The sequence below is a fragment of the Malus sylvestris genome, chromosome 8 (assembly GCF_916048215.2).
Source record: "Malus sylvestris chromosome 8, drMalSylv7.2, whole genome shotgun sequence".
In the NCBI taxonomy this organism is placed as follows: domain Eukaryota; kingdom Viridiplantae; phylum Streptophyta; class Magnoliopsida; order Rosales; family Rosaceae; genus Malus; species Malus sylvestris.
This window is the reverse complement of record NC_062267.1, coordinates 15017289-15089377: the sequence shown is the minus strand read 5'-3', so window position 1 is coordinate 15089377 and position 72089 is coordinate 15017289. Positions and strand designations below refer to the sequence as shown.

General features: G+C 39.0%; 1 protein-coding gene, 1 long non-coding RNA gene and 1 pseudogene across 2 annotated transcripts; 2 read left to right on the top strand and 1 right to left on the bottom strand.

Annotated features, from left to right (window-relative positions):
• Nucleotides 1–26777: 26777 nt before the first annotated feature.
• Nucleotides 26778–27973, bottom strand: LOC126631396 (protein TPR3-like). The gene is made up of 4 exons (XM_050301536.1): nt 27891–27973; nt 27506–27685; nt 27295–27408; nt 26778–27081 (listed from the first exon to the last, which is right to left on the bottom strand). Exons 1-4 carry the CDS (start codon nt 27971–27973, stop codon nt 26778–26780), a joined length of 681 nt encoding a protein of 226 aa, XP_050157493.1.
• Nucleotides 27974–38929: 10956 nt separating this feature from the next.
• On the top strand, nt 38930–39476 carry LOC126631664 (uncharacterized). The gene is made up of 3 exons (XR_007626429.1): nt 38930–38980; nt 39175–39280; nt 39376–39476. It is a non-coding gene; the product is annotated as an uncharacterized LOC126631664 (long non-coding RNA).
• A 10123-nt stretch (nt 39477–49599) lies between these two features.
• Nucleotides 49600–64487, top strand: LOC126633167 (protein TPR3-like; annotated as a pseudogene).
• Nucleotides 64488–72089: the final 7602 nt, after the last annotated feature.

Here is a 72089-nt window from a genome sequence, read left to right as displayed (position 1 = left end):
GGGTGTGACTTACGTTTGGTTTAATTTCGAGATCTTTAGAACCAATTAGAACTAAGATTCTTCTTAGTTTTGGTTGGTGGCTTTTTGGACCACAACTCCCTATCACTATCTCTCTCCTATCCTGTGTCTCTCTCTTCCCTCTCAGTATCTCTCTCCTTCGAAACGTACGGACACACTCACCATCGAGCCTCCAAGCACAGATCGAAGGTTTTAAAGGCACCATCGTGCTCGTGAGGACCCTACGAACTCACCCATACCCATTTCAGGTAAGAAATCTTTCAATTTCATGTGGAAATCTTGAGGTCCAATTTGAGTACTGTTCACGAACTTTGTAATGGTTGGTTTTTAGGACAATCCAAGTTCACAGTGAGCTTTAGGAGGTTCTCACGAAGCTCGGGGACGTTCATTTGAAGGTTTTGGACGTCGGGATCACAAGGTTCAAAGGTGGCCGGTTTTGGGTGAAATTTCCCAATGTGATTTCGAAGGATTTGGAAGTTTTTAAAGGTATAGCCTTCTTCCTCTCGTAATTTGTGAAGTTTTGGTGAAAATTTCATGGAAAATGGTTGAGAATCGAGCGAGAAAATGACGATTACAGGTCTACCCAGTTTCCGGCACCGGCGAGTTTTTCCGGCGACTGGAGGTAGGGGATGACGCGCATGGGGGCGCGTGGATCCATGCCTATCCCGGCGCGTGGGGGTGCGTGGCAAGTCCAAAATTGTTTCTAAAAATACCTCGACGTTTGTGACGTCGAGTAGGTCACCGTGGTATATTCACATACCCAAATTGAGCATTGTTATTACGTATTGTCAGTTATGTGCTTTAATAACGTTTTTATAGTTGTTTCGCATATAGGTGATACCTATCCCGAGGACGAGCGCATTCAAGGACGTCACGGGGGTTACGACCCTTCGACTTACTAGTGAATGGGTAGTATTTTCTGTATTTACCTATATACTACTGATTTTCCCCAGAAATTGAATTTAAATGAAAGTATGTTTTAAAATGCCATGCATGCATATTATATGAAATATAGGAATTAGTATTTGATGCATATATGTGAATTGGTGTTATGGACGCACAGGTGAGTTTTATGTTATTCATATGGTTTATTGATGATGTGAATTGCGTTGAGAGCTCATAACCTGCACCCTTGGTGTTAGTGCTTATATTATTCACCCGTACCACACGCTAACCTTGGATCCAAGTAGGTGCATGTCGTACAAACCATTAAAGGGTTTCGACATGTCGTACAGACCATGAGAGGTGGTTCCGACTTGTGGATGATTTTAGATTATTATACAGCTGTTGATGAAAGAAGCACTAGAGCGTATTCTTACACCATTCTCGTCGTACAGACTACTTCAGGTAGTTCCGATTTACGTGCAGAGTAGCGCCGTACAGGTCACTGCAGTGACTCCGGTTGGTTGGATATTGAGCTATAGAATTAACCGTACAGGACCAACTACAGGGTCTCCGATTGATTCCTTATTTCACCTGTTATAATGTTGCATCTTTATTTTGTTATTGACGCTTATAGCATGGCATACTTTCTGGTTTTTTATAAAGATTGGTGATTTGAGATATTTGAAGATTTATATACATATTATGTTATTTTCTGGGAAAGTATACAGGTTTTACAACGAGAGGTTAGAAATGTTATTAATTGAAGTGTTTTCGAAAATTTTTGTTTTACTGACCCACTCAATTTTGTTTTGCGCCCCTCCAAGTTCTAGTTAGCGGTGTTGTGGCCCACGAGGATTTCCACGGCGTACTAACAGACTACATAAATGTATGACTCACCTTTGGGTGTTGTAATTTAGTAATGTTCCTACTTGACTGCACCTAGTACTTATGCTCTGAATATGTGTGTTTCACACTTCAACTTACTCTAACATACTAGTTGGATATTATTGCTAGTAGTTGGTTTTTGTTCCTTCGTATTTCTCTTATCTATTGCTTCCGCGTCGCACTTTTGGTTACGTCACGCCCACGTGACGGCCAACACGCCTTGATTCTAGGATCGGGGTGTGTCAGTTTGGCATCAGAGCCTAGGTTGCAGTCCTGTATAAATTGTTATTACTTTAATGATCTTTTGATGTTTTTTGTCAGAACCATGCCGCCTCGTAGGGAATCATGTCATACTTCTGAGCCTAATTTCCCTGATATAGCTCAATTAGGGGAAGCGATAGCCCATGCCTTTCAGAATGCAATCCGTCATCCTCCTCCTCAGAGAACACCCCTGGAGACTATGTATAATCTGAAATTAGACCGCTTCATGGGTAATGAGGGTCATGAAGGGGCAGAAAAGTGGTTAGACCATATTGAGAAGACTTTTCAGGTGATGCAGAGTCAAGGGAATCTTCCTGCTAGTAGATCGGTTTAGACCACTACTTAGTTTTTAGGGCGAGAGCCAGCAGCTTGGTGGGTAAATCAAACTCAGTTTATGTCACTTGAGATGGCAGTTGATTGGGAAGTATTCAAACAGAATTTTAAGAAAAGATTTGTTCTTCCGAAGTACATTGATCGTAAGAAGCAGGAGTTCACTCAATTGAAGCAAAAGAATATGTCGACGCATGAGTATTATAGGAAGTTTACAGACTTATCTCGCTATGATCCTGATACAGTTGGTAATCAGGTAGAGATGTTTCACCGTTTTAAGTTGGGAACTAAGAGGAAATGGCGAACTTTTGCTAGTGCGATTCCTTGCACCACTTATCATGAGTTTTCTGAGATTTTGGTTCAGATGGAGGATTCCAACAACCTTCCTAGTAATAATGAGGAAGATGAAGATAAGAATGATAATCAGAGGAAAGATGACAGAGGTAAAGGTATCTCCGCTCAAGGACCCCATAAGACACATAATTTCAAGAAAAGTGGAGTGAGCTTGAGTTCTTCCAGCGGAGGATTTAGTGTCACAGGCCCGATGAGAGGTGGAAGATTTGCTGGTGGACCCAGGTTTCAGAGGCAGAGAGACTTTGGTGGTACTGGTGGTTCTGGTGCTTCATTGTGCTGCCGTTGTAATTTCAGACATCATGGAGAGTGTAGGAGAAGTGGTGGTGGTTGCTACACTTGTGGACAGATGGGACATAAGGCTACTCAATGTCCCCAGAGTCAGCAGAGCTCTCAGCAGTCTACTATGCCACCTCCAGCGCCGATTCAGCAGAACTTTAGATCAGGCAGTTATGGTCAGACGGGTCGTGGTGGTGCTTACCACTATCAGGGGGATGTTGCTCCCTATGCTTCCGGACAGTATCAGTATTCCCAGGATCCTTATTTTCAGACTGGGTATTCCCAAGATCCTGGAGGTTATACTTCATATGCTTCCATGCTAGCTAGTGGATCTCAGTGGTATCAGGGAGGTCAGCCCCGACAGGGAGAGGTTGCTGCTAGCAGTGCAGGACCGTCTAGGCAGTCTAGCCAGTCAGGACATGGATGTACTTCTTAGAGGCAAGGTAACCAAGGTAACAGAGGTTGTGGTGGACGATAGCAAGCTCAGGGACGTGTTAATCACATCTCACTGCAAGATGCTCAGAATCATCCATACTTGATTATGGGTACGTTAAACATCCTTGGTCACTTTGCTAGAGTTTTGATTGATTGTGGTGCTACACATTCTGTGATTTCTCATACATTTGCTCAAATGACACAACCTCACTCTTCACCTCTAAGATTTGATTTATAGTTTGTTATGCATAGAAGGGACAAATGTTATGTTGATAATGTTTATCCAGGGTGTCCAGTGATGGTAGATGGTGTAGTGATGCCAGCTAATCTTATCCCGTTAGATATTGTGGATTTTGATGTGATTTTAGGGGCGGATTGGTTGCATTATAATCGTGCCCATATAGATTGTTACTGGAAATCAGTTACTTTTTATTGTCCTGGACTACCAAAGGTTACTTTTTTGGGTGAAAGAAATGGGGTAAGACATGGTGTTATTTCTGCCATGAAAGCAAATAAGTTGTTATCGAAAGGTTGTCAAGGATACTTAGCACATATGGTGTTAAATGATGTTGTTCCTAGCAGTGTGGAGGAAGTTGGAGTAGTCAGGCACTATCCTGATGTATTCCCAGATGATTTGCCTGGATTGCCGCCAGATAGGGATGTGGAGTTTTCGATTGATTTGCTTCCAAGTACAGATCCTATATCTTTGACTCCATATAGAATGGCTCCAGCTGAATTGAGAGAATTAAAAGTTCAATTACAGGAATTAACTGATAAAGGTTTCATTCAACCTAGTACGTCACCTTGGGGAGCTCCAGTGTTATTTGTAAGAAAGAAAGATGGAACTTTGAGATTATGTATTAATTACAGGCAATTGAACCGAGTAACGATTAAAAACCGTTATCCATTGCCTCGTATCGATGATTTGTTTAATCAGCTTAAAGGTGCGTGTGTGTTCTCTAAGATTGATTTGAGATCTGGCTATTATCAGTTGAAGATTAAAGATGAAGATGTATCTAAAACGGCTTTCAGGACCCATTATGGACATTATGAGTTTTTGGTGATGCCATTTGGATTGACTAATGCACCAGCAGCTTTCATGAGGTTAATGAATGAAGTATTCCAGCAATAACTTGGTAGATTTGTCATTGTTTTTATTGATTATATTCTGGTATGCTCTAAGTCAAAAGCAGATCATATTCGACATCTTAACTTAGTATTAAAGAAATTAAGGGAGCATCAGTTGTATGCCAAGTTTAGCAAATGTCAGTTTTGGTTTAATCAAGTGGCATTTTTAGGACATGTAGTATCGGCACAGGGAATTCAAGTAGATCCTCAAAAGATTGCAGCAGTGGAGAATTGGGAACAGCCACGAACCGTCACTGAGGTGCGGAGTTTTCTTGGTCTAGCAGGTTATTATCGACGGTTTGTTCAAGATTTTTCTATGATTGCTTTACCATTAACGAAGTTAACCAGGAAGGATGTTAAGTTCTAGTGGGACGAGAATTGTGAGCAAAGTTTCCAGCAGCTGAAATATTGCCTCACTCATGCTCCAGTATTGGTACTTCTTGATGATAGCGGTAACTTTGAGATTTACAGTGATGCTTCCTTGAATGGTTTGGGATGTGTCTTGATGCAGCATAATAGAGTGATCGCCTATGCTTCTTGACAGTTGAAGATTCATGAAAGGAATTATCCTACTCACAATCTTAAGTTGGCAGCCATTGCCTTTGCTTTGAAGATTTGGAGGCATTATCTCTATGGTGAGAAGTGTAAGATCTTCACAGATCATAAGAGTCTTCAGTATCTTTTTACTCAACATGATCTTAATGTTCGTCAGCGAAGGTGGGTGGAGTTACTAAGTGATTATGACTGCACTATTGAGTATCATCCAGGTCGTGCAAATGTGGTAGCTGATGCACTGAGTAGGAAACCTCAAAGTCGACTTAATGCTTTGTATGCTTGCCGTGTTCCTCTTCTTGAAGATTTGAGAGCTACTGGAGTAAAGTTGGAGTTAGAAGAATGAAGAGAAGCTTTTCTTGCTAGTTTCCAAGTCAGGTCAGTTTTAGTCGATCGTGTACTTGAAGCTCACATGGTTGATGAAGAGATCTAGGAAATGATCCAATTGAGAAATGAAGTGAAAAAGAAAGACCTCAGGATTCGAGAATCAGATGGCATGCTTATGCAGGAGAACAAAATGTATGTACCGAATAATGAGGAATTAAAGAAAGAAATTTTGGATGAAGCGCATTGTTCGGCTTATGCAATGCACCCAGGAGGAACTAAGATGTACCATACCATTCGACCATTTTATTATTGGCCGGTATGAAAAGGGAAATTGCAGAGTATGTGATAGGAGCATATTTATGCGACTGGGTTAGCTTGTTCTCATGCATTTATGTTGTTATTCCTTAGTTGTTTTAGTGTTTAAAGTCATTTTTGTGCAATTTCAGGTTCTAAGGACAAAGTATACAAAAATGTGCATTTTGGAGCCTTTTGGAGCAATTTTGGGCTTGGAATAAATATCACATGCTTGGAACTAAAGGAATGGACGAAATTGAAGACCTAAAGATGAGGATTCCTACTTGAAGTAGGAAAGTTAAGCCAAGGTTTCCTATTTTGGTTTGATCTTTCCTAAATCCTAAATGTCCCTAAGTTCCAGCAACATTGAAGGTTTCACATGCATTTTAGGACACAAATTAAGGGTTCCTTGTACCATAAAAAAACCTTTGCCGTGCACTCCATCCATGTTTAATTCTTGCATCAATCATCAATTCACTTTCACCTTTGAATTATTTCAACACCACTCCATTTTACCCATGCTTTGCATCATTACTTCACTTTCACCTTTAAATCATTTCAACACCACTCCATTTTACCCATACTTTGCATCATTACCTCACTTTCACCTTTGAATTATTTCAACACCACTCCATTCTACCCATGCTTTGCCTTGCACTTCCTCTATAAAAGGAAGTGTGTGTAACATAAATGGAGTTCATACTTTGTTAGATCATTCACTCCCATTTCAACACAACCTTCATCCAAACACATCCATTCATCTTCACATCCATTCCTCCATGCAAACAAACCTTCAAACACTCACCAACACCTTGTGCCGTAGCAAAGGAAGGGAAGGAAAGTGCTTCGACGTGCTAGCTGTCCAACTTGGATCGTTGGAGCGTTTAGATGTTTTCTTTCTTTTGTTTCTAATGTTTAAATTCATTTCCTTTCATTTTGTTGTAAATATGAGTGGCTAAACCCCTCTTGGCTAGGGGTGACTTCAAATCCATGATTATGTATGCAATATAATTTGATAAATTCCAGTTATGAACTCTTGAATCGTGAATGCAATTAGCTTAACTATTTGATTGATAACTTATTTGTATTTGTTAATTAAGGGTCGACACTTAATTGGCATGCATAAATCCGTTGCTAGAATATAAGGAAGTTTCACATAATCATTACAAACTTATATTCACATGTAGTGAAGATCGCTTATAAACGATCACATTAAGTTCAATTCCTAGCATAAGCGACATGATGTCATAGTTGCAAGTGCTTTGTCAATGCTTATGATTTTCATTAAACGTAATGATCTTTGATTGTATCTCTATTATGATGTCATGTAAGGAACCTTTGAAGAATGTTTTGGGTTGTCAAATGATGTCATCCAATCCAATAAAACAAGGAAAATTTGAGAGTTAACTAGTGAAGTCACGGTTAATTTGGAGCATTGTCGTTCATAATTCAATGAAGTAGTAACTGGAAATCAAGTTATTTGCATACGTGTCATGTGTGGAGAAAAAGCCTCTAGCTATCCCATCCATCATCTTATTTCTCAATTTTATTTTACAATCTGTCTAGTTTTTCATACTTGTTTGTTTGTTACAACTTCCTCCAAATCAAAACCCCCTTTTAGTTTCTTGTTTCAAAGTGTTTCAAATCTATTTTAATTTATGTTTTTAAATATTTTGATTCAAGTAAAAGTTAATTTTCATCCAAAGTCATTCCTAGTGTCTAGTTTAAGTTTATTTAGTTGTTTTAAGCTGTTTTCAGTATTTTCAATTTGCATTGAGTCTTGTGAGTGTTAAGTGTTTTTAAATTTAGTTTTATGTTTTTGAGTCAGTTTAGACGTTATTAGCAAGCCCTCCTAATCCCCGGTCCAGAACGATCCCTACTTATACTTGTACTACAATTGTCAAAAGAGGGTTAAATTTGTGTGTTAAGATAATTTTCGCTTCAAGTTTTTGGCGCCATTGCCGGGGATTAGCAACTTTGCTAATCCCTTATTATTTCTTTTTGTTTATTTTCATGTATTTTTGTTCCTAGTTGCTGATTTTACTTGTTTTCTTGTTTTAGGTGGTTTATGACTCGAAGTTCTCAACCTGTTCATAAGCACATCTTTGAATTTGACAACGATTTTGAACGAACTTTGAGACGAGCAAGGAATCAACAAGATCCCCAACCATCTCAACCTGCACCAGATCTTGAAGAAGACAAAGTAGAAGAGCAAGAGGAGGCCACGGCAAGGACTTTTGAAGAAGTCCAAGATATGGCAGTAGACAATCGAACAATTAAGGAGCTTTCAGCTTCGGGATTGGACAATGCTCTGCCTTTATGCATTCAATATCCAAGGGCGGCCCAAAACAAGACCGACGAGTTCGAATTAAAGTCCAGTTTATTGCATCATATTCCTAAGTTCCATGGGTTGTCCATGGAAGATCCTAATAAACATTTGAAGGAGTTCGAGGTTGTTTGTTCGAGCATGACCCCTATGAATGTTGATGTGAGCATTCTGAAAATGAAGGCTTTTCCCTTTTCTCTCTTGGAAAAGGCTAAAGATTGGTTATATGAGCTAGCCCCCGGAACTGTCACATCATGGGAGAGTATGAAACGGGCATTTTTGGAAAAGTTTTTCCCAACTTTTCAAGTCATTCTACTACGCAAAAGGATTACTGGCATTTAGCAAAACCAAGGTGAATCCTTTCCCACTTACTATGAGCGTTTTAAAACCTTTGTTGCTTCATGTCCACAGTACCAGATGAAGGATGAGCTTCTTCTTCAATATTTCTACGAAGGGCTTCTACCAATTGAACGCCAAATGTTAGACGCCTCAGCGAGAGGAGCTTTGGTGGACAAAATAGCCATGGTTGCCAAGACTTTAATTGCTAATCGAGCATTGAATGCTCAACAATATGAAGGCGTTAGTCAAAGAGACAACCCACGACAGCAACAAGTTAATGAGGTAAGTGCTATTTCCGAACTTCAAAATCAAATGGCTAATCTTACTACTCTTCTTTCACAGGTGGTTGAAAAACAAAAAGAATAAAGTGTAGCTGTTTGTGGCATGTGCTCAATGAATGGACATCTCAAGAATAAAGTGTAGCTGTTTGTGGCGTGGGAATCTGCCAACGCCGTGGGCTTTGGGACTCAAAACCAACCAAGGAATGATCCGTTCTCGAATACATACAATCCAGGTTGGAGAGATCATCCAAATTTCAAATGGAGGGAGCCCCAACAAACCCAACAACAAAGTGCATTCAGACAACAACCTCCTAGATTCTATCAAACGCCGTATGCACCCTCACAACCCCAAACACAACCTGCCCAAAATAACTCAGGTTTGTCTTTTGATAATGCTCAAGTTCTTCAGTTACTAACTACGTTGGCGAAGGGTCAGGAAAATCAAGCCAAAGATATGCACAATTACGCCAAGGAAGTGCAAAATCAAGCTCGAGAGGTGACTAAATTGAAGAGACAGATGGGACAAATGGCTGAGTTCATAGGGCAATTTAGTAGAGAGCCAGGTAAGTTACCTAGTTCGACGGATATGAATCCAAAGGGAGGTTTCGAATCTGCCAAAGCCATCACCTTGCGAAATGGACAAGAAGTTGGATCTGATCCCAGCCCATCTAAATCCAATCAAAAGGAGGACGAAAAGATGCAATCTGAGGAGAAAGAACAAGGCTTGCCTTCGGCAAGGATTAAGCAATCGTTGCCACATCCACCTACACACCATAATTCGACCACCAAAGGTAAGTTAGGTTCAAATTCCATGACTTCTAATTCCATTCCAACCAATGCACCATTTTCCTCGCAGGTTTATGCAATCAAAGAAGGATGAGAGTGACAAAGACATCCTTGACACATTTAGAAAGGTGCAAGTCAACATTCCACTTCTAGATGCAATTAAACCAAGTCCCCAAGTATGCTAAGTTCCTGAATGAGCTGTGCACTACAAGGAAGAGGGCTTCAAACAAAAAGGTGGTAAGGGTAAGTGAGAATGTCTCAGCTGTGTTGCAACGAAAACTACCTCCTAAGTGCAAAGATCCAGGCAGTTTTACAATTCATTGTGTTATAGGAAATACTCGCTTTGAATCTGCCATGTTAGATCTAGGTGCATCAATAAATGTCATGCCTTATTCAATATATGCATCTATGAACTTGGGAGAATTAAAAAATGATGGAGTGATCATTCAACTGGTCGATAGATCTAATGCGTATCCTAAAGGTGTTTTGGAGGATGTTTTAGTGCAGGTGAATCACCTAGTCTTTCCTGTTGGAAGTATGCCCACAAAGCCATTCATTTGATGTAATAGCTTTTTGGAATACTTAATGTATTAAATTTTTATATGTTTAATGAAGGGCAAAGCTTATTGTTAATCACTATTTATTGTATCATGTGTTTAAGCAATCAGGGAATCCAAGGGATGTATTTGATCTAAGAGACAAGTGATCTAAGTGAGTTAGATTATCGAGACCATTCTCTTATGTTCATTCCTAAAACGTTCCTAGCCATAGGATTTCCAATTGGGCATTGACAATCCGCTAAGGTTAGTATGTGTTATGTTGACTCAAGCGTGAGTATGACTAGTCTCAAGTCATTTGGTGTTGGACATTAAGACAAACACATAGGTGCTCAAAAGAGTAATCGAGTACACTGAACTACGATCAAAAGAGAGTTCGAACATACATGTCATGTATGAACTCTAAAGTTGCAATATGCAAAGTAGTCCTTTGACCTGAGGCATCATAGATGTCTAATGGTTAGGTCCTTGATCTTTGATCATGTCAATAAAGGGAGAATTGAAATGTGGTTTCAATTCACAATCGATCGTTAAGAGTAACAATCGCCCACTGCCTCGTTAATTGGAACCTAATGGATCGTACACCGAGTAAGGATGTATGTGAAGAAATCAAATGAAATGGATAAGCAATTAAATGGTTTAATTGAAGAATGGTCAAGATTAATTAATTAGTTAATTAATTTTACGAAAGGTTCGTGTTGGGCTTATATGTTGGTTTTGGGTTTCGGGGCCCAAAAGCGTTTTGGTCCAAAAGGCCCATTATGTTTAAGTTGTATGACAACTAAAACAAAATGGGCAAATAGCCCAATAACATCAAAGAGGCCGGCCATTAGGGTGGATGGGCAAACTTGGATTAATTACAAGTTTGCCACTCGCTTGTAATGAAGTATAAATTCAACTTTATAGCTTTATTTTCATTAAGGGTTTTCTTAAAGAAATTGGGTGAAACACTTTCTCTCATTTTTCTCTAAAGAGGCCGGCCACTAAGGGAAGGGACATCTAGCAATCTCTTCTTCCCTAAGTCATCCATATCATCTTCATAAGATACATCCTTGGTGAAGAGACTTAGAGACATCAAACTTTTGGTGTTTTGGAGAACATATCCTCATTTCCTCAAATCTTCAAAGGAGCACTAAAGGGAGGAAAACACAAGGAGGATTCAAGGAGCTTGGAGGTGTCTTGAAGGCCCTCCACTTGGGTGAATCCCTTGTGTAAACAAGGATGAGCTTCAAGGGTAAAGAAACTCTAAATCTTTACTTCTCTTTAATGTTGTTAAAGAGTTTATTGGTTCACCATATACTAGGCTTTGAAAGTCATGGGTTTTATGAATTGTTTTTGAATGCATGTCTACTTTAAAGTGTTTATAGCTTGCATATGTATTCAAATGTTCATACTTGTTCTTAGCTAGGACAAATTTTTTCCTTCATTTCCGACGGACTTCTACGTGCTTGAAATGGAAGACTCGAACCATTCCTCTCAATTACCAATATTACTTGGCCGACCATTCATGAAGACTGCCCGTACAAAGATAGATGTATTCAAGGGAACATTAACCATGGAATTTGATGGGGAAGTTATTGATTTCAATATTTCTGATGCTATGAGATATCCTCATGATGGTCATTCTTGTTTCTCTATTGATGTGATTGATTCTTGGGTGCAGGAATTCCTTGATGATTTGAGTGAGGATGCACTTGAAAAGACTCTCACGCAAAGCATTGGACTCAAAAACGAAGGGTTAGCATTTAGGCATGCACACGGCAACAACAAGGAACATCTTGCCGTGCCTATTCAAGAAGAATTGGTGGAGATGGTTGCTACCCTAGAGTCAATTCCAAGGCATATTGGTAAGTCTCCTACCCTAATTTCAATTCCCATTTTGACTAACAAGTTGCTTCCTTCTGTAATCCAGCCCCCTTCCCTAGAGCTTAAACCATTGCCTAGCCACTTGAAATATGTGTTTTTGGGAGAACAAGAGACGCTGCTCTTCATCATCTCTTCTTCACTCACTGCACAAGAGGAGTACAAGTTGGTGAGGGTGCTTCGGGAATACAAAACTGCCATTGGGTGGACATTGGCCGATATCAAGGGAATTAGCCCTACCACTTGCATGCATCAAATACTCTTGGAAGAAAGAGCCAAACCATCTAGAGAAGCACAACGCCGACTCAATCCACCCATGATGGACGTTGTGAAGAAGGAAATCATCAAGCTATTAGATTGTGGAGTGATTTACCCAATTTCTGATAGCCATTGGGTCTCGCCGGTCCAAGTTGTTCCTAAGAAGTCCGGAGTCACTGTGGTAAAAAATGAAGATAATGAGCTTGTGCCCACCCAAATCCAAACCGGATGGAGAGTTTGTATTGACTATCAGAAGCTTAACGCTATGACAAGAAAAGATCATTTCCCGCTGCCCTTTATTGAACAAATGCTGGAAAGGTTAGCCGGTCATTCATTTTATTATTTTCTTGATGGCTATTCGGGTTATAATCAGATTGTGATAGCTCCCGATGACCAAGAAAAGACTACCTTCACATGTCCCTTTGGTACCTTTGCTTATCGACGCATGTCATTTGGGCTATGCAACGCACCAGCCATATTTGAAAGGTGTATGGTAAGTATTTTCTCAGAATTTGTGGAAAAGATCATTGAAGTGTTTATGGATGACTTTAGTGTCTTTGGTGACTCATTTGATGCATGCTTGAATAATCTTACTCTGATCTTACAACGATGCATCGAAACTAATCTTGTCTTGAATTGGGAAAAGTGCCATTTTATGGTAAAATAAGGTATAGTTTTGGGGCATATCATATCAGAAAAAGGGATTGAGGTTGATAAATCTAAAATATATCTTGTACATCACTTACCCTCTCCCACTTCGGTGAGGGAGGTTCGTTCTTTTCTTAGCCATGCAGGATTTTATAGGAGATTCATCAAGGATTTCTCAAAAATCGCCCAACCCCTTTGCCGTTTACTCCAAAAGGAAGTAGCCTTCGAGTTCAACAAGAAGTGTGAGACCGCTTTCAAAACCCTCAAGGACATGTTGACGTCGGCCCCCATCATCATGCCACCAGATTGGAGCTTTCCATTTGAGCTAATGTGTGATGCATCTGATTATGCCATTAGTGCTGTTTTAGGCCAAAGGAGGAACAAACAGCCCCACGTCATCCACTACGCTTCCCGGACACTAAATGATGCTCAATTGAATTATTCTACCACTGAGAAAGAACTTCTTGCAGTTGTATTTGCTTTAGATAAATTTCGTTCATACTTACTTGGCACTAAAGTGATTGTATATTCTGACCATGCAGCGTTGAAGTACCTCATCACCAAGAAGGAGGCCAAACCAAGGCTGATTCATTGGATGCTCCTACTTCAAAAGTTCAACATTGAAATAAGAGACAAAAAAGGGAGTGAAGACGTGGTGGCTAACCACCTCAGCCGTTTGGTGCACGAAGAGGACTCCTTACCCATTCTAGAGACCTTCCCTGACGAGCAATTGTTTGGTCACAAAACAAATTCCTAGCACTCTAGATAAATACAAGCGTGATAAACTCAGAAATGATGCACGATTTTATGTGTGGGATGATCCATATTTGTGGAAGTATTGTCCTGACCAGATTATTCGTAGATGTGTGCACAATTCCGAGTTTAATTCAATTCTTGCATTTTGCCATAGTTATGCATGTGGGGGTCATTTTGGTACCTAAAGGACAGCCCTTAAGGTTTTAGAGAGTGGTTTCTATTGGCCTACATTGTTTAAGGATGCTAGAACATTTTGTATAACTTGTGATAGATGCCAAAGAACAGGTACAATCTGTGCCAAAGACCAAATGTCGCAAACCCCCATCTTTAATGTGGAGATCTTTGATGTATGGGGTATGGATTTCATGGGACCCTTTCCGCCCTCATATGGTTTTACTTATATTTTGCTAGCCGTTGATTATGTGTCGAAATGGGTGGAAGCCAAAGCCATCCATACTAACGATTCTACAGTGGTGGCAGATTTTATCAAGGCAACATCTTTTCCAGATTTGGCATGCCGAGGGTGTTCATAAGCGTTGGAGGCTTCCACTTTTGCAATCGCACCATTGAGGCACTGTTTAAAAAGTACAATGTGAAGCATCGGGTTTCCACGCCATACCACCCTCAAACAAGTGGCCAAGCTGAAGTCTCGAATAGAGAAATCAAGCAAATATTGGAGAAGACTGTTGGGCCAAACCGGAAAGATTGGAGCTTGCGTTTAGATGATGCACTGTGGGCATATCGCACTGCCTACAAAACACCTCTAGGGATGTCTCCATTTCGACTAATCTACGGCAAGCTGTGTCACCTACCTGTGGAACTGGAGCACAAAGCGCACTGGGCTGTGAAAACATTCAGTTTGGACTTAATGCTGCTGGAATGAATAGGAAGCTCCAACTGAATGAACTTGAAGAGATACAGAACGAAACCTATGAGAATGCACGAATTTACAAGGAGAAAACAAAGGCGTTTCATGACAAAATGATTCGGGGAAAAACATTCTCAATTGGACAGAAAGTGCTACTATTCAATTCCCATCTACGATTGTTCCCTGGTAAGTTACGGTCGAAGTGGATTGGGCCATTTGTTATCACTAATGTTTTTTCCCATGGTGCAATCCAAGTTAAAAGCTTAAGGAACGGCGATAAATTCAAAGTGAACGGGCATCGCCTGAAGCTATACTATGAGAGTGATGTGGGGCAGATTGTGGAAGAAATCTCACTCAGTGTCGTGGGCCCTATCCAAGCTTAGAAGGAAGTTTCGTTCGGCTACAAGACGTTAAAACAAGCGCTTCTTGGGAGGCAACCCATGTTTTGCGTTCTTAAAAACCTTCCATTTTCTGCAATTTTATTTTGCCACGATTGTTATTTTTATTTGTTGCTTGTTTAATTGTTTTTGTTGTGGGTTTATTTTTGAAACATTGACAGATATGCAAGGTATTTTACATTAGAATTCGTTGAAAATGAACAGGAGGCAGAAAAATACAAGAGGGAGCCTTCACAAAGGCTGCTTAGGAGAAGTCTCAATAGTCGGCGGAGCCACAGAAGGAGGAGGTATCAGAGGTTGATCATTTGGAGCTTCACTACGCGATACAGCCCCAGAAGACGAAGGCAAATGCTGTTGGAACAAACCCACAAACCTCTGATGATCAAGTAAAATCTGACCATCAGATTCCTGCATCTGGTCAATCTTCCTCTTCATATTTGTAGCATAGTTATGTGCAAGCTTGTGCAACTGTTTATTGTCATGCTTGAGCCTTCTAATCTCCTGTTTGAGACTCATCACTTCAGCCGCCAATGATTCAACTTGACGGGTTCGAGCAAATAGACGTTGGGCTATATTAGACACAGAACCTGCACACTACACACTGAGAGCCAGAGAATCCTTAACAGCCAACTCATCAGACCGTTTGGAAAGTAGTCTATTATCTTTGGGAGTGACAAAGTTCCGGGCCACCACCGCAGCGGTCATATCATTCTTCATCACCGAATCCCCAATGGTAAGAGGACCAGTAAGGGATATGAAGGATGGGCGCCATATGTTGTCTGGAGAACGCATGGATGCCTCTTCACCAAGGTTCAAGTCAAAACGACGGTCGAAGGGGCCAGAAATTTTCAAAGGTGTTGAAGAAAAAAGAGGTCGAACAAATCGAGATCTTAGAAGTGCAATGAAAGGAGTTTCTATGGGCAAAAATTCAAGTGTGCTTAGAAACAAACTGCTTATCCTCTATAAAAATCAGCACTTGACGGGATTTCAGAGATCGAAGAGGCGAGCTCAGAAATCAAAGAGGCGAGCTCAGAAATCGAAAAGGCCAATTCAAAAATCGAAGAGGCGCTAGCTTTCTCAAAAGCTAAGCTTGCTCAGAAACCATGGGTCATCCTTTATTCCAGATTTGTCCGCACTTGTCACATGCAACCTCTACACTCGACGGAGCTCAGAAATCGAAAAGGCAAGCTCAGAAATCGGAGTGGCATTTGCTTTTCCAGACGTGTCAACATCTGTCACATGTACACTCAGCCTTGCGAAAATTACGGGCAATCTGTCGAAGATTTCTGGTAACGTAGAAAGCACGTGAAGATTACTATTTAATCATCCAACGGTTGCCGACAAGAGTGAAAGAATAGTACCGGTTATTAATTCATATAAATGTCGACCTTCACCCCCCATTGCAAGACAGACATACATAACCCTTCTTCATCTCCGAGAATGCCTTCCCAACAAAGCCTCTCAAGTCACGTAGTGTTACTTATTCCCTGGGATACCTCTGCAAACAACCCATCAAAAGCAAAAGTATTTCATATCATGAAGGTTGAAAGCAAGAGTGTCTCATATCATGCTTTCTCTCTGTCCTTCTCCTTGTCGTTGTTTTCATCTGTGGGACAAGGAGAAAGAAAGCAATCAGCTAGCACTTGGTATCAATATTCCGATCTGGAACCGAATGCCTGGAACCCCTTCCTGATTGCTTACCTAGCCTTGCTCTCGAGTACTCATCTTCAACATCTTATGCTTCCTCTTCGTCTACCACTTCTGCCTGGGGAACAGATAAGGGAAGTGAAAATGATACCTCGAAGCATATGGAGACAATGTGCTAATTCATCCTCAGCTAAGGACAAGGAGAAAGAAAGCAAATGGTCGGCACTTGGAAAGATTGAAGAAAGAAACAGACCATCACCTCTACCTCGTGCCTGCCTGCCGTGCAGAAGAAACAAGCAGAGAAGAATGCAGACTGCACAACCAAGGAACTCTGATATTCCTCATTCAGAATTCCATACCAGTTCGAGATCAAAGCTGTGGAAAGTCAACAAGATCATCTATCTCCAAAACCAGATTTGCGTTCTTAAACTCTACTCTATCTGGTTTTTACTTTGCTATACTTGTCATGTTTATTCGTTGTTTGTTTGTTTGCTTGTTTTTGTGTGAGTTTATGCTTGAAACATTGAGGACAATGTTTGATTTAAGTGTGTGGGGGGGGTAACCAAATTGATTTGCATGAAATTCGTAGGAGTTTATCACCCATTACTTCTAGTGTTGTTCCTTGCTATTTTTAAGTGTTTTTAAGTTGTTTTGGAGTGTTTTAGTGTGTTTTGGCATAAAAATCTGAAAATCTCATAAAAATTTGAAAAATTGTTTAGAAAAACCCAAAAAGAGTTGTTTTTGTGTGTTTATTTGTGTCTTAGGGTACCTTCCAACACAATGATGAGGATTTGGTTTTTAATTACATGACTGTTAAAGAGAGTTATAAACATGGATGAAAATTTGATTTACTCTTTGGTGTATGCTTGGTTGTGGTTATAATTTATGAATTCACATGCAATCATAAAGGAAAAATCAGTTTTTGTAACATGCTTGAAGGAAGGAACTCAAATGAACGCTACAACCTTGTGAGACTTCAGCCTAAACGTTTATTTGGAGAGTTAATAATCTGTGCATCATTGTTTTCCAAAGTCATTGCATGATCTTATTATTCTTTGCTTGGTTGCTACTTAGAAGCCGTTTCATCATTTAGTTCCAAATGCTAGAACTCATGCCTATTTCATTCAAAGCATGCTATTGATTTGCATAACACATATTCAAGATGAAGTTGTGTAGTGACCACCAAAGCCAAATTGTCGTGCCCCTATTTCATTATGTGTTTAAGTTTAACCCCGTTGAGCCTTGTTAAGCTTACGTTCTTTGTTAATCCACACTATCCTTACCTAGCCTAGTTTTAGGACCATCCATACCCTTGTTCTTGAAGCATAGTAAAGCATAACTTAAAATGAACTCCTTTTTTTATCAATGTATTGCAAAAAGCAAGTGTGGAAGGAAAGTGCTTGAAAAAAAAAAAAAGTGAAAAGAAAAAAATTTGTTAAAAAAGGGTCCAAAACATTGAATTCGGCCCTAAGTGTTGCATGAATCTTCCCTTTGTATTTAAAAGTTGATTCTCCATTCTAAAGTGAATTCCAAGTGTCTATTTCATTGCTTTGCTTGCTATCGCTTTAAGAACGTTTGTTATTGCTATCCTTTCTTTGTTAGCCATTACCCCCAAGCCCCGTTACAACCCTTGACTTCAATCTTGAGTGTTGTGTGTTTCAATTCGTGGAGTTTGAAATTGGTATGAGCATATGGTGTCACTGGTTCTCGCATCGAAGTAGTAGCATTCCATTCATGAGATCATATCTAAACATGCTTATTAACTCCAGAAATTGCTTTCTTTGTTATAACATATGTGAGTACTAGTCTTCCATGTTTACATCATTCTCCTCACATATAACTAGTGTAGGGTGTGTAGTCAGAAAATGTGTGTGAAAATAGAGAGTATCTTGTAAGGAATTGAGCAAATTCTCTAAGGCATATTACTACATTCAAAATATCGTTTTAATTGGTTTATTGCGAACTAGTAAGTGGTGACTGTAATTAAGTATGTGCTCAAGTGTGAAGATGACTAAAAGTTGTGGGAATGATGATTTTTAACATGTCATGTGCATTGGAAATCCCTGAGGCAAATGTTGGAAGGTTAAGTTGTGTTTTGTTTGTTTTGATTCGTTTGTTTCTTTTGTTTTGCTCGAGGACTAGCAAAAGCTAAGTGTGGGGGAATTTGATAGGAGCATATTTATGCGACTGAGTTAGCTTGTTCTCATACATTTATGTTGTTATTCCTTAGTTGTTTTAGTGTTTAAAGTCATTTTTGTGCAATTTCAGGTTCAAAGGACAAAGTATGCAACAATGTGAATTTTGGAGCCTTTTGGAGCAATTTTGGGCTTGCAATAAATATCACATGCTTGGAACTAAAGGAATGGACAAAATTGAAGACCTAAAGATGAGGATTCCTACTTGAAGTAGGAAAGTTAAGCCAAGGTTTCCTATTTTGGTTTGATCTTTCCTAAATCCTAAATGTCCCTAAGTTCCAGCAACATTGAAGGTTTCACATGCATTTTAGGACACAAATTAAGGGTTCCTTGTACCATAACAAACCTTTGCCGTGCACTCCATCCATGTTTAATTCTTGCATCAATCATCAATTCACTTTCACCTTTGAATCATTTCAACACCACTCCATTTTACCCATGTTTTGCATCATTACTTCACTTTCACCTTTAAATCATTTCAACACCACTCCACACCACTCCATTTTACCCATGCTTTGCATCATTACTTCACTTTCACCTTTGAATCATTTCAACACCACTCCATTTTACCCATGCTTTGCCTTGCACTTCCTCTATAAAAGGAAGTGTGTGTAACATAAATGGAGTTCATACTTTGTTAGATCATTCACTCCCATTTCAACACAACCTTCATCCAAACACATCCATTCATCTTCACATCCATTCCTCCATGCAAACAAACCTTCAAACACTCACCAACACCTTGTGCTGTAGCAAAGGAAGGGAAGGAAAGTGCTTGGACGTGCTTGCTGTCCAACTTGGATCGTTGGAGCGTTTAGATGTTTTCTTTCTTTTGTTTCTAATGTTTAAATTCATTTCCTTTCATTTTGTTGTAAATATGAGTGGCTAAACCCCTCTTGGCTAGGGGTGATTTCAAAGCCATGATTATGTGTGCAATATAATTTGATAAATTCCAGTTATGAACTCTTGAATCGTGAATGCAATTAGCTTAACTATTTGATTGATAACTTATTTGTATTTGTTAATTAAGGGTCGACATTTAATTGGCATGCATAAATCCGTTGCTAGAATATAAGGAAGTTTCACATAATCATTACAAACTTATATTCACATGTAGTGAAGGTCGCTTATAAACGATCGCGTTAAGTTCAATTCCTAGCATAAGCGACATGATGTCATAGTTGTAAATGCTTTGTCAATGCTTATGATTTTCATTAAACGTAATGATCTTTGATTGTATCTCTATTATAATGTCATGTAGGGAACCTTTGAAGAATGTGTTGGGTTGTCGAATGATGTCATCCAATCCAATAAAACAAGGAAAATCTAAGAGTTAACTAGTGAAGTCACGGTTAATTTGGAGCATTGTCGTTCATAATTCAATGAAGCAGTAACTGGAAATCAAGTTATTTGCATACATGTCATGTGTGGAGAAAAAGCCTCTAGCTATCCCATCCATCATCTTATTTGTCAATTTTATTTTACAATCTGTCTAGTTTTTCATACTTGTTTGTTTGTTACAACTTCCTCCAAATCAAAACCCCCCTTTTAGTTTCTTGTTTCAAAGTGTTTCAAATCTATTTTAATTTGTGTTTTTAAATATTTTGATTCAAGTAAAAGTCAATTTTCGTCCAAAGTCATTCCTAGTGTCTAGTTTAAGTTTATTTAGTTGTTTTAAGCTGTTTTGAGTATTTTCAGTTTGCTTTGAGTCTTGTGAGTCTTGTTAAGTGTTTTTAAATTTAATTTTATGTTTTTTAGTCAGTTTAGAGGTTATTAGCAAGCCCTCCTAATCCCCGGTCCAGAACGATCCCTACTTATACTTGTACTACAATTGTCAAAAGATGGTTAAATTTGTGTGTTAAGATAATTTTCGCATCAGTATGTAAGTATGTGTTTTGTTTGCCAGCAAGTCAAAACAGAAAGAAAGAAGCCTTTTGGGCGGATGCAACCACTTCCAGTTCCTTAGTGGAAATGGGAAAATATAACTATGGATTTTGTGTATAAGCTTCCATGTACACAGAATGGATTTGATGGCGTTTGGGTGATTGCAGATCGACTTACCAAGTCAACACACTTCATTCCAGGGAGGGAAAAGTATCCCCTGAATAAATTGGCTAAGTTGTTCATCACGAAGATTGTGAAGTATCATGGAGTTCCAGTGAATATTATTTCGGATCGAGATCCAAGATTTACTTCTAAGTTTTGGATAGCTTTTCAGGAAGCTCTTGGTACGAAACTGCTTTATAGCAATGCTTATCACCCTCAAACAGATGGACAATCAGAGAGGACTATTCAGACGTTAGAGGATATGTTGAGATCTTCAGTGTTACAGTTTGTGGATTTTTGGCATGATCGCCTAGACTTGATGGAATTTGCCTACAATAATAGTTTTCATTCGAGCATTGGTATGTCACCATTTGAGGCATTGTATGGTAGAGCTTGTCGTACGCCATTGTATTGGTCAAAGGTTGGCAAAAGAGTGCTAGAAGGTCCAGATATTATGGATGAAACTACTCAAAATGTTCAGGTGATTAAGTCTAACCTGAAAGCGGCCCAGGATCGACAAAAGAGTTTAGCAGATAGACATGTTACTGATCGTGTATATGATGTGGGTAATTTGGTATTCTTGAAATTGTCACCTTGGAGTGGTGTAGTACAGTTTGGAAAGAAAGGCAAGCTAAGTCCTAGGTACATAGGACCTTATGAGATCACCGAAAGGATTGGTGAAGTTGCTTACAGATTGGAGTTGCCTCTGGAGTTATCTAAGGTAGATAATGTGTTTCATGTCTCGATGCTTCAACATTATGTTTCAGATCCTTCACATGTGATTCCTCCTCAACCTTTGGAGATTAATCCGGATTTGACGTATGATGAGGAACCAGTGACTATCTTGGATTGGAAAGACAAGGTTCTAAGGAATAAGACTGTGAGCTTGGTAAAAGTATTGTGGAGGAACCACTTAGTGGAAGAAGCTACTTGGGAGACGGCAGATGGAATGAGAGAGATGTATCCAAGGTTGTTTTATGAGTATTAATGGAGTGAGTATCGTATGAATTTCGAGGATGAAATTCTATAAGGAGGGTAGATTGTCACAGCCCATCCCGAGATTTTCATCAGGAAATGTGAAATGATAGAATTACCCTCGGAGGTTATTTGGGGTGTGACTTACGTTTGGTTTAATTTCGGGATCTTTAGAACCAATTAGAACTAAGATTCTTCTTAGTTTTGGTTAGTGGCTTTTTGGACCATAATTCCCTATCACTCTCTCTCTCTTATCATGTGTCTCTCTCTTCCCTATCAGTATCTCTCTCCTTCGAACCGTACGGACACACTCACCATCGAGCCTCCAAGCACAGATCGAAGGTTTTAAAGGCACCATCATGCTCGTGAGGACCCTATGAACTCACCCATACCCATTTCAGGTAAGAAATCTTTCGATTTCACGTTGAAATCTCGAGGTCCAATTTGAGTATTGTTCACGAACTTTGTAATGGTTGGTTTTTAGGACAATCTAAGCTCACAGTGAGCTTTAGGAGGTTCTCACGAAGCTCGGGGACGTTCGTTTGAAGGTTTTGGACGTCGGGATCACAAGGTTTGAAGGTGGCCGGTTTTGGGTGAAATTTCCCAACATGATTTCGAAGGATTTGGAAGTTTTTAAAGGTATAGCCTTCTTCCTCTCGTAATTTGTGAAGTTTTGGTGAAAATTTCATGGAAAATGGTTGAGAATCGAGCGAGAAAATGACGATTACAGGTCTGCCCAGTTTCCGGTGCCGGCGAGTTTTTCTGGCGACTGGAGGTAGGGGATGACGCGCGTGGGGGCGTGTGGACCCGTTCCTATCACGGCACGTGGGGGCGTGTGGCAAGTCCAAAATTTTTTCTAAAAATACCTCAACGTCCGTGACCTCGAGTAGGTCACTGTGGTATATTCACATACCCAAATTGAGCATCGTATGGGTGATACCTATCCTGAGGACAAGCGCATTCAAGGACATCACAGAGGTTACGACCCTTCGACTTACCAATGAGTGAGCAGTATTTTCTGTATTTACCTATATACTACTGATTTTTCCCAGAAATTGAATTTAAATGAAAGTATGTTTTAAAATGCCATGCATGCATATTATATGAAATATAGGAATTAGTATTTGATGCATATATGTGAATTGGTGTTGTGGACGCATAGGTGAGTATCAGGTGAGTTTTATGTTATTCATATGGTTTATTTATGATGTGAATTGCGTTGAGAGCTCATAACCTGCACCCTTGGTGTTAGTGCTTATATTATTCACCCGCACCACACGCTCACCTTGGATCCAAGTAGGTGCATGTCGTACAGACCATTAGAGGGTTCCGACATGTCGTACAGACCATGAGAGGTGGTTCCGACTTGTAGGTGATTTTAGATTATTATACAGTTGTTGATGAGAGAAGCACTAGAGCGTATTCTTACACCATTCTTGTCATACAGACTACTTCAGGTAGTTCCAATTTACGTGCAGAGTAGCGCCGTACAGGTCACTGCGGTGACTCCGGTTGGTTGGATATTGAGCTATAGAATTAACCGTACAGGACCAACTGCAAGGTCTCCGGTTGATTCCTTATTTCACCTGTTATAATGTTGCATCCTTATTTTGTTATTGACGCTTATAGCATGGCATACTTTCTGGTTTTTTATAAAGATTGGTGATTTGAGATATTTGAAGATTTATATACATATTATGTTATTTTCTGGGAAAGTATACAGGTTTTACAGCGAGAGGATAGAAATGTTATTAATTGAAGTGTTTTCGAAAAGCTTTGTTTTACTGACCCACTCAATTTTGTTTTGCGCCCCTCCAAGTTCTAGTTAACGGTGTTGGTGGCCCACGAGGATTTCCACGGCGTACTGACAGACTACATAAATGTAGGACTCACCTTCGGGTGTTGTAATTTAGTAATGTTCCTACTTAACTGCACCTAGTACTTATGCTCTGAATATGTGTGTTTCACACTTAAACTTACTCTAGCATACTAGTTGGATATTATTGCTAGTAGTTTGTTTTTGTTCCTTTGTATTACTCTTATCTATTGCTTCCGCGTCGCACTTTTGGTTACGTCACACCCACGTGACGGCCAGCACGCCTTGATTCTAGGATCAGGGTGTGTCAGAGAGAGAGAGAGAGAGAGAGTAATAGAATATACATGTTCTAACTATTTATAGGATTAAGATTCCCTCAAAATCAGTTCCATAAGAATAGAAATCCAAAAGCCAAAGCCTCTTCCTCTACCTCTCTTCCTCCTCAACTCCTCTTTCTCCCTCGCACCCCCACACCCCACCGTTGTTAAAAAAGCCCCAAATTCAATTGCAGATCATCTGTACTCTAAGTCTGATTTATTTTTTCGCTCTCCCTTTGTAGACATTGAAATTTCAGTGAATTAAATGTTCACCAACGCATTAAAGTTTCAATAGGCCAAGGCATACGTGGCATGCGCCATGCGTTTCATAAATCGTACACGTGGATGTGACTCATCAAAATTGGACAAGTCATCAAGAAAGACACATGTCAACATTTGGCGGAAATGAATTAATTGATTTTAATTTAATTAAATCAAATATTAATTGATGGAGACAAATCGCGAACCGGCCACAGCCTTTGTTCATCCAAGATCAAGTCATCGCGATCCTTGGATTAACAACACTACACATCTACACATTTCGGAGATTAAATCAGAGGATCAAGTTGTAAAAAGATTGTAACCCTACAAATTCGTTAATACAAACATTTACTTTGTACACGTGTTCTTTTCTTATTTGTCGTAGGATTTTTGTGTTTACACCCTTACTGTTTTTTAGCTTTTTATTTGTCATCTCTCTTTCTTCTTCTTCATCTTTGAGATTTCTCTCTCTATAATTCTTCCCTAGTTATGAAAAAGATATCTGCAACGAAAAGACATTGGTTTGCACAACCCCTCTCTTTGTTGTTTCTTAACATCGGCTGAGATTTTAAGGTTAAGGGATTTGCAATTGAGGGATGTGGCGGTGTTGGGGCTAATTTTTAGAGGTTAAGGTGAAGGACCTGCAATTGGTGGTTGTGGGTTGGGTGGGTTGTGCCGGTGTTGCACTTGATTTTGAGGTGGGGTTGAATTTAGGGAACTTTAACGAAAAGCACCCGGTACTGTTCACTTTAACGAAAAACCACATTTTTACACTAAAAAGTCAATCCTGGTACTATTCACTTTACCCTTTATTTTGTCCTTATCATTAAAACTCAAAGTTTTCAAGCCCTTTTCATTAGTTTTCCTTTGAATTTAATTTGAAATTTGGGGAGTTGGTGGTTCAAGGTTGAGAGCTTCAAAGTGGAGGAGAAAGAGAAGTGTTGAGGGGTAAAGAGGAAAGATAAGAGATTTTGGCCATTGGATTTGTATCAATGGATGAGATCCGTTGGCTTGGAGGATCTACACAAAATTGATCCGGAGATGATCTAAATCCGTATTTATAATAGTTTAAGCCCATATAACATTTATAGAGAAAGAAAGAGAGAGAATGATAGAATAATCAAATTCTAACTAGTTATAAATAACTTAAAGCCTACGTGGCATTCATCATTGACATATGCCTAATTAATAAAAATATATCATTGATTAAGTGCAAAACAAAAATATATCATTGATATATGGCTTAATAGTAAAGTTTTTATTGATTTTTAGTTAAAATTAACTGAGAAAGAGTAGAGAAGTTAACAAGGGAAGATAAGAGAGAGGACTTATACAAATACGTTTCAGAGGCTCAGCTTTCTCCAGGCTACTGTCCAAAGTGGTGGGTCCCCACTTGGCGCAGTTGGAGATGTGGCTGAAAGAAATTTACACGCTTGTTTGTCATGCCGAAGTTCAGTAAGAATTGCTTTTTACTTCAATTTCTTCTTCTCATCGCTACAAGCAAGATTTGCTTTCTATTTTCTAAAATTTCTTTTCTCATGGCTACAAACCAATTTCTTTTCATTTTTTTAATTAAAAAATCTTTAACTTTTTATTTAATTGAACATATATATTTCAATTTTTCTCGATTGTTTAAATCTTGGTTATAGATACATAAAATGAGTTAAAAAATGAAAGTGTTGTCTTCAGAATTTTTAAATATCACCACCTTTGCACTAAAAGTTAAATAGGGAAGTAACATAAAAGTTGAAGCTATTATTAACCGGTTTATGACGTCACTCTGCCTCGACAAACAATTTTATGGTTATTTAGAATTATTTTGTCATTGTCAACTTCAATGGGAGAGTCACTATGAATCACCATCCCCTGTTCAAGTTAATAATAACTCTCATTTCTATATATAGGTTCGGTTTCAACCCTGCTTATAGGTAACACTATAATGGAAAGTATTGGATCCCGAGTCTCTACATTTAACATCGGTGTAATTATTCGCATTTAGTAAAATCTTACCGGTTAGATTTATCTACTGAATTTCAATCCGTCTACATCAGCATAATTGTATTAAACCATTTACACAATATCACTCACCCATCTTTCCCTCTCTCGCTTTGCTAATCCTTCCCAATCTCCTGCGATTTTTCCCTTATATTCTATGATTATATCATATTCATAACAACATTCATAACAATCAAACCTGAAATCCAATAAACCGATGAATAAATCACGGCCTCCATTATTTTGTCATGGATAATACCATTAATTTATAACTTAATAATTCATTGCATCAGGTCGTCTTCCTCTTTTTTATTTTAGTTCATCTTTCTCACCCTCTGCAACAATAATTATGTATAAAGATAAAACTTAATTCGGTTTGCTTTATCTCTTTTTATGAAATTACAGAATCCAATAAACTTGAAAACGCTTTCTGACTCCAGAATTTTTTCTTAAATTCCGTTTGGGCAGATTTATTTCAGGAACAAAAATGGATCAGCACTTTTGTTTGTCAGATGAGATATGAAAAAGGAAAACTGTAAACGAGAAAATAGGAGAGGGTAAGGAAGAGGAGGGTGAGGAAACGGAAGGAGAAGGAGATAACTCATGCTTTCATATGGCAATTGGCAAATGACTAAATTGAAGTAATTGACAGAAAATACATTTATGTTCAATGTACACTAATTAGCAAGACATGATCACATTAAACAATGTCCTGCCTCCTAATTACATTAATAACAACCCAATATCCGAAGCCTGGAACAAGCCTGAAATGGACTTGTACAAGCAACGGAGTTGTTGGAGGTTGTAATGCTGCTGGAGATGCTCGTGGAATTTGCAGAACTACGGGTAGATTGGCAAGGCCACCACTACTGTAGTGGTTTGGAATTCGATATCGGATTTTCCCAACCAGACGTGGATTGGCCTCTAAAGATCTCCTTATATTTATCATTGCCGCACTTTTTGCTTCCATAAGGTCTCCATAGTCCTGAAGTCGTAGGTAGATACTGCATGCAGCAACCAAAGCGCGACATATGAAAAATAAAAAATCAGTCAGTACATCACCTTATAAAGCGGTAACTAAAGTAGTGTATGTGCAATCACAACGTTCAAAATTGTTCATTTAAAAAAAATATTCGCACCATCTCAACTGGCTATATATCCCTCATTAGATAATCAATTGAGAAGGTACAAATAGCAGAAGTGGTCGTTTTCTTTACCTAACGTCATGTAGGTTCATAATCTCGGTCGCCTGTGCAATCAAGTTTTGATTGTACGGCAGGAAGGTTGTGAGTTCTTCATGGAGAAGTTCATTTGCCTCCTCATAGTTATTACTGCATGGTCACAGAAGTATAAGTAAACGTAATTAACATTGCTAAAAAGAACTAATAATTCGTTAATTTCATTAAATGTAAAGTTTTTGTTAATTACTCCTCCAATGCCTCCAAGAATTTGTGCCAACGAAGCTCAAAAATGACCTTCGTAGAGTAGATGTTGTCATGCACTGTGGTGAAGCCGTTGAAGTACTCTTCTGCCTCGTCAAACTCTCCGTGAATGAAACATTCTTCAAAGTATGGAAAGCTGAAGAACAAGCCGGATTCCCTCTCAAGTCTACATGTATAAAGAATAAAGTAGTTATTACGTTCATAAAAGTTGATAAATAAAAAGGAAAGACCAGTAAAAAAATATCAACCCCAAAAACAGAGACAATGACAGTCATCCACAGACGCATGGCTAACAATCATCTCTTATGCATAAACATTGTCGTTCTTGGCATTTGGCTTGAAGGGAAATTAATCTGAGAAAGAAAACTCACGTTCGAGCTGTTTCTCCAAGATTGTTGAGGTCAAGGTAGTGCAAAATGGAGTAAATCGCATCTCTTTGTGAAATAGCAGCCATATCGTCAATACAGTACCTCTTCTTTGGTTCCTAAATGTCAAAATAAGTTAGAGAGGTTAGCAAATAATGTCATACACACCAAAAAACACATTCAAAATCAATTTATCAACAACCAAACACATGCATGTAAAATGATGACATCCACCATAAAATATACCATGACATCTACATGCAAGCTAGCTAGGAGCCTGGAATGTTTCTTTTTTTTTTTTTTTTTTTTTTTAAGAGAAGCTCGATCGAAGCCTAGAATTAAACTAAAATAAATAAGATTTGTGTGAGTTTATGCTCTAGTACTGAAGCGCTTTATACTGCGTTTACAACTTATATAAAAACATGTGGTATACCACCCGTGTTCCCGTCATAACTAAAAATTTCTTGAGGCCATTGGCCAACATACGTTTGTCTGGGTTTAAAGGTAGCAAGGACTATTTGGTCATTTTCCCTGAGCATACTTTGTTGGCTATCCACCACCATACTCAGGAAGGGGGTCTGTGAAGGCTCCAGATTTGCTATCCCCAAAAGTGTGTCTCATTTGTGTCTCCTTACTAATATGTTGACACATGTCCTTTAACTTAACCTAAAACTAACTTTGTTAACTTTATTTATTTAACATTTAAATAAATAAAATCCCAAATAATAAAAAAAAAACTGTTGAGTTAACGAGGTGAGCAAATCCAAATAGGATTCTTCACCTTCTTTTACGTGGCTGTTCAGTGCACAAACGCGCGTGGCTTCTTGCAGGCAGGCGGAGGAACCCTCGCCATCTTCGACCCACGCGACTCTTGTTCTTCATCCTTCTCCTGCACCTCAAAATCCAAGGTGCACGAGGCTGCTGGAATTGTGAAAATTGCTTGGGTTCCACCGGAATTCGGCGCTGCAGCGGCGTGTGTCTGTGCAGATGGAACTTTATCATTGTGGGAGGAAGTTGCTGAAGATGCACAACCTCTTCAATGGAAGTTGTGCATAAGCTTTAATAGTGGTCTGGCTCAACTACTGGATACCCAATTTCGAGTCTTACCTGCAGGTTTAAAAATGGTTACTGCATATTCAAATGCCCATTCAAGTTCTATGAGTTACTAAATCCCTTGGGACGCAGAAGTTTGTTTATTAATCTCACTTTCCAGTTCCAGCACTGGCAGATTACATACACTGGAGCTCTGATCTACACCCACGACCTTGTCTTCATTAATCCTTAACTCCTAGAATCATTTTTGTCTTCATTAATCCTTGTTCAACTCAACACCCACGGAAAGAAAATGAAGAATTCTTTTTCAAAGTGAACAACCACGTAAAAGAAGGTGAAGAATCCTATTTGGGTTTGCTCACCTTGTTAACCCAACAGTTTTTTTTTTTTTTTAATTATTTGGGATTTTATTTATTTAAATGTTAAATAAATAAAGTTAACATAGTGAGTTTTAGGTTAAGTTAAAAGACATGTGTCAACATATTAGTAAGGAGTTTTGGAGCCGTCTGTGAAACACGCTCTACAAAACGTAAAAATGGTAAAAGACCAAGGTGAAAGCGTTCTCACACTCATCTCATGCACTCTTCTATTAGAACCAATAGTTTAAATATTAAATCAGTACAAAATGTATCTCTCCCTCTCTCTCTCTCTCTCTTCTTTATCGTTTGACATAACACAAAAAAAAAATAATAATAATAATAAAAAATTCAGTTGAATGTGAACTTATATAATACAGTGAAAAATATTATAATAAGTGAAATCACTGCATAGACTTTTGTTTAATAAATTTAAAAATGAATTATCAATTAGATGAATATTACTAGAGTGATAAATTTAAGATCTTCCTCCTATTTAATCATACAAATATTTACATTTATTAGTTAATAAATATGTAAATATTACATTTGAATATTAGTATTAGGCCTCACGTGAAGTTCACGATTAAGTAGCGTGTCAATCAGTTATTAGTAATACTTCATTAAATTATTAAATAATTTTGCCAAAAATAGTTTATTTTAAATATTCATAATCTGCTAAATTATTAACTAATCATTTTCAAGATTACTAGTATTTCATACATCGTTGTGTAGTAATAGAAACTTTCTTTTAAGTCGGGGTGGATCCACCTTGGGGCAATGTGGGTTAGCTGACATCCCTCCCCTTAATGGAAAGCTAGGTGATGCCCTTTGATCTCCAACTGCTCGATGAATTGCCTCTATAAGTATTGAGTAGAGTAGCTGCTAGCCTCATGCCCCCGTATATGTTGTTATGGGCATCTTTTGATAGGCTCACTCGACATATGTTCACAGCTGTCGGCATGCTCGCTTGAAATTTATTGACTTAGTCAACATGCTCGTTTGTAAGCTATTGGCACCTGTCGACAGATGTGCAGTATGACTTAGCAAATGACCTCATGCCTATCAAAGCTCAATGAAATACTAATTTAGATGTTATTCCGTCCAAAAAATTGTGCGCACTGTTCTTATTGACCCCTCAATAATATTTTATGGATCCACCACTACTTTTAAAGAAACAAATATTAAGTTCGCTGATAAAGTTATGGAAACACACTTCAGATCGTGAACAAGTAGGCATGCCAATTCAAGTCAGTAGTTAGTTATTGGGCTGATATAGGTATTAAATTTTTCTATGTTTGAGGTGGGGTAATGTAAATTTATATTTAAAAAAATAAACATCAGTTAAATCATTGGTACTGTATGTAACCTTCATTGGCCGGTACTGGATGTAGCTTTCCATTGGTCCGGTATGAGATGTAGCTTTTCAACTGGGCAAGATTTGTAATTAGTTATGTGGGTTCGCACTATACCTTAAGTTAGTCTACTGTTGGGCCTGTAACGATGAAAAATTGGCTCTGTTCTTGACACGGCTGGTTAGTTTTTCCATCTCTTTTGACGAGTATTTTTTTTTATTGCAAGCAATATTCTACACTAGGAGGGGAGAGAATTTGAACTTAAGATGTAGTGGATTGAAGAGAAGGGTCCTAACCACAAAGACAATTCACCACTTACATATGACGACTATTCTTTTATTTTAGATAAACTTAACAGAATTTCATTGCTAAAACTTAGCAAATTTGTAATCTATTCTATATTTACTTTCCCTTGACAATTGAATTTTTTACTAAATGATGCTATTAGAGCAGCTCCACTGTGGTATTTAGCCATGGGGATTTGCAACAAATCCAATCCAATTGCCCCCCAAACTAGCTTGCTCCAGCCCATTCGGGCTATTGGGCTAAGGGGGAGCCCATGGGAGAGGGCAGGCAAGAGTCCAAGGCCCGAGTGCTTGAGGGGAAGTGATATCAGGCTGACGTCATCACGATGTCAGCTACATTATAAACAAATTTGTGTCAGGTGCATGGGCAACGCGAGTTCGAAGAGGCGCATCTTGAGCATATTTTCAGAAGATGGGGTTCGCGTGTCAGCCCCACTCAATCACTTTGAATCTAGACTGTTTGATTTCTAGATCAACGGTCCAGTTTTTTCGACTTTAAGATTTTTTTAGAAAAAAAAATCAGAAATGTTTGGGTGGGCCACGTGTCTCATTCTAGGCTGTTGGATTTCAAATTTTTTGTAATATGACAGTCCAGATTAATTAAGTTAATTTTTTGTTTTAAAACTAATTAAAAATCCGAAAATGTTAAAAAAAAAATATTTATGATTATTATTTTATAAATACCTTACCATTTTCTCCCACCTTACACCATATTTCAATATTTTCAACGATTCTAAATAGGTAAGGACATGTCATGCGATGGAACTGGTTAAAAATCTTATCGAAATCTATTCACAAATACTTTTGGATAATGACATGTTGTGTGACAAGATTGGTTAAAAATCTTATTCGAAATTTAAATTTAAATTATTTTTTATTATTTTATTACCTATTGTCATGGCTATTCAGTTTAGGAATGGAGATGCAAAAGACAATTACAGTTCATTAAAGGTAGTTACTATTCACTGTAGGGGATTCAATTGCTAATTGCCATGAGGAGCCTTTACACACTGGAATTGCTCTCAGAGTAGCTCAATTTCAGACCATTTATATTTTTCAGGGCTAAAACCACCTATATATGTACATACTAAAAAAATAACACATGAACTTCTTTATTGGAATCAAATTCAACATTAGTTTAAGTAATTTGACACATATTACATAAGTTACAAATTAACAAATAATTAACCAACTAAGCTGTTGGAAATGTGCCATAAAACTAATCATATGATGATACTTTACGGACATTTCACATGTTAAACTAATATAGTTTAATTTAAAGGGCAAAGATTATTGTTTGAAGCCGTCTCATATAAATGTTATACGCTTAAACGATAAGTCCAAGAAATATGTAATTGGGAAAATGCGATCTAAAGAAGTTAGATTCATGAGACCATTATCTTTCGTATACATATCCTAAAGGATCCTAATCATAGAATTGCCAATTGGGCATTGACAGTCCGTTAAGATCAGTACGTGCTATATTTTCTCTTAAGGAGAGTGACTGGTCTTAAGTCATTGGTGTGACTGACACCAAGACAAGTACGTAGGTGCTCAATAGAGAATGAGTTCACTGAACGCGATCAACAAGGAGTTCTCATACTCATGTCACATGAGAACTTATGGTTGGGATAATGCAAAGTAGTCATTTGACTTAAGGCATCATAGTTGTCTTGTGGTTAGGTCATTGATCTTTGACTATGTCAAAGTCACTCCATCTGAGGGTGTCCACGACATAGTTGGGGTTAAGCCACTTAGCCATGGAGGCAAGTGAATGCACAACAAGGGATCTCTAACCCTTAAACTGTTGGAGGGAGAATACTCTATGAAATGATTAAGAATTTCTGGCCAAAGTATGAATGAAATTTAAGGAAGTTGTTCCAAATCACATTCAAGGTAATTATATAAGTAAATGAATCGCATTGGATAGTAGACATGAATAAACTACCAAACCAAACAATGTGGTCAAGAGTATTGTATTAGAGAAAGACCGTATTGCATTGTAATCCTAAACTGAATAGGTTCTCCACCTCTTCTGATTAGCTTAGGTAACCATGACATACTGCTAGGTGTCACTCATGGTTTGTGGAAGCCCTAAACATGTATAATCACTAAAGGGAGAATTGAAAGTAAGTTTCAGTTCACAATCGATTTGAAAGAGTTCTAATCGCCCACTGCCTCGCTAAAAGGAACCTAATGGATCGTACACCGTGTAAGGTAGAGATTGAAGAAACAACGGAGATGAGTAAGGATGATTAAATGGTTTAATTATTTATGGCAATGATTAATTAATATGTTAATTAACCAAACGAATAAAGTTCGTTAAAGACCTCGGGTTAATTTTGGGCCTCAAGGCCCAATGGGCTTCGAACGTCAAGCCCATTAACTTAAGTTGTATGACAACTTAATGACTAATAATTCACAAAGGCCCAAACAGCCCAATAAAACCCTATGGCCAGCCATATTGATAAAGGAGTGGGTTTTGGACTTATTACAAGTTTGCCACTCCAATGAAGGTAAATATAAATATGACTTTATATCCTTTTCTTCATTAGGGTTTCTTTTGGAGAAAAGATGAGAACACAATGTCTCTCCCTTTCTCTCTAGGAGGCCGGCCCCCATGGAGGAGATTAGCTAGCAATCTTCCCTTCTCCAAGGTCACTCATCTCTTCTTCGAGTCTCTCCTTGGTATGGAAAAATTAGAGGTTCTCAACTATGGGAACTTGGAGAATCCTTTCAACCATCCTCATTCAAGAAATCCATGGAGCTAAGAAGCAAGGAATGAAGGCCCTCTCCTTGGGTGATTAGCCTTTGCTTATGCAAAGAGGAATCAACAAATGTATAAGGTTTCTCAACTCATTTTGTTCTTGAGTTGAGTCTTGGTTCACCCTTCTACTAGGCTTTGAATTTCATGGGTAATGTTTTGTTTTTGAGTGCATACAAGCATGATTCCGCCTTTAATTGTTAATTGCATGCCATAGATGTTGCTCAAATGAACATGTTTTTCACAAAATTTCCTTCATAAGCTACTTGTATGTGTAAAAAAAATTCTTTTATTCTTTTATCTGTAATATCACTTGATGTTGCTTTAATAAGAAAAAAAAATGATGAAACAAAAAAACAAGGAAAAAGAAACTAATAGAGTTCAAAACTAGATTTTTGTGAGTCCAACCACAGTGTAACATTCAGTAATATTTTATCTTCTTTTGAGGTAAAAATTTGACTCTTTCAACGTGTAACTGCTATAACTTTTATTTGTTTTGCCAATAAAAAAAAGGGAATTTTAACGAAAAGCACCTTGTACTGTTCACTTTAACGAAAAACCACATTTTTACACTAAAAAGTCAATCCTGGTACTATTCACTTTACCCTTTATTTTGTCTTTATCATTAAAACTCAAAGTTTTCAAGCCCTTTTCATTAGTCTTTTTAAAAAAAAAAAAGGCTAAAAAGCTGCTAATACTTTGCCTGCATGTCAAGAATTTGTCAATCTAAAAAACAGCTCATATTAATGTGAACGCAGCTCAGTTACGGTCCACGTGGACACTGTAACAGAAGGAAAAATTAAACTGGCTTGGCGCGTGAAGGCCCTTGACTTGGTTTTGTGTTTCACCTACCACAAAGGTTTCCATGTCACTAATTAGGTTCAAATTAGTTGCAAATTGCAAATTGCAAATTGTGCCACTAATTAAGAACTCCAGATCGTATTCATAAAACGCACGGCCAATTGTGTTACATGCATTACTCTCATTTATGTGAAAAGTTGCGTGGGAAAAAAGGACCAATCTTCTACATCTTGGCTGCATCTGACTTGTAGAAAAGGAGGAATGGAAATAAAAACCTTAAATGGAAAGGTAAATGCTCTTTCTGAAAAAACAAAAAGAAAAGAAAGGTAATTATTTCTTTTTAACAAACACAGAAAAGAAAAGAAAAAAAAAAAGAAAAGGTAAATACTTTTCAATTATACACTTTTCTTTTGGGTCTTTGTGTTTAATGTCATTTATCTATTTGGATACGATTTTTAATTACAATATCTAGCTTAATTAAATGCATCCTTGATGAACATTTCGAGAGCTTTTTCAATCATGTTCTCTAATCATAAGTTTAGAAGTACAAGTTGAGTTGTTTGTGTTGTTTAGTCTTTCTTCAGATGAATTTTGTGTTCTCGTTATAGACGAGTTTAATTTACCAAGTGATATGTCAGGTTATGTTGACTTGCGGCCGATCTTATTGATGGCCCTTGTCATATTGGTTGTTGAATTGAAGAGTTTATCTATTGTTAGTTATGTGTGAATCCCATAATAGGAAACTAAAAAATGTTGCAATACCTAAAAAAAAGTTAGGCCGCTTCCCCGTTACTAATTAGTTTTAAGCGAAACGTCAAAGACTTGTCAAATTAAACCCATTAGGTTTAAATGGGTAACAATGAGTTTAGTGTGACAATGGGTAGTGATAAATAGTGGTGATCTAAGTAGTGATGATAACAATGTAATACCACTTTTATTTAATTTTTTTAAGAAAAGATCGATAATATATTATTGATCAAATTTAGAAATTTAGTACAAAGATAGAACAAAATGTAATTGAAAGAGATGAGGATTAGATGAGCGTAACACTGGAAGATTGGTCGATGTGTATTGCCTTTTAGAAATAATCATATAAGTGTCAAGAAAGATTTGCCTGAGTCCGAAGAAGGAGGTGATCGATCTCGAAGTGATTTGTTTGAACTAGTCTTGGACTGCTCCTCTCAAGGCGGTTAGGAAGAGACAACACTTGGTGGCGCCGTTGTTTCCCCCACCCTCCACGACATAGATGAAGCTGTCGAGGTGGTCGTACGGGTCGGTAAGTCTTTCATAGCTCTACATTTTGAAGCCCGGGTGTCACCGCTCGTTGGTTCGTCAAGTAGAGCTTTGGAGAAAGTGAGAGGAACTTGCAACTCTGAGTAGTTGAGATTCTTGGGCTTAGAGGCATTCTCTATATCCCCTAATCTATCTCAGACGCACTACTACAATATTAGCTTTAGGTGTCGGACGATCCTGGCGGTTAATAAGCTATTCTGACGGATAAAAGATATCCGACACAAAATTTATTTACTGTCGGATTAAAGATATTTTCTGTCGGATATATCCGACATAAATTCCTGACAGATTTTTCCTGGCGGATTTAACCGCCGCCATAAAATTATTATAACCCTCAGTATTTTTTAATTCATTTTTTTTAATATTTTTAACATATTCTGGCGGTTTCTAAGTTAATGGTGGCGGTTATAACCGACAGAAATTGACTATTTTATTATTTTAAAATGTTACATTCATTAAAAATAAATAAATAAATAAACAGATGGTTTAAATTTTTTTTTTTTCACTCACGGTCCCGTTACCTAATCTCTGATTTTTTTTTTTTTTTTTTTGCGATTTTTTACACATGCTATCTCGGAGTATATACAAACATATTTAACGGTTGGATCGTTGAAACTAGTTTCATAGAATGCATATCCTATCAAATTGATAGATTTAACAAACACATCAGACTTAATGTTATACTTCCATTAAGTATAAAAAATTATCCACTAGTGTAAATATTTTAAATTGAAGATCGAATTCGTTCAATGCATTCTTATAGGGTCGAGGAGTGTAGCTGTATAAAATCATCAAAATCGGAGCTAAAATAACTGTTAAATTGTGATTTTTCGTTTATAACTGTCGAAAACTTTTGTTCCGTTGCGTAATCTCTGAATGTTTGTTTTTTACGATTTTTTACGTATGCAATCTCAGAGTGTGTAAAAATAAGTTTGACGGTTGGATCGTTGAAAAAAAATTTGTAGAATGCATATTGCGTCAAAACGGTAGATTAAACAAACACTTAGAGTTAAATATTTTAAATTAAAGATCGAATTTATTCATTACATTCTTATAGGGTCAAGGAGTGTAGCTGTAAAAAAATCATCAAAATCGGAGCTAAAATAACCGTTAAATTGTGATTTTTCGTTTATAACCGTCGAAAACTTTTATTCCGTTACGTAATCTCTGAATGTTTGATTTTTACGATTTTTTACGTATGCAATCTCGGAGTGTGTACAAATAAGTTTGATGGTTGGATCGTTGAAAAAAGTTTCGTATAATGCATATTGCGTCAAAATGGTAGATTAAACACACACTTAAGAGTTATATTATACTTCTATTAAGTTTAAAATAAGATTTTGTGGTATCCACTAGTGTAAATATTTTAAATTAAAGATCGAATTTATTCATTACATTCTTATAGGGTCGAGGAGTGTAGCCGTAAAAAATCATCAAAATCGGAGCTAAAATAACCGTTAAATTGTGATTTTTTGTTTATAACCGTCGAAATTTTTTGTTCCGTTACGTAATCTCTGAATGTTTTTTTTTTATGATTTTTTACGTATGCAATCTCAGAGTGTGTGCAAATAAGTTTGACAGTTGGATCGTTGAAAAAAGTTTCATAGAATGCATATTGTATCAAAACTGTAGATTAAACAAATACTTATAGTTAATATTATACTTCTATTAAGTATAAAGTAAGATTTTGTGGTATCCACTAGTGTAAATATTTTAAATTAAAGATCGAATTTATTCATTACATTCTTATAGGGTCGAGGAGTGTAGCTGTAAAAAATCATCAAAATCGGAGCTAAAACAACCGTTAAATTGTGATTTTTCGTTTATAACCGTCGAAAACTTTTGTTCCGTTACGTAATCTCTGAATGTTTGTTTTTTACGATTTTTTATGTATGCAATCTCGGAGTGTGTACAAATAAGTTTGACGGTTAGATCGTTGAAAAAAATTTCGTAGAATGCATATCGCGTCAAAACGGTAGATTAAACAAACACTTAGAGTTAATATTATACTTCCATCAAGTATAAAGTAAGACTTGTGGTATCCACCAGTGTAAATATTTTAAATTGAAGATCGAATTCGTTCAATGTATTCTTATAGGGTCGAGGAATGTAGTTGTAAAAAATCATCAAAATTGGAGCTAAAATAACCGTTAAATTGTGATTTTTCGTTTATAACCGTCGAAAACTTTTGTTATGTTACCTAATCTCTGAATGTTTGTATTTTTTGTGATTTTTTACATATGCGATCTTGGAGTGTGTACAAACAAGTTTGACGGTTAGATCATTGAAAAAAGTTTTCGTAGAATGTGTATCGCGTCAAAATAGTAGATTAAATAAACAAGTTTAACAGTTCAACAGTTATCTACAAACAAGTTTGACAGTTCGATCATTGAAACTAGTTTCGTAGAATCCATATCTCCTTTAAATTTGCCTAAATTTTTAAGTGGGAAAACTAATTTGTGCTAAATTTTTATTTATGTTTTTCAAGTATTGATTAGACAATATTTAGTTTGTGTGATGACATTATCATTGCACAATTATCTTTTTGTTTATTTATTGCATATTTTACATGGATTATTATCTATTAAACCAAACAATTATTTATTTAATTTTTAAAAATGTATTCTATTTAAATACATATTATTTATTAAACCAAACAATTATTATTTTATTTTTTAAAATCGTAACAAAATTTTGGGGGGAAATTAAAATTTTGGGAGGGAATTTGAAATTTTGGGAGGGAATGTTGGGGGGAATTGTGCCGCCTTTTTTTGCTCTCGGTTATAACCGACAGTAATGAAAATGTTTCTGTCGGTTTTATATTTTAAAAAATGTTTTTGTTGGTTTTAACCGACAGTAATGAAATTTTTCAGAATAAAACCCATTCATTTCTTCCTTGCACCGGTGCCTTCTCCCTTCCCCCTTTTCTCCTCTCCTCATTTCCTTCTATTTCTCAGCTCCTCTCTTACGAGATTTAATGCACTTGTTCATGCAACTTGTTTTCCTGATGTTTCAAGGTAATTTTTATCTGAAAGTATCACAAGATTTACATATTTGTTTATATTCCCTTCCATTTTTATAACTTGAGCCTGACTATTTCATGGATGTCCCCAGTTCATAGCATATCTGAAGCTCATCCAACATCTAGCCGTTTATAAAGGATACAAAGGTTAGATAAAATGCTTGAGTACCTACCTAAAAAGAATATATTTTTTTCATAGATGCTGCCATATTAATTTTAGGGTTCGAATATTCCCTCTCATGTGTATCTGAAGCTCATCCAACATCTCCCTCTCATGTTCATCACATAAACAAATGCTGTTCATCCTTGATGACTTGTATTTTTTTTTTCTCCTTGTTTAGAGGCTTTTGCTGCTCTTAAAATAGCTACAGAGAAGTTTTTATCCATCTCCAAATCAAGAATTTTGTTATTGAAACTTCAGCTGCTCCATGAGCGTGCTTTACATAGGTAAGTTTACCATGTGCACTATTTCATGAATATCTTGATCATATATAGTAATTTTTGTGTCTATGTCGGTCATGACCTTGCCAAATATCATTTAGAGGATATTTGAAGTTTGCCCAACAAGTATGTGATGAGCTTGGAGTCCTGGCATCATTTGTCAATGGCGTGGATATGGAACTGAAGACGGAAGCAAGTCTCAGAAAAGTTCCTATTGCTTGCCGCAAATCAGTTCAGTGAGGTTTGATTATTCAATTTTTTTTTATTATTAATAGATTTTATGTCGGTTTTAACCGACAGAAATTCTAATAAATAATATTTTTTTATTACTAATATATTTTCTGTCGGTTTTATAATAATTTTTCTGTCGGTTTTATCCGACAGAAATGTTAATAAATAAATATATTTTCTGTCGGTTATAGAGTATTTTCTGTCGGAAAATTCATTTCCTGATGCAGGCAATGCTGTCGCTTATTATATCCGTCACTGCATTCATTTTCTGTCGGATTTTGCTTAAAATCCGACAGTAATAATGTTTTTTGTCGGTTTTTGAACTGCCAGTTATAGTTAATTTTGTAGTAGTGACGCTCTTCATATCCTTACCCATTACTTCCTTTAGAATGACCTGTAGGTCAAGTCGGTTGTGAGGGTTCTCGTTTGGACCTTGGATTGCTGGCTCGACAGTTTGTGTTTCCTTCTCTTGAGCGTCATCCTCGGCTCAAATCCTTCATTGGTTTATGACTTCACGGGCGCACCCCTACTCAATGGGATGTGGGGAGGATTCCCAGGTGTCTGGCCACTCAGGTGGTCTACTCCTTGTTAAAAGGTGCTCTCTATCCTTTGTTGGTCTAGCTTGTAATACCTTGAAAATTTGAAATATATGGAAATAGATATTCATAATTATGAATATGTGGAGAAAATCGAAAATAAATTGATTTATGATTATGGAAATAGAATTGGGAAATTTTAAATTTTTGGTTCCGAAATTATTATAAGTTACGTAATGTGTTATCGAGTTTTTATGTTATTTTTTTGAGAAATTATATTAATTTATTTGGATCTAGTTTTAAATTAAACTAGTTACGAAGTTTGAAGTTGGAACTTAATTATTAAAATCTGTCAACCTTTTTAGGTCATAATTTATATTTTTGAATAGAGCTCGACCTCACGAACACGTGGGTGCAAACCGTTCGTGAAACGGAGTTATAACGAAGAAGATATAAACGAGCAAAGAAAAGGGTGAAATGGTCATTTGACCAATTTCTGGAGGGCTCCAGATCTTCTGGAGCAGAGAGGAATGGAGCCACATGGCGGGTTGTGAGAGAAGGAATTGGGCATGGCTCAATCAAAAAACAAGGAAAGGAGGGAAAGGAGGGGGGGAGAAAGAGAGAAGGAAAGAGGGTCTTCTCTTTGACCCGCGTGACCCGATTCGAGATACCAAACTCCAACGCCAATTTCGACGTTTTTCTGGAGAGTTGGACATCACCACCTCATTCACTCGACTCAGTGACTCTCCTTCTTCCAATTTTAACTTAAAATATCGGGGAATTGGCTTTGATTTAGTGTAACCCGCACCAGTGGGTGTGATGGGTTCGTGTCATCGATTCCCCAATTCTGAAACAATTCCATCAAATTATTATAACCAATAGACTCCCCTAAAGGTCTAGAACAAAGCCCAAACAATTGTAGGGGCGGCAGAGCACTAGAAGTGACGAATTGAGGCCACCCATTTATAGGGTTTCCGACGGGATCGAGGCAAATTGGAGCCTTTCCAGGCCAAATTGGACTTGGTCGTAGGTATAAAGTCTGCTATACTCTTTGAGATCTTCATTTCTGTAAAATTTGGGGCGAGGTGGGGCGGGGCAGCCGCCTCTGGCGGCGGCGATTGCTTGGGGAGTCGACGCTGTATTTTTAAGCGGATTTTGATGTTCTAGAACTAAATTTAGTATGTATTAGATGTAATACACTTGTTTGAGGTTAGATGGTGATTGTAGTCATGTGTAAAAATATCAAAGTTTAATTGAATTGGAATATGTGAAATACGAATGGCTTGATCCCTGTTTAGGGTACGTAGGCATTCTAACTAGATGTTAGATGCAGCCATCCAATAAGTAAGATTAAATATTCAAGAATTAATCTTTTGTTTAGAGGTTGTTTAATAGAAGAATTTGGGGGAATAAATTGATAATTTAATTGAGTGTTTTGGTAATTAACAACATGGATAATTTAGTGAGAATTAAATCGTTTGGAGTGATGAAATTTGATTCACGGAAATAAGTTTAACCATGATTGTAAGGGAAATTGATCTATGGTGGGAATGAAATCTAAGGGAAATTGATCTATGGTGGGAATGAAATCATACTTTTGGTATGAGAAGAAATTATACGTACTTAGTATGGTTGGATTCAAGGCCTATAATTTGAGAATCACTATAAATCGGTAGTTTAAATAATTGAGATAAAATCCTTATTTGAAGATTTAAATTGAGCTAAGTAAGGTGAAGAATGGAATTAAGTAAAGGAATTTGATGAATAAATAGAGATTTAACCTTATGTTTTTGGGAATTAAACATTGTTTTTATTTAGTGTGAGGTGTTTGGAGACTCAGAAGTGAATTGGAAGAAATGGTAGCAAACTCAACAAGACTTTTAGTTTGGGCCTATCACTAATATTATTATTTCCCGAAATAAAGCAAATATTTTGGGGCGGGGCGTTACAAATGGTATCAAAGCAAATGATCATACTTTGTAATATGCAATGTTCTTGAATTCTTGTTGGTATGAATGATGATATGCATTATGGTTGCATGATTTCACAATTTTTGTGAATCAGGTGGCATGCATGTGATATATATATATATATATATATATATATATATATATATATATATATATATATATATATGTGTGTGTGTGTGTGTGTGTGTGTGAGAGATACATATATGATTGGCCTTGTGTGTGGTGCAATTTCCATGGTGATTATGGAATTCCTATAGTAAAAATTATTATTGTCATTGCTATTGCATTATTCTTTAAATTTTTGGTATAATGTGGTGTGTGTGTGTATATATATATATATTATGAATTTGTTTGGGCCCAAAATATCAGTTTGGGCCGAGTATAGAATTATTCTCGGCCTAGAAGGCTTTACAACAGGGTTATCAGGGATCGTTTAGTTCTGGATCGGTTAGGTTGTGGGCTTCCAAACCTGGGTCGGTTAAGTCATGCTGCATGACGAGTCGAATCCTGGTGCAATGAGGAGTCTTGGCAAGATTAATGACCCGGAAGTGAATCCGGCTCAATAAAGGACTAGGTTCACAATTATAGTGAAAATAGGACTGGTCGAGTTAATGTTTAATCAGGAGAAGAAGTCCTAATCCGGGTAGGTTTTTAACTCGACCTTGAAGGTATCCGGTGCTATAAATAGAGAAGGCTGTACATCGTTTGGGGCCCCTTCCAATTCAACACATAACTGCCCTGCGCAAACTCTCTCAATAACTTTGAGATTTTTATTTTCTCTTTTTGCTGACACATCTTCCGTTGGCATCAACAGCACTGTGAAAGCAACCGGTGATATCTTAAGTCGACATAGATAGCTCTGTCGCCGTAGAATCAGCCAATCTCGCAGCATCTTCCGTTGGCATCAACAGCACTGCGGCGAGGGCGGTTGGTTACCTATCCAAGTCTCGGTCGAGAAGGATTTCCAAATCCTTATTGATCGAGGTCATCTCATTTGCCTTCTCGGCGAAGTGAGGTGTTACAGCTTACTGAGCTCGGCGCATTACATGCCGAGTTATTTTATGATTGGATACTCTCAAGTGGGATTTAAAGTTCGGCATTCAGACAGCCGGACCACGTTCACTATTAAGACTTATATTCGTTTTGAGTATTTGTGCCCTTACATTTTGGTGTTGATTCGGCGTGAGTTTACTCTGACGAATAACATCACTGTGACCGAATCCGACGACTACGATTCGTGAACTTCGTAAGAATAATAGCCTGGTCTTCAGGTTCGAGAACCCAAGAGGCTGAGACGTGTTCCTTCCTCGGTCGCAATCGCAAGACGCAGAAGTCAGCCGCGCACCCAACGCAACATCAATAAATTTACTCCTCGGCTGAGCTCGGCCGATGAGTTGGCACGCCCCGCATTCATCGAAGGACGTAGTTAGCTTATAGATTACTCGGCCTGCGCGCCATGTAGGCTTGGTAATTTTTAGGGTCAACATTTTAGCATGCCCAGTGAGACCTAGTGCTAAACTACGAAGTTCATGCCAATTGAAACGCGATCGGTAAAAAAGAAAACAGCTATGGGAAAGTCAACAGTCGATTTGCCAATTCAGAAGATAGGACAAAGTATGCCGCAAGCGTAGAATCCCATTAGCACTGTGACACCTGAGTCCACAAGCGCGACTCGTCGAGAAAGGGAAGTTAATCTCGGCGGTCAGTTTCGTAGTCTTGAAATCCCTAACAGGAACATCTGCGTTCTCAATGAAGGGATAGTGGAGGATTGTGACGAGGATGGTGGCGAGGGATCTGATCCACTAACAAGATCATTTCTTCAAAAATGACTTGACGAGCAATCTCAGACGGTTGAACAGACGTTTAGTCGAGGAATCGATAAACTTTATGACGTGATACGCAATACCAGTGAGGAATAAACCAAATTACTCGAAATACTGGTTAGTAAGGTCAGCGATGGTAGGTATTTTGATCTTGCCCAGCACTTGCCACCAAAAAATAATCTATTACTAATTGCACCGGCCGAGTCAACCCCTGTTCAGCTCAAACCAATTAACTTGGAAAAAGGAGGAGGATCAAATAGTAGGTCAGACGGATCCGACCAGAGAGTGGAAGCAACACCCGTCGATATGACCGAGGTCCAACGGATGATCGATTCAGCCATGAAGAAAGGGCCGAAGTTCCCTAAATTTATACATCCGTATCCAGTTTATGTGGAAAAGTTGGAATACCCTAGAGGTTTCAAAATCCCGGATTTTAGCCTTTTCACTGGAGAATCATCCTTATCCTCGTTGGAACATGTGGCTCGTTTCACCGCGCAATACGGAGATGTCAATAGCGACTTTCACAAGCTGCGACTGTTCAACTTTTCATTGACCGGTTCAGCATTTTCTTGGTATATCAACCTCCCACCGAATTCTGTCCAGAGCTGGGAGGAGTTGGTCGAGAAATTTCATGAGCAGTTTTATCGGCTAGGGATGGAAGTGTCAGTATCCTCGTTAGCAAGGATGGCTCAAGCATCCGACGAGTCACCAATGGATTATCTTACCAAATTTAAATCAGCTAGGAATTGGTGCCGAGTACCTCTCCCCGAAGTCGAATTGGTCAGACTTGCTCTGAATGGTCTTGACATAGAATACAAAAAGAAATTCTTAAAGGTAAACTTTCGGGATATGTATGAACTAGCCCAGCATGTCGAGCAATATGATTATTTGCTCCGTGAAAAGAAGATCTCGAAAGCTCCGTCCAGAGGGACGATCTACAAAAATCCCAATGTCAGTTATGCATCGGCCGAAGATGAATGTGTTAGCGTGGACGCAGCCGAGATAGTCATAGATAAGCCATACGTTTGCAAGGCACTGACTCAAATTGACTCTAAGGAAGTCAAAACCCGCTCGGCCTCTGAAGAAACAATAAAAACGTCAAAAGTCTATACTTTTGATATTACAAAGGCCGATGCAATTTTTGATCAATTGCTATCAGTGAAGATCATCAAACTTCGGCCTGGGCATACCATTCCCAAGGCCGACGAGCTTAAAGGAAAGATATATTGCAAATACCATAATTCAAGCAAACACACGACAAATAATTGCGTCGTGTTTAGAGACGACATCCAAAGCTGGATTGATAACGGCAAACTCAGATTTCCGGAGAAGAAGATGAGTGTTGATACCGACCCATTCCCCACGGCAACAGTAAATATGGTAGATGCTCGCCTACCTAAGGACAAAGGAAAAGGGAAAGCAGAGGTCGCTACACCGCAACGTTCTCTGAATCAGAATTCTCAGCCACGTTTCAATGCTGATTTTCGTTCAAATAAACCACCTACAGCTCTAACGGGACCCGCTATTATTAAGCCCATGATAGATTACAGCACTGATGAAGACAGTGGGTCGGCAGTTTTATGCAGCAAATGTAAAGCAAATGTCAACACTGAGCCAAAGGAATAGTCCTCTCTGCCTATAATGGAACAATTTACAGCCGCAACACAGCAAAAGGTGCTCAACGCAGGCCAACATCAAGGGATTTTTGATAAGCTCGGTCCTAAAGTACGAGTGGAAGAGACACCTTCAGTCAGACGGTGCCTCGATTTTGATGCTCTGTTTTATGACGAAGATTATTACATACGTAATTCTAGCAGCTCGAATCATCGTAAAGCCAAAACTTTCAAACCTCCCGAACCTCGAGACCAGCGTTGGTATACATATCACTCTTTGAAAGGTGTCTACACTGCACTGTCCAAATCCCAGAAACGTCGGCACCAAAGAATAGATTGCATGGTCCGTCGACGGGCAGCCCAAGAAACTTTGGTCCTTAAATGGCGGTCGAATGAAACAATTGCCAATAACGATGAGTGACCATCTCCAACGATTATGACAGAGCTGGTTCAAGGGAAACAGCTGGTCAATTGAGATGTCGAAACCACGTTTGAGGAGGCTGATAAACGAATCAAACTTCTTCTGCAGCCCGGGGAGATGAAGGCACGCTTCGAGCATTTCAGGCAGGAAGCTGAAAGCAAACTGCCCCCGCCAACCACACAAGCACCTTTGATTAAAATTCGACGGAATTTACATCCACCATTTCTCGGGGAGGCCTTGGAATATATGCGAGAGTTTCATAAAAAACATTCGGCCAACGATCTATATGGTTTGCCGAAAGCATGTCAAGATACAATCGATCTTGTCCTAACTTGCCCGGATGCTAAGTGAATTATTCAGAAGACCTCAGATCCAGGATTGAAAGCTAGGTTCCAGCACATACGCGAAGCTCGAGTCCTTGGTTTTAAAGTCGACCCATACACTGATATCGATGCAGCCGACCTTCCTTTCTCAATGGAGGACCTTCAGTATTTACGATACCATTTCGAAGTCTTTTCGACTGTTTCTCTTTTCGGCCTTACGGCCGATGAAATAACATGAGTCACACGGTTGGATGCCTATCTCGACACCAGGGATGCCCGTAAAATGTACCAAGAGTAAGCTCGTATCCTAGCACCAATCCCAGGCACACTTCTGATCTCAGACCCACCTGAGGCACATACGTAGAACCAACAGGCTGCCGAAGAGACACCGCGGGAATAAACTATTGAAGAAGGAGCAGAGGAGTCTCTTGGTACAACTTTGACGGAAGCGGATGCCGCAGTCGGTGACCAGGAAAGAGAAGAGGCTGAAGAAGATGATCGTAACCCGATGGGCCCGTCAGTCCTGGATAACATGGAAATCAGTATGGTCCATGTTTTGCCCGCTGATTTTCAGTCGAGCACAGCTCAACCGAATTTCCTCGATGGCGACGTAGTTGTCGAGGAAGCCGGTCACATTGAATTTGTAACCATTGTTGAAGTCGAGTCGAGAACAAAAGATGACAATCTCAAGGCAGCTTTGGCTGAATTGTTTCCTAGCTCCTCATCGGCCAAACTTCATCATTTGAAGCCATTGTACGTAACGGCCCATATCGAAGGGTATCCAGTCTCCAAAGTTTTTGTCGACTGTGGAGCCACTGTCAATATCATGCCTGTAAACGTCATGAAGGCATTACGTCGCTCCAATGACGAACTTATTCCCTCCGGATCACAATGAGCAGTTTCGTCGGAGACAAATTCCAAACCAAAGGGGTGTTTCCTTTAGCGGTAAACATTACCGTCTGTAATCACATGACTGCCTTTTTTATTGTCGACTCCAAGACCGAGTATAATGCACTGCTCGGTCCCGATTGGATTCATCAAACCAGCTGTATTCCTTCATCATTGTATCAAGTGCTCGTTTTTTGGGACGGTAAATTGGTCATTGTTCACCCGGTCGATAGTCAGCCCTTCGAAGCTAACATGATCCAAGCACGGTATTATGATGACCACGTCGGCTACATCACCCTACAGGGTTTCAATGATGAAGGACGACCGACTCAGATTTCTGTTCAAAAAGCTATCGAGGTTGGCACCGAAACTGTCCACCAAGATTCGACGAGACTCAGTTTAGCTAACTTGATCCCCGACCCCGATGTTTGACACCGATCGGGAACAACGTCAGGCCGCGGTTTCATTTACTATGGAATGACTGCTGGCTCATTGGTATACTATATCTAAGCAACCAAATTCAAGCGTTAACCTCGTCGAGTTCCCTGCCGAAGGAGATAATGGTCCTGTCTTATCTCTTGACAAAATTCAAGCTGCCTTGGCCGAGCTCGAAGACAATCGGCCCCAAGTTAAAGACCCATTGGAAGAAATTAATGTTGGGGGGCCGATGACCCACGACCTTTATTTATTAGTGCTTTACTTCCCCAACCTATGAAAGCCGAACTTCGTGCCCTGCTTGAGGAATTCAAAGATTATTTTGCTTGGAGCTACCATGAAATGCCTGGCTTAAATCGCACTCTCGTCGAGCATGAGTTACATATTAAACCTGGATGTAAACCTTTCCGTCAACCACCTCAATAATTCTTGACCGAAGTGCAACTCGGTATCAAGGATGAACTGGTTCGGCTTTTGAAAGAAGGGTTCATTCAGAAATATCGGTAGTCCAAAAACACGGAAATTTCGATGGAAATATCGGGATATTATCGATATCGATAAAAATTGAATAAAAACCACGGAAATTGTAAGAAAAACTTGGAAATTTTTATTGAAACTTTGCAGAATGTTTATTTAGTCAATTATCTATTAGTTTATTACAAAAAATTGGAAGGAAATGCATTGCATGATAGATATAACTGATTTAAGTTGATTATATAGCGAGCTAGCAAACATTGTGAGTGTAGAAAATATGTAGTAATTAATGAAAGTAGTTTAAACACACCATAATCATTTATATATAATGAATTAATACAATATTTTACACTTTATACATTGCATGGTAAGATACATGAGTGACTTAGCAAGGTCTAAAATATCGATGATATCGGAAATAACGGTAGTCCAAAAAAATATCGGTAGTCCAAAAATACGGAAATTTCGATGGAAATATCGGGATATTATGGATATTTTAGACCATGGTAAAAAATGACGATGCATTAACATTTTATATATTTTTGTATGTCATAACACCAAGTGGTGATTTTTTACTTTTTTTACTTATTATGCCTACTCACCCTTTTCCAAATAAAATTCTATAAAAGAGAATTACCCCTTTTTTTGTATTTAGTTACTATACATATTTGTGGTGAATGTTTTACTTAATTATGTATTCAAAGAGTACCATATTTTTCATACTACATTTGTATCATCTTTCTAATAGAGGTAAGGGTCACCAACACCTCGTGAGTCCCTTTTTATTAGGGATGATACAAATATGGTATGAAAAATATGGTAAAGGCAACATTTTTTATTTTGAATACCAGAAATGTTACTCTTGCAACATTTTTCATACCTTTGGTACTCTTACCACATTTTTCATACCGTATCCATACCATTTTTTAAAAATATATGAGACACACATGTGTTGTGAGTTGTAATTCATTAAAAATAATATAAACATCGTATGAAAAATGTAAACCGTGAACCATTCCTCATCTAAAATAGGTTTCTAAAATAAAAAAAAAAGGTAATATCTTATATAGAATTTTATCTGGAAATCTTAGCTTGCAAGTAAGAGAGAGAGAGAGAGTGACGAACACTCTCTGAAAACTGGCTCAGAAACGGACAAGCACCTCAACCATCACTGTCCACTTTGTCTTTTTCTTTTTTGGACAAGGATTGTCTACCCTCCTTGTTCCCGTGCCCTCCTATGCCATCCTGTTTGTGTGGTCACGGTTAAGCCACGTCAACATTTTATATTACTATTCATTTTGTCTTATTATCTCTATAAAAATAACAATATAAAATGTTGACGTGGCTTAACCGTGACCACACAAAACAGGAGGGCATGGGAGGGCACGGGAACAAGGAGGGCAGACAATCCTTGTCCTTCTTTTGACAAAGCTGAAACAGCTGTCAGAACAAAGGCATTACCTAATGGGGCCCACAGACACTTGTCTCACATGCCCTATCCATACGCCACTGCACTTATATGATAAGTACAGTAACGTATACCTCGTAGGCTCCGCCCAATTATATATAATATCTCTTTGCCCCTCCGCTTATTCGCATTACCATTTATCAGCAGCGTGAGGAACGAGCTCTCTGAGAGAGAGAGAGAGAGTTTTCAGTCCTCTGTTTCCACCACTGGCTCTGTTTCTTCTCTGTTTTGCAGGTAAATCTTTGTGTGTTTTTTGTTACCTTTACCTCTGAAAAGGGTTAATCTTTTGCTTCATTTATGCCTACTTTTTCATCCCCTTCACCTTCTTCTGTCTACCCTCTTGAATTTTACTGGGTTATGGCTACTTTACTGTTTTTGTTCTATGAGAACCCTAATTTTCTCTCTCATATATTGCAAATTTTGCCATATTTTGCATGTTATAAATCTGGATGGAAAATGATTTCCGAGCTGTAATAAAAAAAAAAAGGAAAACTAATGAAAAGGGCTTGAAAACTTTGAGTTTTAATGATAAGGACAAAATAAAGGGTAAAGTGAATAGTACCAGGATTGACTTTTTAGTGTAAAAATGTGGTTTTTCGTTAAAGTGAACAGTACCGGGTGCTTTTCGTTAAAGTTCCAAAAAAAAAAAACCCATATCTTTTAACCCGATTTTATTAGAGAAACGAGTTTTTTTTTTTTTACCCGAAATATTGATGCTTTTATGTGATTTGCTGCATCTAGAGTATATTTTTGTTGATGTAGAGCCTTGTATTTTTCAGAGAAATATCAAATTTTTGCAAGGATTGAACCCTTTTTTTTTATAATCTAGCATGGACCATGACTGTTTTTCTAAACATTTTCCTTGTTATATGTATAATTTTTGTTTGAGATACTTTGGATGCGGTCCCTAATCCTTAACATTCTTTGATTAAAATCTTAATAATATTCAAAGTTTGATTAAAGTCCCTTGACTTTGTAACCTCATTATATTACTAATAATATTTATATTTTTATAGTTTTGACATTAATTGTTTGATATTTTATGAGATTTATAATCCTATAAATTTAAAATCCCTCATTATAATACCATTAGAAACGGTTACAATAAAAAAATTCAAACATTTTGATTCAATAAATGGATAAAAACTATGTAAAAATAATAAATAATAAATGGCAAAAGAATGTATCCATAGTGTTAAAAAAATTGGTACATTTCACATATAACAAAGTGGTGCATTGATAAAGAAGAATGGGTACATTAGAAATAAATTAGGGTACAGATAAAAAATTAAAAATTATGAATACAAATGAATTTTTAAAAATATAGGCGCTAAAAGAAATTAATACATGGGTACAAAATAAAACTAAAAAGAAAATACTACAAATTAAAAAAAATGTTGCAAATTAAAAGTGGGTACAAACTAAAAATATTAATATATGATACAAAGTTTAGGCATAAAACATAAATATACTATATGTAATTTTTCTATCATTGATTAAATGTCACGTGACGGTATACACATGGGTACAAACACAAATAAAACTTTAAAAAATATGGGCACAAAAAGAAACTGATATATGGGTACAAATTAAAAATGAAAAGAAAATTGGTACAAATTAAAAAATATTTGCAAATAAAAAATAGGTACAAACTCAAAATAAAAATATATGATAAAAAAATTTAGCTATAAATATAAATATACTAATTGTAACATTTTTAACATTAAAGGAATATATTTAAAAATAAAAATATTTTATTATTCAAATAATTAATGATGTTATTAATTTAATACCCAAGGACCTTGATCAAAAATTGAAAATGAATAGGATTTTACTCAATGGAGTAACAAAAAGAAGGATGTGAATCTAATTTTCCCATTTTTGTTTCCTTGGCCCATTCGAAGGTTGAAGAGAAGAAGAAGCCGTTGCGATGACGTCTTCTCTCAGTAAGGACCTTATCTTATTGATCATGCAGTTACTTGATGAGGAAAATTTCCAAGAAGCTCGTCATAAGTAATTTACCGATCCGAATTACCGTGTCTTCATATTTGTACATGTTTTTTAAGCTCATGCTTTCCTCTAAAATTAATTAATTTTTTTAATTTTAATTATAGGCTTGAGCAAGAATCTGGACTGTACTTCAATATGAAGTATTTTGAGGAATTGGTGCTCGATGGGAAGTGGGATGAGGTCGAGCGGTATCTCTTGGGGTTCACGAAAATAGATGACAACCGATACTCAATGAAGGTCTTCTTTGAAATTCGTAAGCAGAAGTACCTTGAGGCATTGGATAAGTAAGCATTTGAATCGTTAAGATTTACGCTTTGTTTATGAACCGCTGCACTCAGTGGCGAAGCCAGGAATTGATGGGGGGAGGGGCGAAGTCAGGTAATGAAAGGGGGACACGCGGTCCCCCCAATATATATATATATATATATATATATATATATATTTATTTATTTATTTATATTTTTTTTCGAAACATACGAAACGGCGCCGTTTCAATTATTATTTTTATTTATTTTTTTTGCCAAGACCAAAACGACGTCGTTTTGGCCTGGATGATTTAAAAAAAAACGCAATATGCTGTTGCGCGCAACAGAACCCACACATCACCAGACCACAGGGAGCTCTGAACCCAGTGGCGGATCCAGGATTGTAAGATTGGGTGGTCCAAATCTAAAGTTCCAAAAATTATTAGACGAAAAATAATATTAAAAAATTAAACAATAAACAACTGTTATTCACAATCTTCTTACAAACAACATTACAAATTACAAAGACTAAATATGTCCCCAACGAGATTTCATACTAAAAAATATGTCATGATAGATTTATTGTCAACTAGAGCAAAAACATCCGTATATCATTGAAACCATCCAATATTGAAATTCAACTATTTGATCTGGGTACATTGGAGAGGAGACTAGTGTTGCGCTGGTGGGGTGGGGTGGGGTGGGGTGAGGTGGGGGTGGGGATAAGGAATGGTTCTCTATTTCAAATTTGAACTGTTTTGTTTTTGTTTTTTCAAAAAAAAAAAAAAAATTGTGAAAACTATATATTAAAGAAGTGCACCAAACGCACCGTTTTACTAAGGGTGTTTTCAAACCCCCCCGAGCCCTATGTAAAACATAGTCTTCTTCTTCCTTCTTCTAATTTGCAGAACACCAGAACTCTGCAGCCCCACTCCTCTTATCCTCCACCTTGTGCCCAGACTTGGGTGGTCCTCGACGTCCTTATAGAATATTATCTGGACTTTCGGGTGGTCCCGAGACCGTCCAGGTCCCTTAATAGATCCTCCCCTGAACCAGTGGGTTTTTCGGCGAGGGGAGGGGCGGACCCAGAAATCCAGTCCTGTTTTCCGGCGAGGGGAGTGGCGGCCGCCACTCCTCGCCCTCACGTGGCTTCGCCACTGGCTGCACTGCTTCTTTTTTTTTTCTTTTCTTTTTCTTGAATTTGTTATGACATTGTATCTGGTTTAATCATTTGGAATTCATCAGGCAAGATAGAACTACAGCGGTGGATATCCTAGTTAAGGATCTGAAGATGTTCGCGGGTTTTAATGAAGAATTGTTCAAGGAAATCACTCAGCTCCTCACATTAAATAATTTTAGGTATGCGTTCTGCACAAATTTTGTGAGCCTCGAGTTGCTTGTAGTGTGATTCTCTCAACTGGAATTATGTAATTGATTGGGGTTATGCAGGGAAAACGCTCAACTCGCTAGTTACAGAGATGCAAAAACTGCGAGAACAATTATGGTCATGGAACTTAAGAAGCTCATCGAGGCCAATCCTCTTTTCCGTGATAAAACACTGTTTCCTCACTTAAGACATTCAAGGTTGTGGATTCTCATTAACCAAAGGTACAATAGTAGTTTGTACGCCATGAGAAAAAGAAAAAGGTTCTCATAAATCCAGCTTCCAGTTTGATGTTTTCGATCATTTACCAGTTTTTTTATTTTTATTTTTTTAAATTGTAAATGAACTGAATTTAGAATGAATATGGCAGCTTGAATTGGCAGCATTCCCTTTGTCCAAATCCTAGACAGAATCCTGATATAAGCACCCTATTTGTGGATCACTCTTGTAAGAATTCCAATGATTCATTCGCTCAATTAACCGCAAACAGTCAGCTGATGGGTTCTGTACCGAAAGTTGTTGGTATTCTTCCTGTGGATGCAAATGTGGTACTGCCCTTAGACTACTTCATTCAAGATTTTGCTTCAGAGTGCTGAACTTTTGAATTGAAAAATTATTTTTATTTATGATTTGAATTTCTCCTATCAGCCCTTCCAACAACAACCAGCACTGGTTCACCCACCTTTATCCACATGGATATCTATTCCCCCAAACCATCCAGCTGCTTCGGGAGGAGGTAATGGTTTTGGTAGTCTAACAAATCCAGGTAGTTTTTCTTTTTTATTTATAAGTTTTTTCTCTAAGGCTCGGAGTAATGGCCACTATTATATTATGCTTTTTGGAGAAAGAATAAGCTTGTATTGTCATTTCTGATGATATTCTATTGTCTGGTCTAGCTTCATCGGTGAGCGGTCCTGGGGATTTTGATGATTTGTTCAAAACGCGATTAACCGAGGTTCCGGAAACGGTAAGCTTAAAGTCCGTCTACATGATGAGCACAGAATTTGAATTTGGACCATGCTTGTTTATACACTCTGTAGGGTATGTTGCAAGGGATCAATCTAGGACTAAGTAGCACCGCATTCAACGCGGCAGATTTCCCAAAGACTGTTGCTCGGACCTTGAATCTGGGGTCAGTTCCCACAAGCATGGACTTCCATCCTGTTCAGCATACACTATTTCTAGGTTGATTTCTTTGAGCTTTCCTTTAATTGACGTTGTTGGAACACAAGACGATTAATTTTTCAATCCCAAGAGAAAAAAATATTACTTTTTAGATTTAAGCAGTAAGTTGACAAGTGTGTTTTTGTACCAGTCGGAACTAACGCGGGGGATATAAGTTTGTGGGAAGTTAGTTCTAGGGAGAAATTGCTGTCAAGAAGTTTTCAGGTATGGGATATCGGAGCGAGTTCAATGATGCTAAAGGTATGTTCCCTTATCAACCGAGTCATAATACAGACGACATTGCATTTTGTCACTAGAATCATCTTAACCTATTTGTTTCTAATGAAACTCAGGCAACTCTGATCAAGGATCCATGCGTCTCAGTTAAGCGTATAATATGGAGTCCTGATGGTACTGTATTTGGTAAGTTCTCGATTGGTTAGTTTGAATACGAAAGATGGTAGCTTTTTCTAGAAAATTTAAATGCAATTGTTCTTTCAAACAGGAGTTGCATATTCTAAACACATTATCCAATTATACGATTATTTTGGCGGGAATGAGATTCACCAGCATTTGGAAGTAGGTTATGCATCTTCTACCTTTTCAGTATATTTCATTTTGCCGTTCTCTTTTCTAATACTTCCATCGATTTCTAGATTGATGCTCACGCTGGCAGTGTTAATGATTTGGCGTTCGGCAACCCAGCTAAGCAACTTTGTGTCATAACTTGCGGTGATGATAAGGCCATTAAGGTTGGCTTTGAAGAAGTGGTGATGTAATAGGTCGTAGAAAACACGATAAACTTATACACCGATTTGTGATTTATAGGTGTGGAATGCAACTACGGGGTCAAAGTTGTACACTTTCGAAGGTCATGATGCTCCCGTACATTCTCTGTGTCCTCATAACAAGGAAAATGTCCATGTAAGGCTTCGCTTTATCATATTTTCTTTTCCTTGATTTGTCCCGCTTCATTTGAATTCTATGAATGATTTACCCATTTGTTTTGAAATTCAGCTTATGCCTTTGTGTTTCAGTTTATCTTTTCAACATCAGTAAATGGAAAAATAAAAGCATGGTTATACGACAATCTGGGATACCGGGTGGATTACAATGCTCCTGGTTACTCATGCACAACAATGGCCTATAGTGCAGATGGTAAAAGGTTGGTATACCACTCCATTCTAATATTATTGCAACCTTCACCTATATTTTGGGCAACAGGAAAATTCAATCTTTACTTTGAACTCAATGCAGGCTATTTTCGTGCGGGACAAGCAAAGATGGAGAGTCTCATGTTGTTGAATGGAATGAAAATGATGGTGTAATAAAGAGGAATTACATAGGATTTCAGAAACAATCTTCAGGTGTTGTTCAGTTTGATACAAGCAAGAATAAGTATTTGGCTGTTGGAGATGACTATGCAATCAAAGTTTGGGATATGGATAAGACCAATATTTTGACTACTATTGATGCTGAAGGTGGTCTACCAGTAAGTTTCCTTTAAAATTTTCATCAATAACGTGTACTTATGTTCTAATGGAATTGTGGCTGTACTAAAACATTAATATTTTCCTTTTGAAGGCTAGTCCTTGCATTCGCTTCAAGGCTAGTCCTTGCATTCGCTTCAACAAGGAGGGCTCTTTATTGGCTGTTTCTGCAAACGACTGCAGAGTCAAAATTTTAGCTACGATGGATGGTCTTCGGCTGATGCGCACTATTGAAAGTCACTTGATTATTGCTTCAAGAAATGGACCTGAGACTGCAAGAAAGGTCAGCTTATCAAAATTTCTAAGCTGAGTATAAGGTGCAAACTTTCAAGGATTGCAACTGGATTTAAATGATGCTGGTTGCATTATGTTTTCCTTGTGCAATTTCGTACCACGCGATCATGAACAATGTTTTGGCTTCATCCTTCTCAATTCTATATTTTCAATTACAGTAATCTTAATATTTAGTTCTAGTCTACAATAAATGGAGCATGTTTTTACAGAGTGGTAGCACCAGAAACCTCAAGGAGGTGAAACCAACCAGATTACCGGAAGAAGTGAACACAACAAGGATCTGGAATCTCACTCAGATCAGTGAAACTTCTCAGCTTCGGACATTGAGGCTCACGGCCTTAATGAAAACAGACAAGGTTGGATGTCTTTTCTGTATATATTTTTAGCATTAGGGACACTCAATTATTACTCATCCATTTTGCAGATAAGTAGGCAGTAGTTCACTATGACATTCCTGTATCTCATTCACTATGCACTTGCGATTCGGCAACTATATTTTTTTTTTGTTTTCTTATTTAACCACTGATTTTGGAGTAAAGAAAAAGAAAGTTCCTCATTGGCTTCTTTATTACCAACAGATCTCAAGGTTGACATACACATATTCAGGCAATGCCATTCTAGCATTGGGATCCAGTGCCATCCATCAACTGTGGAGGTGGTCGCAGGATGACCATAGTTTGAGGGCAAAGGTATTAACTCTATATTTTCTCTCATTCTGTTACATATAGTTCAAATTTGACGATTGTACCATTCCGAATTCTAAAGTGAGGATTATGGCTATATGCAATTTTATATTGTCTAGGCAACAGCCAACGTTACCCCGCAGTTAATGCAACAAACTTCAGGCATTCTTATGACAAATGATCTTACTGGTGCTAAACCTGATTATACACTACCCTGCTTTGCTTTGTCTAAGAATGATTCATATGTCATGTCAACCTCCGGAGGGAAGATATCTTTGTTCAACATGATGACATTCAAGGCAAGTTTTCATAACCCAACATAATTTGGTCGCGGTTGGTTCAGCTGCTTTTATACATGTTATCTCATGAAACACGAAATTTTTATTTCCAAAATTGGTTGGGGCTCTTGATCGGTGACAAGTTATTTGTTTAACTACAGACGATGACAACTTTCATGTCTCCACCCCCTGTGGCAACAAGTCTTGCTTTCCACCCTGAAGACAATAATGTTATTGCTGTTGGCATGGATGATTCCACTGTTCACATCTACAATGTCCGCATAAATGAGGTATGTGGTTTCGTAAAGCACAGTGCACAGATATTGCATTTGTGTTTACTATATATATGTAAATATTTTCTGTGCTCACCTTTTTCCTGGTGTTAGGTTAAGATCAAGCTTAAGGGTCACTCAAAAAGAGTCACGGGTCTTGCCTTCTCCTATCTTCTTCATACACTTGTTTCTCTTGGAGCAGATGCTCAGGTTAGTATTTCATGAAAAGAGAGAATTGAAGCAGTTGTTTCTCAATGTGGAAAAGAGAAAATTGGAAAATGTACACTTACCTACCGAGGCTTAGATATTGAAAGTGTCAAAATCAATATGGTCCTTATGAATAATTCTACAACAACAACAACAACAACAACAACAAAGCCTTTTCCCACTAAGTGGGGTCGGCTATATGAATCCTAGAACGCCATTGCGCTCGGTTTTGTGTCATGTCCTCCGTTAGATCCAAGTACTCTAAGTCTTTTCTTAGAGTCTCTTCCAAAGTTGTCCTAGGTCTTCCTCTACCCCTTCGGCCCTGAACCTCTGTCCCGTAGTCACATCTTCGAACCGGAGCGTCAGTCGGTCTTCTTTGCACATGTTCAAAATCACCGGAGCCGATTTTCTCTCATATGTCCTACAATTTCGGCTACTCCTACTTTACCTCGGATATCCTCATTCCCAATCTTATCCTTTCTCGTGTGCCCACACATCCCACGAAGCACCCTCATCTCCGCTACACCCATTTTGTGTACGTGTTGATGCTTCACCACCCAACATTCTGTGCCATACAACATCGCTAGCCTTATTGCCGTCCTATAAAATTTTCCCTTGAGCTTCAGTGGCCTACGACGGTCACACAACACGCCGGATGCACTCTTTCCATCCAGCTCGTATTCTATGGTTGAGATCTCCATCTAATTCTCCGTTCTCTTGCAAGATAGATCCTAGGTAGCGAAAACGATCGCTTTTTGTGATCTTCGCTAGATTGCTCCGGTCATTAGTGTGGATAAGTATATAAATGGATAGAGATAGGAAAGCAAACACAAGATGTACGTGGTTCACCCAGATTGGCTACGTCCACGGAATAGAAGAGTTATCATTAATTGTGAAGGGTTTACACAAGTACATAGGTTCAAGCTCTCATTTAGTGAGTACAAGTGAATGATTTAGTACAAATGACATTAGGAAATATTGTGGGAGAATGATCTCGTAATCACGAAACTTCTAAGTATCGGAGTGTGGTGTCGTCTTGACTTGCCTTATCTGTCTCATAGGTAGATGTGGCATCTTCTCTAGAAGTACTCTTCCTCCATCCAGGGGTGGTATCTTTAACTGGTGGAGATGCACAAGGTAATGTATCAATTTCACTTGAAGCTTACTTGTAGTTTCAGGCTTGGTCAAGCGCGATACAAACCATGTAGTAGGAGTCCCCCAAGTCGCCGAGCTAGGGGGTCTGCTGAAAGAGGTGACAGACAAGGTAAGCAATCAGAGCTCCGACTGATTGTTCACCTTCTCCCCATCTTGCAGCAGCATGAAGGATAAAGAGAAGAAAAATGAGAAGAGATGATATGAGATACTTTTGCTTTTGAAGAAGTAACTTTCCACAGGCTTATTCTTGAACTGAGCTGGAGGGTTTTCTGGTTTCCTCCAGAGTATAAGGCCGACTGAAGAATTTGAGGGTCAAAACAAGTCCATCAAATCTAGAGTACGTTCCACCCTGCTGATATGGGATACTTTTGCTTTTGACAGAGTAATGAATGTATCGGCACGTGTGCTGTTACGCTTGTCTCCACATGCTTCCTTGTATCCTTCGCACTTGCCCTATCTGTTCCTCAAGCAGATGCGGAATCTTCCCTGGAAACATAAGATGTTGAAGATGAGTACTCGAGAGCAATGCCAGGTAAGTAATCAGGTAAGGGGTTCCAGGCAGTCAGTTCCTGGCTGGAAGCTTGATTCCAAGTGCTGACTGATTGCTCTCTTTCTCCTTGTCTTGCAGGTAAAAACAAGGCCAAAAGAAAAGACAGGGAAAAAGCATGATATGGGATACTCTTGCTTTTAACCCTGATGATATGAGATATTCTTGCTCTAGTATAGCTTGTTTGCAGAGGTATTATCGGGGGGAAAGAAAGCTGAGTATTTCGAAAGGCTTCGTTGGGAGTGCCCTCTCAGATATGATGAAGGGTTGAGCATTTTTGCAGGTCTGCCTGTCCGTTGGGGATGAAGGTCGACATATATAGGAGTCTCCCTAACAACAAGTAGTAATGCTATTCCTTTACCCTGCTTGGTCATAGCACGGTAGTGGGAGCTGCCAGTTTCACATGTTTTAACTCTGTCAGAGCACTTTGAAAAAGTGGTCTGTGGTATCTGGCTCTCGAGATTCGGAGAACGATGCCTCTTCGATTTTTGAGAAAGCAATCATGCTGGGGGTATGACTCTCGAGATTCGGAGAGCAGTGTCTCTTCGATTTTTGAGGAAGTAATCATGTTGGGAGTCTGGCTCTCGAGATTCGGAGGGCGGTGCCTCTTCGATTTTGGAGCAAGCAATCTTGTTGGGAGTGTTGTCTCGAATGTGAGTAAAGGTTGGGCATGTTTGCTAGTCTACCTTGCCACGAAGCACAAAGGTTGACACATAGGGACTTTCCAATTATCCAGCAATGGTACTGTTCCTTTACCCTCTCTTCGATTTTGAGAAAGTAGTCATGTTGGGAGTCTGGCTCTCGAGATTCGGAGGACGGTGCCTCTTCGATTTTGGAGCAAGCAATCTTATTGGGAGTGTTTTCTCGAATGTGAGTAAAGGTTGGGCATGTTTGCTAGTCTACCTTGCCACGAAGCACAGAGGTTGACACACAGGGACTTTCCAATTATCCAGCAGTGGTACTGTTCCTTTACAGTTGTGGGTAATAATATGGTAGCTAGACCTTCAAAATTTATGTGTCTAAACTTTTGTTAGTGCTGTTTCTTTACTATTCTTTTACCTTTCTTGGTCAGAGCGATGTAGTGGGAGCTGCAAGCTTCACGTGCTCAACTTTGGCAGAGAACTTTGGCAAAGTTATTTGTGGTACCCATGAGCTATTGTTGCGTGTGGGAAGTGGGTGATTGAACAGTAAGATTCATGTGCTTTCTACTTCACCAGAAGTCTTCGACAGAATGCCCATAATTTCTGCAAAGCTGAGTGTGCGTGTGACAGGTGCTGACAAGGCTAGAAAAGTAGGTGCCTCTTCGATTTCTGAGATCGGCCCTCGTGGTCTCTGAGCAGCCCAGCTTTTGAGAAAGCGAGCGCCTCTTCGATTGATTCGGAGAACGATGCCTCATCGATTTTTGAGAAAGCAATCATGCTGGGGGTCTGGCTCTCGAGATTCGGGGAGCAGTGTCTCTTCGATTTTTGAGAAAGTAATCATGATGGGAGTCTGGCTCTCGAGATTCGGAGGGCGGTGCCTCTTCGATTTTGGAGCAAGCAATCTTGTTGGGAGTGTTTTCTCGAATGTGAGTAAAGGGTGGGCATGTTTGCTAGTCTACCTTGCCACGAAGCACAGAGGTTGACACACAAGGACTTTCCAATTATCCAGCAATGGTACTGTTCCTTTACCCTCTCTTCGATTTTTAAGAAAGTAGTCATGTTGGGAGTCTGGCTCTCGAGATTCGGAGGACGGTGCCTCTTCGATTTTGGAGCAAGCAATCTTATTGGGAGTGTTTTCTCGAATGTGAGTAAAGGTTGGGCATGTTTGCTAGTCTACCTTGCCACGAAGCACAGAGGTTGACACACAGGGACTTTCCAATTATCCAGCAGTGGTACTGTTCCTTTACCCTTGTGGGTAATAATATGGTAGCTAGACCTTCAAAATTTATGGGTCTAAACTTTGTTAGTGCTGTTTCTTTGCTATTCTTTTACCCTTCTTGGTCAGAGCGATGTAGTGGGAGCTGCAAGCTTCACGTGCTCAACTTTGGCAGAGAACTTTGGCAAAGTTATCTGTGGTACCCATGAGCTATTGTTGCGTGTGGGAAGTGGGTGATTGAACAGTAAGATTCATGTGTTTTCTACTTCCCCAGAAGTCTTTGACAGAATGCCCATAATTTCCGCAAAACTGAGTGTGCGTGTGACAGGTGCTGACAAGGCTGGAAAAGGCTGGAAAAGTAGGTGCCTCTTCGATTTCTGAGATCGGCCCTCGTGGTCTCTGGGGAGCCCAGCTTTTGAGAAAGCGAGCGCCTCTTCGATTTTTGAGATCGGCCTTCGTGGTCTTTGAGCAGCCCAACTTTTGAGAAAGCAAACGCCTCTTCGATTTCTGAGATCAACCCTCGTGATCTCTAAGCAGCCCAGCTTTTGAGAAAGCAAACGCCTCTTCGATTTCTGAGCAGGCGCCTCTTCAATTTCTGAAGCTTCGTCGAGTGCAGATTTTTATAGGGGCTGGCATTAAGTTCCAAAGCACACTTGAATCTCCACCAGTAGAAGCTTCATTCTTGCACTTCTAAGATCTTGATTTGTCCGACCTCTTCTCTCTTCAACACCTTTAAAAATGTCTGGCCCCTCCGACCGTCGTTTTGACTTGAACCTTGTTGAAGAGGCAGCCCCGCCTTCTCCAGACAACATATGGCGCCCATCCTTCGTCTCCCCTACTGGTCCTCTTACCGTTGGGGATTCCGTGATGAAGAATGATATGACCGCTGCGGTGGTGGCCAGGAACCTTCTCACTCCCAAAGATAACAGACTACTTTCCAAACGGTCTGATGAGTTAGCTGTTAAGGATTCGCTGGCTCTCAGTGTTCAGTGTGCAGGTTCTGTGTCTAATATGGCCCAACGCCTATTTGCTCGAACCCGCCAAGTTGAATCATTGGCGGCTGAAGTGATGAGTCTCAAACAGGAGATTAGAGGGCTCAAGCATGAGAATAAACAGTTGCACCGGCTCGCACATGACTATGCTACAAACATGAAGAGGAAGCTTGACCAGATGAAGGAAACTGATGGTCAGGTTTTACTTGATCATCAGAGATTTGTGGGTTTGTTCCAAAGGCATTTATTGCCTTCGTCTTCTGGGGCTGTACCGCGTAATGAAGCTCCAAATGATCAACCTCTGATGCCTCCTCCTTCTAGGGTTCTGTCTAGTACTGAGGCTCCAAATAATCCCCCTCCGGTGCCTTCTCTTTCTGGGGCTCTACCGACTGCTGAGACTTCTCCTAAGCAACCTTTGTGAAGGCTCCCTCTTGTGTGCTTATTTTGACTCATGTATATGTACATATTTGTAGCTTATCGGGGATATCAATAAATAAGCTTTCCTTCATTTCAACGTATTGTGTTAAATACACCAAAGCCTTCTTCGCTAAGTTCTTTGAATTTTCTTTTGTTAAAGCTTGTATGTTGAAGTTTTCTGAGTGGAGCGTGTAGGTTGGGGTAGTGTTCCCTTAATTTCCCGAGTGAGGAAAACTTCTCGGTTGGAGACTTGGAAAATCCAAGTCACTGAGTGGGATCGGCTATATGAATCTTAGAACGCCATTGTGCTCGATCCTGTGTCATGTCCTTCGTTAGATCCAAGTACTCTAAGTCTTTTCTTAGAGTCTCTTCCAAAGTTTTCCTAGGTCTTCCTCTACCCCTTCGGCCCTGAACCTCTGTCCCATAGTCGCATCTTCTAATCGGAACGTCAGTAGGCCTTCTTTGCACATGTCCAAACCACCGTAACCGATTTTCTCTCATCTTTCCTTCAATTTCGGCTACTCCTACTTTACCCCGGATATCCTCATTCCTAATCTTATCCTTTCTCGTGTGCCCACACATCCAACGAAGCATCCTCATCTCCGCTACACCCATTTTGTGTACGTGTTGATGTTTCACCGCCCAACATTCTGTGCCATACAGCATCGCCGGCCTTATTGCCGTCCTATAAAATTTTCCCTTGAGCTTCAGTGGCATACGGCGGTCACACAACACGCCGGATGCACTCTTCCACTTCATCCATCCAGCTTGTATTCTATGGTTGAGATCTCCATCTAATTCTCCGTTCTTTTGCAAGATAGATCCTAGGTAACGAAAACGGTCGCTCTTTGGTATTTCTTGATCTCCGATCCTCACCCCTAACTCGTTTTGGCCTCCATTTGCACTGAACTTGCACTCCATATATTCTGTCTTTGATCGGCTTAGGCGAAGACCTTATGAATAATTCTACAAAAAAAAAAAAAAAAATGTTTCGTGTTTTGGGTAAGTATACTTTTTGTATTTTCTTTCCCAGCTTATTGTGTGAAACTCTGAAAAGTGGGAAAGGGAGAATAGCTGTTTCTTGCGAATTCCTGCTGGGAGGATGCCTACAGTAATGGTTGAAACTCAGCTTCAGTATCACAAGGATCTGATGCACATCCTTGTAATACACGAGAGTCAACTTGCCATATAAGAAACGTCGAAACTTGAATGTGAAAAGCAGGTACTTCTATTTTGGCACGCACATTATCCAGTAGACCACTTAGCTCTAACTAATCGCAACAATGTAGAAACAGTTATGATGTACACCAGATTACATTTTTTATACCTCGATTATTACATGTTTTCTGTTTATGTTTCAGTGGATTGTAGAAGAATCTGCAGCACCAATCTCGCACGTGACATTTTCTTGTGACAGCCAGTCAGTGTATGCGAGCTTTACGGATGGAACCGTGCGCATATTTACATCAAATCTTCAACTGCAATGCCAGATTAACCCCAATGCTTATTTTCCACCTGATGTCAGGTGATTAAATCTCCTGTGCTATATCTCAGATGAAAAATGCTGCATTTTTTCATTCCCGTAACTATTTAAACAAACTATTACCCCCGCGATTGAGTATAACTTCTTTCTACATTTTTCCAGCAGCAGTTCTGCCTCACACTCTCTGGTTGTAGCTGCACATCCCCAAGAGCCAAACCAGTTTGCCATAGGACTAACAGATGGAGCAGTTATGATCTTCGAACCGCTCAAATCAGAAGAGAAATGGGGTGTGCCACCGCCTGTTGACAATGGCCTCCATACTACAAATGAAGGAAGCTTGGGTATTGGAAGCAAACGTTGGGTACAGGAAGCAAACGTCTCCTTCTAAAAAGGCGTAGTTAGGACTTGGGGACTCTACAATTCAACAAGGCCTTGGTTTTTTTTTTCCTATGTTTGTATTAGTTTTTCTTTTTATTTTGCCAATTCTGTCGTACCTTGGAACTTTTAAATCTCTGAATTTCTTTGGTATGCTGCAATGAATGATATTTTATAACTTTTTGCTTTCATCATTTCTTCGAAGGGAGTTTTTCAGTCCTTTCCCTCGGAACAAATCTTCTTGATGCTGGAAAAACAAAATTCACAACACAATAACGGCAATATTAGTATGTCACGCATTGTGATCAATAGGGTGGTGTTATCTGTATATATATTTTTACTAATTACGCACCTCTCTTAATTTTCGATCGTAGGATCAAATGAAGAAGATCAATGAACAAGAATTAACAAGGGTGCGTAAAAGTTTAAAAGGGGTGAGGGAATAGAACTACCCTTCGAAGTTTTAATTCGCAAGTTTCAAACTTGGTGAAATGGAGCTTCATAGGAGTTGGAATATGATTCAAAGGAAACAACATCAGTACACACACACAAAAAAAAAAAAAATATCCTTACCGTACTTTCCCTTCTTTTCTATCTCTACTCCTGATTTAGATTACTTCAAATTATTACTAGGAAAAATTTATTTGAACTCATATAGCTTATCTCTATGCCGAGTTTAAACTTTAAATGTAAATTGAAATTTATGAAGTACAAGATAAAATTAGCAATAAAACTGAAATTTACTCAGAAGGGGTAGAGGAAGACCTACTGACGTTCCGATTAGAAGATGCGACTATGGGACAGAGGTTTATGGCCGAAGGGGTAGAGGAAGACCTAGGAAAACTTTGGAAGAGACTCTAAGAAAAGACTTAGAGTACTTGGATCTAACGAAGGACATGACACAGGATCGAGCACAATGGCGTTCTAAGATTCATATAGCCGATCCCACTCAGTGACTTGGATTTTCCAAGTCTCCAACCGAGAAGTTTTCCTCACTCGGGAAATTAAGGGAACACTACCCCAACCTACATGCTCCACTCAGAAAGTTTCAACATACAAGCTTTAACAAAAGAAAATTCAAAGAACTTAGCGAAGAAGGCTTTGGTGTATTTAACACAATACGTTGAAATGAAGGAAAGCTTATTTATTGATATCCCCGATGAGCTACAAATATGTACATATACATGAGTCAAAATAAGCACACAAGAGGGAGCCTTCACAAAGGTTGCTTAGGAGAAGTCTCAGCAGTCGGTAGAGCCCCAGAAAGAGAAGGCACCGGAGGGGGATCATTTGGAGCCTCAACACTGGACAGAACCCTAGAAGGAGGAGGCATCAGAGGTTGATCATTTGGAGCTTCATTACGCGGTACAGCCCCAGAAGACGAAGGCAATAAATGCCTTTGGAACAAACCCACAAATCTCTGATGATCAAGTAAAACCTGACCATCAGTTTCCTTCATCTGGTCAAGCTTCCTCTTCATGTTTGTAGCATAGTCATGTGCAAGCCGGTGCAACTGTTTATTCTCATGTTTGAGCCCTCTAATCTCCTGTTTGAGACTCATCACTTCAGCCGCCAATGATTCAACTTGGCGGGTTCGAGCAAATAGGCGTTGGGCCATATTAGACACAGAACCTGCACACTGAACACTGAGAGCCAGCGAATCCTTAACAGCTAACTCATCAGACCGTTTGGAAAGTAGTCTGTTATCTTTGGGAGTGAGAAGGTTCCTGGCCACCACCGCAGCGGTCATATCATTCTTCATCACGGAATCCCCAACGGTAAGAGGACCAGTAGGGGAGACGAAGGATGGGCGCCATATGTTGTCTGGAGAAGGCGGGGCTGCCTCTTCAACAAGGTTCAAGTCAAAACGACGGTCGGAGGGGCCAGACATTTTCAAAGGTGTTGAAGAGAGAAGAGGTCGGACAAATCAAGATCTTAGAAGTGCAAGAATGAAGCTTCTACTGGTGGAGATTCAAGTGTGCTTTGGAACTTAATGCCAGCCCCTATAAAAATCTGCACTCGACGAAGCTTCAGAAATCGAAGAGGCGCCTGCTCAGAAATCGAAGAGGCGTTTGCTTTCTCAAAAGCTGGGCTGCTTAGAGATCACGAGGGTTGATCTCAAAAATCGAAGAGGCGTTTGCTTTCTCAAAAGTTGGGCTGCTCAAAGACCACGAAGGCCGATCTCAAAAATCGAAGAGGCGCTCGCTTTCTCAAAAGCTGGGCTCCCCAGAGACCACGAGGGCCGATATCAGAAATCGAAGAGGCACCTACTTTTCCAGCCTTTTCTAGCCTTGTCAGCACCTGTCACACGCACACTCAGTTTTGCGGAAATTATGGGCATTCTGTCAAAGACTTCTGGGGAAGTAGAAAACACATGAATCTTACTGTTCAATCACCCACTTCCCACACGCAACAATAGCTCATGGGTACCACAGATAACTTTGCCAAAGTTCTCTGCCAAAGTTGAGCACGTGAAGCTTGCAGCTCCCACTACATCGCTCTGACCAAGAAGGGTAAAAGAATAGCAAAGAAACAGCACTAACAAAGTTTAGACCCATAAATTTTGAAGGTCTAGCTACCATATTATTACCCACAAGGGTAAAGGAACAGTACCACTGCTGGATAATTGGAAAGTCCCTGTGTGTCAACCTCTGTGCTTCGTGGCAAGGTAGACTAGCAAACATGCCCAACCTTTACTCACATTCGAGAAAACACTCCCAATAAGATTGCTTGCTCCAAAATCGAAGAGGCACCGTCCTTCGAATCTCGAGAGCCAGACTCCCAACATGACTACTTTCTTAAAAATCGAAGAGAGGGTAAAGGAACAGTACCATTGCTGGATAATTGGAAAGTCCCTGTGTGTCAACCTCTGTGCTTCGTGGCAAGGTAGACTAGCAAACATGCCCAACCTTTACTCACATTCGAGAAAACACTCCCAACAAGATTGCTTGCTCCAAAATCGAAGAGGCACCGCCCTCCGAATCTCGAGAGCCAGACTCCCAACATGATTACTTTCTCAAAAATCGAAGAGACACTGCTCCCCGAATCTCGAGAGCCAGACCCCCAGCATGATTGCTTTTTCAAAAATCGATGAGGCATCGTTCTCCGAATCAATCGAAGAGGCGCTCGCTTTCTCAAAAGCTGGGCTGCTCAGAGACCACGAGGGCCGATCTCAGAAATCGAAGAGGCACCTACTTTTCTAGCCTTGTCAGCACCTGTCACACGCACACTCAGCTTTGCAGAAATTATGGGCATTCTGTCGAAGACTTCTGGTGAAGTAGAAAGCACATGAATCTTACTGTTCAATCACCCACTTCCCACACGCAACAATAGCTCATGGGTACCACAAATAACTTTGCCAAAGTTCTCTGCCAAAGTTGAGCACGTGAAGCTTGCAGCTCCCATTACATCGCTCTGACCAAGAAAGGTAAAAGAATAGCAAAGAAACAGCACTAACAAAAGTTTAGACACATAAATTTTGAAGGTCTAGCTACCATATTATTACCCACAACTGTAAAGGAACAGTACCACTGCTGGATAATTGGAAAGTCCCTGTGTGTCAACCTCTGTGCTTCGTGGCAAGGTAGACTAGCAAACATGCCCAACCTTTACTCACATTCGAGAAAACACTCCCAATAAGATTGCTTGCTCCAAAATCGAAGAGGCACCGTCCTCCGAATCTCGAGAGCCAGACTCCCAACATGACTACTTTCTCAAAATCGAAGAGAGGGTAAAGGAACAGTACCATTGCTGGATAATTGGAAAGTCCCTGTGTGTCAACCTTTGTGCTTCGTGGCAAGGTAGACTAGCAAACATGCCCAACCTTTACTCACATTCGAGACAACACTCCCAACAAGATTGCTTGCTCCAAAATCGAAGAGGCACCGCCCTCCGAATCTCAAGAGCCAGACTCCCAACATGATTACTTCCTCAAAAATCGAAGAGACACTGCTCTCCGAATCTCGAGAGTCATACCCATAGCATGATTGCTTTCTCAAAAATCGAAGAGGCATCGTTCTCCGAATCTCGAGAGCCAGATACCACAGACCACTTTTTCAAAGTGCTCTGACAGAGTTAAAACATGTGAAACTGGCAGCTCCCACTACCGTGCTATGACCAAGCAGGGTAAAGGAATAGCATTACTACTTGTTGTTAAGGAGACTCCTATATATGTCGACCTCCATCCCCAACGGACAGGCAGACCTGCAAAAATGCTCAACCCTTCATCATATCTGAGAGGGCACTCCCAACGAAGCCTTTCGAAATATTCAGCTTTCTTTCCCCCCGATAATACCTCTGCAAACAAGCTATACTAGAGCAAGAATATCTCATATCATCAGGGTTAAAAGCAAGAGTATCCCATATCATGCTTTTTCCCTGTCTTTTCTTTTGGCCTTGTTTTTACCTACAAGACAAGGAGAAAGAGAGCAATCAGTCAGCACTTGGAATCAAGCTTCCAGCCAGGAACTGACTGCCTGGAACCCCTTACCTGATTACTTACCTGGCATTGCTCTCGAGTACTCATCTTCAACATCTTATGTTTCCAGGGAAGATTCCGCATCTGCTTGAGGAACAGATAGGGCAAGTGCGAAGGATACAAGGAAGCATGTGGAGACAAGCGTAACAGCACACGTGCCGATACATTCATTACTCTGTCAAAAGCAAAAGTATCCCATATCAGCAGGGTGGAACGTACTCTAGATTTGATGGACTTGTTTTGACCCTCAAATTCTTCAGTCGGCCTTATACTCTGGAGAAAACCAGAAAACCCTCCAGCTCAGTTCAAGAATAAGCCTGTGGAAAGTTACTTCTTCAAAAGCAAAAGTATCTCATATCATCTCTTCTCATTTTTCTTCTCTTTATCCTTCATGCTGCTGCAAGATGGGGAGAAGGTGAACAATCAGTCGGAGCTCTGATTGCTTACCTTGTCTGTCACCTCTTTCAGCAGACCCCCTAGCTCGGCGACTTGGGGGACTCCTACTACATGGTTTGTATCGCGCTTGACCAAGCCTGAAACTACAAGTAAGCTTCAAGTGAAATTGATACATTACCTTGTGCATCTCCACCAGTTAAAGATACCACCCCTGGATGGAGGAAGAGTACTTCCAGAGAAGATGCCACATCTACCTATGAGACAGATAAGGCAAGTCAAGACGACACCACACTCCGATACTTAGAAGTTTCGTGATTACGAGATCATTCTCCCACAATATTTCCTAATGTCATTTGTACTAAATCATTCACTTGTACTCACTAAATGAGAGCTTGAACCTATGTACTTGTGTAAACCCTTCACAATTAATGAGAACTCTTCTATTCCGTGGACGTAGCCAATCTGGGTGAACCACGTACATCTTGTGTTTGCTTTCCTATCTCTATCCATTTATATATTTATCCACACTAATGACCGGAGCAATCTAGCGAAGATCACAAAAAGCGATCGTTTTCGCTACCTAGGATCTATCTTGCAAGAGAACGGAGAATTAGATGGAGATCTCAACCATAGAATACGAGCTGGATGGAAAGAGTGCATCCGGCGTGTTGTGTGACTGTCGTAGGCCACTGAAGCTCAAGGGAAAATTTTATAGGACGGCAATAAGGCTAGCGATGTTGTATGGCACAGAATGTTGGGTGGTGAAGCATCAACACGTACACAAAATGGGTGTAGCGGAGATGAGGATGCTTCGTGGGATGTGTGGGCACACGAGAAAGGATAAGATTGGGAATGAGGATATCCGAGGTAAAGTAGGAGTAGCCGAAATTGTAGGAAAGATGAGAGAAAATCGGCTCCGGTGATTTTGAACATGTGCAAAGAAGGCCGACTGACGCTCCGGTTCGAAGATGTGACTACGGGACAGAGGTTCAGGACCGAAGGGGTAGAGGAAGACCTAGGACAACTTTGGAAGAGACTCTAAGAAAAGACTTAGAGTACTTGGATCTAACGGAGGACATGACACAAAACCGAGCGCAATGGCGTTCTAGGATTCATATAGCCGACCCCACTTAGTGGGAAAAGGCTTTGTTGTTGTTGTTGTTGTTGTATAATCAAACTCTAATGTCACACAACTTTTATCCTACATTCATTCTGGTTAGAACCCAAAGATACTCTCATAGAGAAAAACAATTTCTTTTTAACCGATGGATGGTGATTTTGTCTAACCCTTGCCTCCATAAAGCACTCCCGCCTCAAATATTTCTACTTAACTAATTGTACCCACCAATTTTGATGATCTGTAAGCACCTTCCAACCTAACTTAGCAAGACATGCATTATTGAACAGTTCACTCTTTCTAATACCCATCCCCCCATTACTCTTAGGCTGACAAACCTTACTTATCTCAGGCAATGGGATTCATTCTGCTAACTTCCTATTTTCTTTATCGAGCATCTTTGTAAACTTGTCTGGGTACTTAAAGCAAGTCATCATGTGATTCAGCATACCACTAAGGTTGCTTTAAGAAGAGGTACTCCACCAGCTTTAGAGAGGGTATTGGTTTTCCAGCCCGCTAGTTTATTTTTTATTCTTAACATGATATCCTTTGTATTCATAGGATCTCTCCAACTTATAATGTTATTAATTACTAAGTATTTCCCAATTGTAGTTTGAGTTGGATTTGAATAATATTAACAATATCATTTTGAATCTGATTAGTAGTATTCTCCGGAAAATAAAGGGACGGTTTATTAAAGTTTATCTTCTGCCCATAAGCCAAAGCAAAGCAATTTAGAACATTCAAAATATTTCTAGCTGCAACTCTCGTCACTTTAGCAAAGATGAGACAGTCATCCTCAAACATTAAGTTCGAGACTTTAAGGCCTCTAGGAGAAGTCAGAAGACCAATGTTAGTTCTTGAAGAAAGGGAGTGGACTTTAAAGTGTCTAATTAAACGTTCCATGCACAAAATGAAAATATAAGGGGATAATGGTCCCCCTTGCCTAATTCCTCTACATGGATAGAAATACCTATGGGCTTTACCATTAATAAGAAGAGAGTTTTAACGAAAAGGGCCTGACACTATTCATTCTTAATCAAAACGACATTTTGTGTATTAATAGTCCATAATGGATCAGGCTCTTTTCTTTATTTACTCTTATGTCATTACAACGGAGTCCACAATGATGTTAACATTTCGGTCTGGGAAAACATTATTTTACATTATGCTATTAAACTTATGCTAATTTACAGTTAGATCTTCATGCTTCCATTATGTTGTCGATGTTATGCAGCTCTTCTTCTGTCAAATTATTACAGTACTGTTCATTGCCTTCTACTAGCTCTGCATCTCTTTCTCTATCTTCTTTCACCTTGTAGTACATTTCTACTGTTTCTTCTTTGAAATTTTGAGGCTTCCAATAAGGCTGATGACTGATTCTTGTCTTGCTGTAAATATACATTTCTTCTTCCTCTGCTACTAATATCATATTATACCTAAAATCTTCAAACTCATCTAAGGCATACATTTGGATCCCTTTAAATTTTAAAATATCTTTGTATGAAGGAGTCCACTTATGTGAGGAGATAAGGGATAGTCTAAAGGACTCTTCATTAATCATGGTTATATGCCTAGCTTTCTTCTTATGCATATGTACATACCAATCTGGATGACTACTAATAAGGCTTATGCAAATTTCTTTCCACTTTTCCAAATAATCTTCTGCTACTTTTACAAGTTTTTCAGGAAATAATTCTAGTTGGGAAATACTGTTAATGAATATTTTATCGAGATAACCAAACTCTAACAGTAAGGCAGGGGTAACTTCTACCACATTATGCTTTTTC

Coding starts and splice junctions, on each gene's coding strand:
- LOC126631396 (XM_050301536.1), bottom strand. CDS start 27,973: ATGGCTGCTATTTCACAAAGAGATGCGATTTACTCCATTTTGCACTAC. Junction 27,409..27,505: donor TTCTTGGAGGCATTGGAGGA/GTAATTAACAAA, acceptor GTGACCATGCAG/TAATAACTATGAGGAGGCAA. Junction 27,082..27,294: donor ATGAACCTACATGACGTTAG/GTAAAGAAAACG, acceptor TGCTGCATGCAG/TATCTACCTACGACTTCAGG.